Source organism: Dermacentor silvarum, chromosome 7 (genome assembly GCF_013339745.2).
Source record: "Dermacentor silvarum isolate Dsil-2018 chromosome 7, BIME_Dsil_1.4, whole genome shotgun sequence".
Classification (NCBI taxonomy): Eukaryota; Metazoa; Arthropoda; class Arachnida; order Ixodida; family Ixodidae; genus Dermacentor; species Dermacentor silvarum.
Window position 1 is genome coordinate 91,031,581 of NC_051160.1, and position 72,089 is coordinate 91,103,669.

Here is a 72,089-nt window from a genome sequence, read left to right on the forward strand (position 1 = left end):
CAAAGCAGATTTCTGCCGTCGGCGTCGCCGTGAGGTTCCGCATGACGTCAATGGCGATGAAATCGTCGGCGCGCTCCGGACGCTGTATGTGCGAGTGAGTGAGTGAGTAAACTTTTATTGTTCGTAAGGGGTGACACCGGAGCTCCGGTACCGCTCGTAGGCGTCCAGGGAGCCCGATGTCACCCCAAGGGGCAGGGGTTAGTAATAGTAGACGAAGCGGCTTGCCGCTTCAGCTGCCAGACGGACAATGTTGGCCTGTGCCGCCGGGTCTTCGCTATGAAGCGCGGTCTCCCATGCTTGTTCATCCGTGAATAAATTATATCCCGGGGAGTAGCTGCACTCCCATAGGATATGCCTTAAAGTTCCTATCTTATCGCAGAATCTGCAGAATTGGTCCTCCGGATTTCCCGTTTGCGTGAGAGGTATCTCCATCTGGGAGACATGTGGTTCTTGGCTTGCAGGCGGCGCCAGGTGACCGCCTCTGCGGACGTGAGGGACCTATCCGGGAGTGGATATTTCCGGCGTCCTAATCTGTAGTGCTCTGTGATCTCGTGGTAGGTCACGAGCACCTCGACCTTAAAGTTAGGTTGAGGCCGCCGTCCCCCCCGGATAATGAGCGCTTGGACGAGGGCGTTGGCGGCTTCGTTTCCTGTTACGTTGCAGTGAGCGGGGGCCCAGGTTATGGTGATCCCTCTATCTATGTGACCTTTCGATATTATGCTGTATGCGTAGTCTGATATTTTGCCTCTGCAGAAATTTCTTACTGCCGATTTACTGTCGCTAACGATCACCCTCGCGTCCGTGCTAACGCACGCCAGAGCGATCGCTGCTTCCTCCGCTGCCGTGGCGTCTACTCCGCTTGTATATATCGCGCCCTGTTCTACTCCGGACCCGTCGACTACCACTGAGACGGAGCTTCCGTCTCCGCCAAGGGCGGCGTCTGTGAAGGCAACCATCTCGGGTGGCATTCTGCTTAGCTTTGTTAAGTATGTGCGAGTGAAAAGGCGCGAGGGACGCGCGCTTTCACGGGGAGCGAACGCACGTCGGAGAGCAAACGCGCGTTCTGCGCCGTGCTCCCTGAAGGGCTTCAAAATTAAGCGCCTCTTTCCTCCTTTACAATCACCATATATAGAGAGCAAACGCGACTTCTTCTATCGCGCGAAAGGCTGTAGGGAGACGGGAGGGGAGGTGGCGTTTAGCTGCGGCACCAAAAGCGTATTTATATAAAAACGTTGCGAGGCGAGAAGGTGGGTACGATTTCCCGACGCTGCTCGACGAGTGTCCCATTCTGATCTCGTCGAAAACCTCCGAGCCGCCCCCAGAGGCACCGGCAACAGTCACCAACGCCGCGCGCGTTCGGTGCGAGCGCGGGCAAAACGCCGACGGCATCGACAACAGTTCTGCGCGTTGCTGGTGCATGTCCAAGTTTATACAGCTGATAAAACTACTATCCCTACTCCGCATAGCTATCGCAATTGATGATTCGCCTTCCGGGTGAAACTGCGACAGTTTTTCTTTTTTAATATCCACTGCAGGATGAAAGCCCCTCCCAGCAATCTCCGTTACCCGTCTTGCGCTAGCCGATTGCAACTCGCGCCTGCATTCCTAATTTTCCGCAGTTCTAAACTGCACTTCCCTTGGTAGGGTACCCAAACAATTATTAATCAGGGAGCCAAAGTAGTCATTGTGAGGTCACGCTGGCAGCCGCTTAAAATTGTGGTGAAGCTCTCCTGAAATAATTGAAACGTCCTGCCGTTAGCAAAAAGTTCAGCGAGATCGTGAAATCTGCATTCAGGTTGATGTGAAGTCGAGTCTCTTGAGCGAGTTTGCAACCTTTGCGCACGTGCATGGCAGCCACGCTATTAACACTATAACAGCAAAATAGTGAAATGTCCCGGCATCCCGCCCAACCACAACGAGCGTGCCCATCTCGTCGCGAGGCAACTTACGCGCCGCGACGCGATCACCCAGAGGGCAGCCGCCGTTGTTGTGCGGGACCCCAGTGGAGGAATTACCAACACAACCCAAATCGCGGCGGACGGAGCTGGGGGCCACGGGGACGCCGACCGTGATATGGAGGCGTTTCCGGCCTCGTACCGAGACGTTCTTGCACACTACAGGAAAGAACGTATGACATATCCACAACCCCACGGGCGGCTGGACAGGTCCCAGGCAGTCGACCTGAGGCGGTTGCAGACGGGCACTTTCACCAACCCCTATCACCTGCACCGCCTGTGGCCCGCGCTGCACCCGTCGCCCGGCTGCCCGTGGTGCGAGCACGAACGGGCTGATATGGCCCATATACTTTGGGAATGTCAACGCCCTGAAGAAGGACCAAGAGGAAGGGGGAAGATAACAGCAGAACCCTCTGAAGCGGGGCGCCTCGCTGAGAGATGGCAGGCCGCCCTCCTCAGCGAGGCACCCGAGGACCAGGAGTGGGCCGTCCAGCAGGCCAGGGCCATTGCCGAGGATCTCGAAAGATTTTTCTCCGGCGATGGACCCCTGGCCGCCTAGCCCCGGGCACCAACAGCCTTAACCGCTGGACAAATAAAGTTTATTCCTATCCTATCCAGTGAAATGAAGACATTAAATCATGCCTCTGAATTACGCAGAGTGTTTGCAAACACAGACGAATGCTCTGCTTCGTTAAACCATTTGCAAATCTATGTTTGATCACTAGACTCAGCTAGATCCAAGCCCTAATTCATTGCCTAAGGCGGACCCAGTAATGAAGTTCCGAATGCCTCACAAGCTCAAATCGAACCTAACAAGGGGGTGCCAGACTCGCCTTCGTGTCACTTTCACCACCTCGCTGCTCTGTCAAATTGCAGCAGATCCCATCTCACAATGAATGTCGGCGTTGGTGCGATTAGCAATGTAGCCAAGTAGCGACACAACGTGTTGTCACCATAGAGATCCGTCATATGAGGCATCCATGCAGATGCGCTCCTCTTTTGCCTCTGGACATGCTGGGTCTATCAGCAGTGCTGCCGCGAAGTCCATGCTTGGCGCTTGTGTGAACCTAATTCACAGAAGTTTGTTCTAATATAAACGATGTGGGTTTGATCCATCTCGCGAACACTGTGAACGGTTATGCATTTAGCACATGAATCAATATGCGACACAGCATCGAAACAAGTTATGAGGCGTGTACTGCAGCGGGACTGCCCCCTCGCACTTTCCCAAGAAAACTCGGCGCCACCTAGCGCTGCAGCCGCGAAACCTGTGCGTAGCCTCTGAAATGCATGGCACGCCGGTGCGTGCAAATGTTTCGAAACAAGTCATGCAGCAACCGAGCTCCTCTCACGCACGTCCTTGTGGACGCACTGCACCATCTAGTGGCACTGCCGAGAAGTCCGTGCGTGGCCTCCGAGATTAGAAGTGTGGGGTGCCTGTGCATGCGTATGCTTAAGAATTGTCCCCTCGGTTGGCGCACACCTAGTGGCCTATAAACAGTGACCCAAATTGGGGAGAGGTTCACTGAAGAGCGGCACATACTCGGTGCATTCATGGCACAGCATGCTAATGCATTGGCACGAACGACGTTCGCTGCAAAGCAGCACATACCCAGTGCATTTGTGGCACAGCTTGCTAAAGCATCAGGTTGCTGTCCTTGAGGAATCCTTGTGATGTGGGTTCGATTCCGCTCAGCATCGGAGAAATTTAAGGGATCTTTTTCGTCACTGCAAAGCAGCACATTCCCAGTGGCACATACCTAGTTACCCAACTTGGTGTCAAAGACAATCACTGAAGAGCGGCACAGACTGAGTGGCACATGCCCAGTGCTTAGGGTCGGAATCAAGTGAGTGAGTACGAACTTTATTTAGGTTCTGAGGACAAAGAATTAAAGCGGGACTGGAGGCCGGCCCCGCCAATCAATCTGGCAGCCCCGACCACCCAGGCTGGGGCCGGTAGACAGAGTCCTTCGGCGACGTGACAGAGATTCATTGAAGAGCGACGCATATGTACACCCGGCGACAAAATATTACGAGGCATGAAATCTGAGAAAAAGCTGAATACCTCCGCAGCCTGTAGCAGTATCCAGCAAAACAGTATACAACGTTGTTGTGAGCATATTCTAGTCGAGGCCCGAAACTCAAATACCAGGCAGCGCTGTGAGGCTGCAGAGATATTCAGATTTTTCTCAGATTTCCTGCCCCGTAATATTTTGTCGCCGGGTGTACACACGGCTATGTACTCAGTGACCCAAGTTGTTCCGACGTTTGGTTCCAACCCTATTCCCTCAGCATAACAGCCTGATGCGCCACCCATTCGACTATCCAATGACCCAGGTAGGTGGGAGAACGGTTGGATACAGATACCTAACCTCCAGAAGGTGTGTGAAGTACCCTAAAAATGCAAATGCCTTAAAACCTCGTTAGTATGCAGAGTAGACACAATCAACATGAATGCATTGTAAATGCATGTATTTTGAACACAAAGGATGTAGTGAACACAAGCATATAACTTTAATGACCATTTCTCAGTCAACCTTGACACACACACACACACACGGCACACGTAGAAAGGCCACTCTCGACATGCAGAAAAAGTATAGTGAATACTGAAATCTATGAACAAAGAAAGTCAACACACCTTTGAACCCAGTTTGGGTTCAAAGGCGTGTTTGGGTAACCACAGTACACATAGTAAATGCTCTGCTTCTAAAATTGGTTATTGTACTGTAGCTACAAAGGAAAAGAATGGAGCTTCAACTCTACACAGCTTTTTGCAAACAAGAGTGTTTGCCACTTGAGCATAACGTGGCTTGATAGTAGAACATGTGGATTGAGAGACTGACAAGGGGCAGAAAATAGGTGATAAGGGTACTTGGAAACATATTTTACTGCATGTACACTTGCAAAGAACAACCAATGCTATTTGCCAGCATATAAATGGGACAACAGTATAAAAAAGACAGAAAGACGGTTGTCCCATTTAAGCACTGGAGAATAGCTTACATATAAAAGAAACAAGCCTAATGGTAAATTTCTGGAAACAATCAATGTATGCTACAAAACTGAGGCGATTCAGATTGTATGGAGTACCAAGTGGATACTACACTAAATTGGGCTCGGTTAACCAAACAAGCTTTGCCGTCTGCTTTATGAACTGTTTGCTGCAAGCTCTTCCTTTTATTAACTGAGCTTATAGTGGCTTCAGGTGCATGTTTTGACCATTATTTAAGCAGTGTGTGCTGTCAAAGAATGTCTCACTTCTGCACTGGCGTCTATACCTACCGTCAGCTTTTTTTTTTGCCCACTTTGTCTGCACCTTTTCAGTGGTATTTTGTTTTGAATGTCTCTGCAGGCTCAAGCCTCAGATGCAAACGTGGACCAATTCCCAGGACATCTGTGTGCGTGACTGTTCCAACCTGCCAGTTACTGACAACCGAATTTTGGGCCGTTTGTTCGTGAGATGGTCTAACTAAGGTGTACTGAAGATGGTGACATGAAAGTATGCAGCAGGAAATAATTAACAAATGAACAATATACATCAAGCTCAAAATAAAAAAAATCAATAGAATCTCTGCACTCAAATTACTACTGCCCACCGATAAATAGGAGAATGTAGTGTGGAGGCTTAGTCAATAAAAGTTGCACTGCACCTCGCAGAATCAGTTGGAAAGAAAACTCAAAAAGAAAAAGTAAAGCTGACTCAACAGTTGAACTGCTTCTCACAAACGTTTTTGTTTAAAGTCGGTGCATGGCTTTACGCTAACATCGCTGGTGATGGTGGCGCTTACATCAGAATGCTACTTAGGAGCATAACTCTTAGTTTCAATCAAACTTTCCCCAGTTGAGTTACCACGACAAGATTATAGCACGCAAAAAGCCCTAGACGTGTGAAAGCCCTCCGACGCATATACACACAGGCTGACCACAGCCTAGGTCGTGCGTTTGTCTTTGAGACATGAAGGGGGCGACAACACAAACATATACAACAATGGCACTTTCATAACGAATGAAATGACAGTGATGGGCTCGTGCGTCACAGTCATGACCCCTAAGGTATCCTTCGTCACGTTGTGAGCATTCAGATTTTACTTCCTTCTCTTCTTCTATGAAGACTTCTAGAAAGGTTTGTGCAAATCAGATCTACAAAAAAAAAAAGTGCAAACAAAACAAGGTCCCTCACTGTGCCCGATAACTAAAACATCAAGAGCACACTGCAGGCATAAGACATGTCAGCAGAATGGTCCAACTGTTTCAGCTTGCACTCTTGCAAGAAACATTAAAAAAATGTCACAGTGCCTCGTGTGCACACTGCAACATGGAGAACATGCGCCCACTCAAAGCGCTTCTGTAATCGTGCAATGAATTTAACTTCCCTAGAAACACAGGATCAGGGGGCCAACCTAGGGCATTCGTCAAACATTGGTCAAACTTAAAAGTGCTATTTACGGTGATATAGTTGCGTGCAGGAAGCCACTGTTGCAATATCGCGTGCATAGCGTTGTAACCGACAAATGTAAACTCAGGAAGAACAAGAATATAACATTAACCTATACTACCAGGCAACTGTGACCAATGACCCAGATCCATAGATTGGTGCTCAGAACTTGATGCAGCGACTAGCAGTCGCCTACAGCTTTTGGCACATGCACAAGCAAGTTCTAAAGTAACGCTGACTCTTGCAGTTTTGTTAATGAATGCTGCAGCTATGTTCTTACCTTTTTAACAAAGCTTTAGGGTCAGTGTTGGGTCTGGAGACCTATCATGGGCACACCTAATGCGACACAAGGCCAAGGGACCACTGCACATTGAATACATATCCCTCGATGCAAAGGTGTTCCTGCTTCGGCAACCCCTGCTGTGAGCTTCTTACTGTTACCAATATGCTTCGAATTGACTTCAGTCTTCTTAGTTAAGAGGCAAAGCAGATGGCTGCAGCACATTCAAGTGCAAGTGAGCAATAAATGTGTACTTCAACACTGCTGTAACACTAGTCAGAAAAATTAGACTGGTGATAGCACTTACTTGATGTAATAAAAAAAAAAAAGCCATATTCTTTCAAACAGCAGAAATGCCTCATGCACAGTTGACAGAGCAACCGCCTTACACAACACTGATGAACAAGAGATGATGCGCTTGTGAACACTACGAAATTGTGTTGCAGCTGAGAACGACACACCGTAGCAGAAGTCGGACATGGCTCACAGACCGCTGACACATTGATGGGATAATTTAATTAACTAAAAAGAAAACACATTGTGTAACAGCTGCTTGTCCTTGCTAAAACATTTCTGCACACACTCCTGTAATTCTTTATATGTTCTGTACTATCAGCACCAAAATAGCGCGAATGTGATACGACAGCGAATCAACATGGGTTATGCCAGGCACCGCGATTTGTGCATGGCTAGTATGGAAAGCATACATAATCATGGGAATGCATGCGGTAATGTTTTAACAGGGATTCCATTGAACTCGGTAATGACATGACGAGATGATGTAAAAAAAAGTGGTGCTGCAAAAGTCAAGAGTACTGCTTCTCGTTTCCGCTCTCTTTGTGACTCTCGAAACATCTGCGACAGATGTCATTCAACCTCGGTGGCTTTGCTGTCCGCATCACATACGTCACATGCCTATAACGAAAGTAGTGAGAGAGAGCGACAGGGACACTGGATGCAGATTTGCAGTTACAACAACACTCTTAGTCGACAGACCCTGCTGCAGCAATGGAACCATGGGGACAAAACTGTATTTTCAGTTTCTGAAGACCTTCGAATGACCTCAGGTGGAACAAGCCCCACGTGGTGGCCCATGCAATGGATGTGTGAAGGAGTTGGCGGATGCCCGACAGCCTTGCTCTCTTGTACCCGCTCATGACACCTATCTGCCTATCATGCAAAATGACCGACCGAGCATTTATTGCCTGCCACGGGAACGCGCCGCATTCGCTGACCATGTGCGTCTCCAAGCACCGGCGCTCAATAATGTGCTGCAGTAGGCTAGTTGTTTCTGTGACATGATGGAACACTGCGCTGCGAAAGAATACTTTTGGCACGGACTTAAAGAACCAAGACATTAGACACACATGAAGCTAATTGTTTAATGACAGCGACGGAAAAAAAGTGTATACAACGAGAGTAAGCAAGATGCACCATCACATGGCTTTTTTTTTCTATCTATACATCAAGTCGCATGGGCATCGTTTTCTTTTTTAAGTTCAATTTCTTTTTCATTTAGTGCTACTGATACACACTGTCACACATGCCATGTGACCAAAAAAAAAGACATGTGACCACGTATCTTGCTTACTCTTGCTAATACACTTTTTTTTGCCTCACTGTCGTTATAATAACAGTTTTTGTCTGCGCTCCGCAGCACAGTGTTCCTTCACACCAAGACCATCCGATGTTCAGTGGCTGACCTCAAGGACTGGATCTGGTCATGGGTGTGGTGCACCCTTGAGGTACTTTATGCCTTCTTTCTCTGAAATGGGTGTCATCCACTTTCTTCATAAGAGTGCTGGATGGCATCCTCGTGTTTTGCTGCAAATTCCCACGGTACCCCATGTATTTCCTTTGTCCCCACCTTCCTACATTCAGGCCCTACTGTCGTGATAATGTCACATTGGTCTGTTCACATTTGCAGGAATGTCAGCCAAGTTGTTTCATTTTACTAGGGCAGCGCTAGAAATGCGGAGATAGGCTGTAAGACTTCCTAAACTGAAAACTAGGGCTGAAAACCCACGAAAATCCATTCCTGCTCATTGGCCGCACAGCCTACGAAATGTTCACAGCGACAGTTTCGCATGCAAAGCAAAATGCAGCACCCAATCTGGACAATGCATGTGCACTGACTGTTAGAAAACTCAAGTGCTGAGATAAAAGCTACTGAACTGCGTGCATCAGGCCGCAAAAGTCTGGCAAAGCTGCACCCCTGGAAGATGAAAAGGTTTTTTACAATATGTTCAGAAAACAGCATATAACAAAAATGAAAATCATCTTCAGGTCATTCTGAATGCTGTAAGCGTTATTACCTGCACCCGGTGACATTGATATCCCTTCTATCAGATACATTTTGTATGGTTTTCTGGTAAAATTTTCAGGTTTCAAAGCGCACTGCTAGCTGAGTGCACCACTTTAAGAAATGTTCACAAGGCTGGTTTTAAAGATGTGGAATACCCAGACGTGTGGTACATCTGGCAACTTCCCATACACTACACAGACATACCAAGCCTGTGCATATTCATTCCTACTTAAGAACGCCTACATGCCTCGTCATTTCTATGCTCACCGAATACAAACTGGCCCAATATACCACTTTATCGAGTGAACAAATGTTTAGCCTGGAAGATAAGTTATTTTGAAAATAAATGGCAAGCATTTTATACGGAGCAGTACGAACCAAACCCACCTGCCTATTCAATGCAAAGCAACTGTGTAGCTACTTACCGTGTAACTTACATTCAACCAACCCAAGTATCCGACACACCGAAGCACAATCGGCCAGAAGCCGCCTAGGTATTCCCAAAACCCGGTGACAGAGAGCGAGAGCAAAACAGAGAAGCAGTGTTGATGATGAATTGTAACAACGTTAATAGATGGCACCCTGCTATTGATTTGCGCCGAGACGAGAAAAGACGCTTTGTGGAGCAGCAGTGCTACCGCTGAAGCCCACGCGAGAGAGCGGGGCTGCACGCTTCGATGTCAGCACCACAGCGCTTCCCTTCCGGGTAGCGGCCACTGCCGACGTTGGCACTGTCGCGCGAATTGACGTCCGAACAACGCCAGCTGTTGGCGACGTTTGCACCTTGGGCCCCAGGCGGTCACGGGCCGCGACCAACCTCGGTGATGCGATGCCTGCACCGGAAGGAGAGAGAGGCATTAGCTTATGCATACATGCTGTCCCGTGAACATTAAATTTAGGAAAAATCCCGAAGACACAACAAAGGAAGGGAATGCAATAGCAGAAATAAATTATATATATATATATATCTACACAGTCAAACCTCGATATAATGAAGTTGTACTTGCCGCGAAAAACTTTGTTATATCGAGGTTTCTTTAATTCAATAGAACTAAGATGGGGAAATAAGAATAGTTCATTGCATCATGAATTTTGTTAAATCGAGGTTCGTTATATTTAGGTTTGACTGCATATGATAAAAAAATAAACCTTTTGAGCGATACGCACTTTATTAATAATGATCCACCTTTAGATGCCACACGCAAGCAGCAGCAAACTTGGAACAGCAGAGACTGACAAGCAACACACTAAATTCTTGAGAAAAGTCACTTTCTCAATGAGTTCGCAGTCGCCAGTTTCGCTTGCTTCAGGAACTTGCCTGAATAAACTTGCTCCAAGCACAATAAGACTTCCAAGGGTATGAGGCTATGGTTGGAGTCCGACAAGTGAGCCTGCTTCGCAACCAAAATTCGTACTTTTGTAAAATTTAAAGGGTCCCTGGAACAGTTTCTGCCGTACGCCTAACGTGAGGGTATCTCTCAAGAAATTCGTTCTTACAAGAATCTTGTGTCAGCGCACTTCAATAAAACAGGTACGAGTGGTTAAACATTACCCTCCTCTCAAGCTGCGGCAATACCCCTCAACTTTTACATTGTGCGGCCATCGCTATGTCCCGCGTCTGTGGGGATAAAGTTATGCGATGGCGTAAATGTTGTCTACTTCCAGTTGATTTGAATGAAGTGTGTTTCCACCTCCTTTTCCTACACAGTTTTTCTTGTTAAGCCTGAGCTACATGGAGCGAACGTTCACAGTGAACATTGCGTGGCCGATGGAGACGCGGCAGCACAATGCACAATGTTCGCTGGCTTGCGCCTACATGAAGCGAAAAGGAGGTGGACTCCCGCTGGGCCCTTGCTGGGTTGCTGCGAGCATATGCAATGTGAAAACTACAAAGTAGGCTGCTTGCGACACTATTTTGGTTTGATAATAGCCTGATAACATGTAAATTTCTAATGTGTGTTTACGATTGTCTCTATATTCCACTCGTAAGGTTTCTTTGTAGCCGTCAGTGGTGAAAACAAATGCTGCCACAGCTAGGCTAGAATATTGTGAATTGTAAATGTGGTGAACTGGGCTATGTTTAAAACATTTCCTCTACTCTCGAAATAAATAAAAAGAAGGGAAAATGAAAATTACGCAGATCTAATGCACATGTTGGAATCTATGTTATGTGGTTAATGAAATGCCACAACTTTTCCCATTTCATTCCTGTGCCTTTGTTGTAAAGGAAATTGGCACGCGCATGTGGTCTGACGTACCCTGCTATGCAATGTATAGGCTCTTATATAGGCTTGTGTTTCTTCATTGCTGCCCATTATAAGTGTACTGGCCAGTTCTTGGTCAGTCTTCCATTGTGGGTATGTGCCATTGTACTGGCAGTTTCTTGGCCAACCCCAAGTGCTGATTATGACCGTCATCATCATAACCAACATGTGGACATGCATCTTCGTCGATACCCTGCTGTGGGTATGTACTATCGACCAAAAAAGTTTACGGACCAAGGGATCTGACAAAAAGCTGAATTGCTCCGCAGCCTCAAAACTCAGCCTGGTATTCCCATTTGCAGCCTCTACTGGTATATGCGAACAACATTGTGATGCACGGTTTTACCAGCTACTTTTAAAGGCTGCTCGGATATTTAGCGTTTTCTGAGATCCCGTGGTCCGTGAACTTTTTTTTTGGTCGAGTACCATAGTACTATTGAAATCATAATCATCAGCAGCCCACGGCGATCATCTCAAACCTAGTTGGCACTGGCCCGATATGTACCTCCTGCCAATTTTTGGCCAATCCCCCTCTGTGGCTATGTGCCATAGTATGAAAATCAACATATTAACACACGAACACATTTCCTGGCCGCTCTTCTATTGTAGGTATATGCCATAGTATGGGAATCATAATCATCAACACGCAGTGTTCATCGCAAAGAGCTCGTTGGTGTTGGCATGAGAGGAATGCACAGAGAAAGACGAAGACGCCATCCTAAATGGTTACGTTTTTGATGTTCTCCGCCACAAAGGATCAGTTTGGCTTTAAGCCGAGGTACTGCACAGTTTTCTACCAGCAGTAATGATTACCGTATCATCCTGCCTCGTATGCCCTCTCGTAAGCTCGTCGGGGACTCGGTTTTTCTGCATGCAGACCTCGCTGGTCATCCGTACTGGGCCCAAGACTTACCGTATTTACACAATTGTAAGTCGACTCGAATGTAGGTCGACCCCCCCCAAAATTGCACACAAGGGAAATTTATTGATGGGGTTGCTAAGACTACTCATCGTCACTAGAGTTGACCTCACTGGTACTGCTGCCGTCATAGCTGCTGCGGTCCCACAGCACGTCGTCATCAAAAGTGAGTCCACACTTCGAGAAAGACCGCACCACGACATCGCGCGGTACAGCCCCCCACGCAGAGAGGACCCACCCGCACACAGTAGCCAGTGAGGCCAAATTTTCTCGCGCTGAATCTGCCACTGCCGCACCACACGTTCACTGACTCCAGACTTGCGTCCCGCTGCGCAGTTGTTAGTTTCCTCAACATGGAGGATAGCAGCCCGTTTGAACGCTGCTGAGAACGAGCGCCGAAAGTTCTTGGCACTCATGACAGGCTGCGACGATTCAGCACAACAGCAGAAGTGACAGATGCGCGCGGCCGTCGAAAACAATCGTACCTCAAAGAAAAGCTCTTCCGCCAACTACTAATACCCCCCAAACGACGGCTCTTCCGGCAACTACCAATACCCCCTAACGGCGGCTCTTCCGCCAGCTACCAAACCCCCCAAACGGCGGCTCTTCCGCCATCTACCAATACCCCCTAAACGGTGGCTCTTCCATGATCGATGCTCCCACAAGAGCCGTGCGCTCGTGGTGCGCGCAATCAAAATGTATGCAATACAGTAAATTATTATGCTGCGCTTCTACCATAACCATAAAAACATCGGTGCAAAGTTGTAACCACGTCGTAGCACCCCTGATTTCTCGTTTCTCTTGCCGTTACTAGCGGTACACGGTTCGGTTTCGATTCTAAGTCGACCCCCCCAACTTTGGATTGCCAAATTTGAAAAAATGGGTCGACCTACAATCGTGTAAATATGGTAGATAGAGATGGTCTTCGGAATGTTACTGAACTCAAGTACATAAGCTTGATGGGACAACTTCAAATGTCACTTGTGTGTATGGTGATTTGTAAGACAGGGCTAGCTAAAATCAGGCTAGTCACTTGTGGTTCGAGGCCGATGCTGTGTTGTGATAGACCCTGAGCCTACAGAAGTTAAGCTGCTATGGCTGCCTGAACAGATGGAAGATATTTACATACGTGAAGTGCTTTAGTAAATGATTAAAGCCAAATCAGCAGAAAACTGGAGGGTGTCAAATATGGAACAGATCCACAAACTTCATCGAAACGTCGTACTGCCACTTGCGGATGGAGTTAGCATAAGCGACATTCCACATCTACTGACTGTTAGTGGCCTACAGAGCCCGTTACAGTTAATACATAATACATATTCGGCCAGGAACGACGTTTAGGTTGAACTTAACGATGAACGAATTAACCTCCAATGCCAGTTTAGCGGCTACTTACTGGCCGGAAAAGAACTACGTCACGATGCTCTCAAACACACACTCAGACAGGCTTTATTTGCGGGAAGGTAGCAAAAAATCGGCGATCTTCACTTGCCGCCGTGGTGGCCTTGCCATGACGACGGCATCTTCAAACTCAGTAAGGCCACAAGCCAGTTTGTCCATGAGGCTCCGCTTCTCTGTGAAAGCTCGCATGACGCTGAAAGCATGCGCCACGTCAGATAATGAAGGGCCGTTGTCCACTTTCACATCATCGTTGTCGTCATCACTTTCACTTGAAGCTGGGCAAATGCGACGGCGGCCACAATGTTGCCATCCGAGAACTTCGGGGATGCAACAACGTCGCCATCGACGTCTCAGAAAATGTCAAAATTCACTTGCTCCGCAGCATCACCTTGCCACTCTAGTACCTCCGCAAGGAGGCTCTCGCAGTCTTTGGTGTCCTCATCGACCTCTTCGTTGCTGCCTTCACGCGAGATGAATTTCGGTCGCTCGAAACAGTTCTGCACAGTCGCACGCAGGACCTGCATCCAGGAGTGTGCAAGCAGGTGTATGGCATCCAGAAGGTCTATTGAGTAGGTCTTATCGTTATCCATGGCGAGCAACATTCTGCGCAACAGATTCTTCCAGTATATCTATCTGCTTCACAGAGCGGATGATGCCCTGATCGAGGGGCTGGGCGAGCGCTGTCATGTTGGGCGGCAAGAACAGCAGCTTGATGCTTGCTAAGTTATCTACCGTATTTATTCGAATCTAGGCTGATAGTTTTTTTTTTCAAATAATCATATACGAAACTCTAGGGTCGGCTTTGATTCAAGGATTTTAAAAAATGCGCCAGTTTTTAACTGAAACTTATAAATATGGTGCATAGTTAGCGCCATCTAGAAAAGTCAGTATCGCAGCCGCTACTAGCCGCGCCAGTAGCCAATTGAAGTACACGAGGGACGTCGCCATTTTGACCTGCGTTGTATCGGTATGGTGCTGCATCGGCGCACGGTGTGCGGTTACTGTAATGGCACTAAACGGGCGATGCCACTATAGTGCCGCTTTCTAACGAATACCGTATTAACTTGAATCTAACACGCACTTTTAACACGACCCTAAATCTGTGTCGGCACTTCAAAATGGCCGCCTCCCACGCACATCGGGCCAATGGTCGAGCCTAGCTACTCTCTAGCCTAGCTACCGTAGCATGCCGTAGCTTCCTCTGTGTACTGCAGTACACGTGCTTAGAGAATAGTCTACCATCTGACTTCACGCTCTCTGCGTCTGCTCTATAAGCATGAAGTACCAAGTTCATCATGATGCTGCATTTAAAAGGAAAGTGATCATGTGTGCGGAGACGGACGAAAATCGGGCTGCATCACAGGCGTTTGGAGAATCCAAAACTTGCGAGCGGGACTGGCGCAAACAGAAGGAGAGGATTTTTGCCAGCAAAGCAATGCGGAATAGTTTCAGTGGACCGAAGCAGGACGTAATCTGCGACGATCCACTTCGGCGATATGATCGCCTTGGCCCTATCTTCAAAGCAATCTGCGATGGGGAAAGTCTGCCGCGCGCCGTGTTTTCGCTGCGTTGAAGCGAGAGGCATGCCAGCACAAAGGCGCGCTTCGTCTCCAGTGTTTTGACAGTTCGTTTCCGTGGTCAACGAGCGAGATGTGTTCATGTTTGCTTGTGCGAACGTGACACCGTGCTTGTTAATTTATTAAGTAATCTAATATTTGCCACTTTATACGGCCGATAAAGCTGCAATCCTTATTTCGTATAGCGGTCTACTAATTTGCTATCGCATTCGATGCATCGCCTTTCGGGCGAAACTGCGACTTCTTTTATTGATCACAACTTCAGTGCATCAGGAGCAAATCTGTTTTTCCAAATGACAGAAAGTTGTATTTCTGTTTGAAAGCATGAGGTGCGCGGTACTGTAAAGGACTTTTTTTTTCCTCATGGAAAATGTGTGCGCGTTACAATCGAGAGCGCGTGAGAATCGAGCAAATACGGTAGCTGTGCTAGCCGTAGAGGCATCGTCTAACGTTCAAGCTGGGCGGAACTTCGACACCGATAAGAAAAACGTCTGTCGTTAAAGGGGGCCACGGGAGATGCTTTTTGCGTGCGCCGCAACGAGGATGGCATTTACCCAGGAACATTGATCGTGCGTTCCTTCAAAAACTGCAGCATCTCTAATGTGCTTGATGGTACTGAATATAGTGCACTGTTTGAAGATGTCAGCAGTAAGGAAGATAGCGACGACGCTAGCAGCGATGGTGACATAGAATGAGCTCAGCATGTTCATATTTAATAAATAGTGTTTCATTTTGCGAATGCTGTCCTCACTTTTTCGTTTGGCCTACATTCGAGGCAAGTTTTCTTTCTTTTTTTTTTTTCTGGCTTCGAACTTTTGGGGGTCGGCTTAGAATCAGAGTCGGCCTAGATTCGAGTAAATACGGTAAATAGACATGCATTGATGCCTCGTCAAGCACGATAAGTATGTTCTTTTGCTGGGCGGCAAAACGCCGGTCCAGCTGGAGCATGTACTCTTCGAAAAGCTGAGCGGTCATCCACGCCTTTTGGTTGTTTTTATAAACAACACCGGATGGCAGACGGGTGCCTTTGAAGCACCGCGGATTTCCCGTCCTGCCGATCACCAGGAGTGGCAGCTTCTCACTACCGGTCATGTTCATGCCGAAGGCAAATGATATTCGATTTTTTGTGTGTTTACCGCCGGTGCAGTTTTCATTTTTAAATGCCAGTGTCCTGTTAGGAAGCAGGCAGTAGAAAAGTGCCGATTCATCAAAGTTAAAGATGTCGGCGGCAGCGTAGGTTGCCAAAGCTTCCTGCAAACGGTCATTCTGCCACTCATCGGGGCAGTCTCTGTCTGCTGCAGCAGCCTCACCTCACACAGCTTTTCTGACTATGTCGTAGCGGGCTTTGAATCGCAACAGCCAGCCGTTGCTGCAGGCAAAACCACTGCAGTCAAGCTGAGCTGCGAAAGTTTGCGCTTTCTCAGCCAGAAGGGGACCACTAATTGGCAAGTTCAAGCTCCGCACCTTCTTCAACTAAAGCAGCAGTGCCTTTTTCAAGTTCGGGAAAAGCCAAGTCTCTGATACGGGCCCCTCTTCAAGTTGTTAACTGTGCCACTCCAACTTTTCGTGAGTGTTCCACACACCACACAGAGTCGTCAAGGACAAGTTCTTTTCCTGGGCGACCGCAGATTTCTTTGCTCAATTCTCAATGAACGAATAATTTACAGTTTTTCTTTCACACTCAGAATGTAATACTTCGGCATAATCCAGTCTTCATGTCTGAATTCAACCGCACCCCACACAGACGAAACAAGAAAAAGAAACAATAAACACGACACACCGCAGCAAAGACCGTTGAACACTACTACAACACCACGACCGCAAACGCGCGGGTGGAATGAAGAAAAAAAGTGATTCTGTGTGGTTACTACAGTAGAACCCCGCTGTTACGTTCCTGGGTGCTGCGTTTTCTTGGCTGTTACGTCGTTTTCGGCCGGTCCCGGCACAGCTCCCATAGAACCCAATGCATTAGGAACCCTGCTGTTACGTCACAAGTGTGGGAACGTTCCCGCATGTTACGTCGCGAATCGGCACTCTAAACGGCCAGTGCCGACGGCCATATTGACTTTTCACGTAGCTTGACTTGACTTGACTGTAGGATTAGCTGCACAATGGGCAAAGCCCATTACGTTTCCGGCTCCCGCCAGCAAAATTATGGCCTTCGAGATCAGTATTTACTATTTATAGGTGGCGAGTTTTTAGCATTAAAATTTGTTTCGGCGCATGCATATAAAAGCAGGGCCTTCGAGATTCGTTTCCGATGCCCAGAGGGCCGTCGCGTTGGCGTGGACTCATCGTCATCGCGTCCAAGTGGTCCGTCCTTGCTTCCCGCAGTTGTTATCTCGCGCTGCCTTTGTGTTGCGAGTCGTCGCATGAAGTGGTTGTGCTAGCTTCGTTCTTCCGCTTCGACATTATAACTCCGACGCTCCAAGTTGTCTGCCTGCCGCTGCGCCAAACGCTCCTGCTTGTCAACGTGGCTGACTGTGTGTAGTGGCTCCCTTGCGCCATCGCTCATCTCCTTCGGTTCAGGTCGCACGGACGTGCAGAAAAAAAGTTTTTGGCTCCAGTCTGAGCGCTCTTTGTTTGACTGCCGTGGAAGCATAGTCTACCACCAGGATGGGATCAAGAAAACGAAAAGCATTTTCGCTGCAAGAGAAGCTGAATATCCTCCGCGATGTGGAGGAAAATCCGACGCAGAAGAGGGTGTGTTTAGCGAAGGAACTAGGACTAACGCCTTCAACTCTCAAACCATTGTCGCAAGAAGGAGCGAAATTGAAGAAAACGCCAGAAACTTTGCCGGCGGATGCAAGCAAGCCCGGGGTGTGGAGCACATGCCGCTTGATGAAGCCGTATTCAAGTGGTTTAAACAAGCGAGGGCCGCAGGAGTCAACTTTGACGGCACCATCTTGCGAGAAAAAGCAATTGAGATTGCCGACAAGCTGGGCATCGACAGTTTTTCTGCGTCAAATGGATGGATCGACCGATTCAAGAAGAGGCATGGAATATGCTACCGGACGGTCAATGGAGAGGCTGCTAGCGTCGACACAGCAACCGTTGACGCCTGGAAAGAGACCGTGGCGTCCGTTATCAGCGGCCACAGCACCCAGGGATATCTTCAATGCCGATGAAGCAAGCCTTTTTTTCAAAGTGCAGCCATCCCAGACACTGAGCCTAAAAGGTGAGGCTTGCCACGGAGGAAAATGCAGCAAGGAACGCTTAACAGTGCTGCTGTGCTGCAACTCAGATGGCTCCGAATTGATGAAACCCTGGGTTATCGGCAAATTTCGGAACCCACGCTGCTTTAAGAATATTCGCCACCTGCCCTGCCATTACAGGAACAATAGCAAGGCCTGGATGACATGCTCGCTTTTTGAAGAGTTTTTGTCTTATATTGACTCGAAGATGGGCTGCCAGGAAAGGAAAGTAATTCTTTTTCTAGACAACTGCTCCGCACATCCGAAAGACACCAAGTCGCTACGAAATATCAAGGTGGTTTTTCTGCCCGCCAACACCACAAGCCACCTTCAGTCCTTGGACGCTGGCATAATCAAAAACGTAAAGCACTTCTACCGGAAATGCATTGTAAAGCGATCTCTGGCCAATGTGGAGCGTGGCAAACAGCCGACAGGCATCACAATCATAGATGCCATGCACTATTTAGCTTCGGCGTGGAGCGCTGTCACTGCAAGTACGGTTCAACACTGCTTCGCGAAGTGCTTCAGCGCGCGTGTAGACGGCACGGAAGCCGTTGGAGATGAAGCCTTCGCCGACTGCGACGAACTCTGCACAGCGATGCAAACTGTTGGTGATGGAATCGCGTACAGTGATTACGTTTCTATTGATGACGCCGTTGTCACCTCCGAGGTTTTATCTGTGGACGAAATCGTGACCGAGTGTGCCGATGTGTGCAGCAGTGAAGACGAAGTTGAGGAGGAGGAGGAGGAAAGGGAGCAGCTGCTGGATCCAACCTCCTCGTCGGCCGTAACGGCACTAGATTTGCTCAGAAGGTACGTGAGCTCAAGCGACGATGTCGAGTGCCACACGGCACTGCAGCTTCTCGAAAAACGCCTCGTGCTGCTGGGGCGTGAGAAAATGCGCCAGGCAACGCGTCACGATTTTTTCAAGCGCTAGCACTGAAATAAAATTGTGTGCCAATCACCACTGCTCTCATTTTTCAATTTTTCCCGTTTCTCGGCTCTTACGTTTCCTGGCTCTTACATTTTTTTTTACGGTCCCGTGAAAAACGTAACAGCGGGGTTCTACTGTACTTGAATTGGATTGGATTCGCCGGCAACAGAGAATTCGCACCCCAACCGGCAAAGTCTTCGCGTTACCGGAGGCCAATCTCGAAGGCAACACTTTTGTGCGCTGCAATCGGCAACAGTTATACGAACAGCAAATACATCATGGTGGCCATGTTTTAATGTCACTATAGCTGACGACTGTCGTCCGGGCGTCGCAGCTCGAGAATCGAATGTCTGCGCACATGGCATTTTGCCGATTTTGTGCCTGTGCGCGTAGGACAAGAAAGAAAATAGTACACACTAACCGTTTGGTGGGCAATGAGCAGCTACCGCTTAAGTGGGTAGCCAATACATGGGGTTCAGTAGGGGCTGGGTCCAAACACCCTGGGTCCAAACACCCTTCACCTAAATGCTGATCCAAACACCCTTCTTGATTGATATCAGCTATTGGCCAATAGCAGCAGCGTATGGGAATCTGCTACATTACGAAATCAAGCGCCCAGAAAAGAGTGAAAAATATGCTTCTGTTAAAAAGAGTGTTTGAGAAAATGGGGACTTCGCGCTCTACATGCGAGCTCCACGTGCCGTGCACGATTGCAAAATTTGGATGAGATGTTCATGGCAGCGTATGCTATCCGCAGACTGTTTTTTCACCAAGTGCGAGGGGTGGTTCAGGACCCCTTTAATAAAAGCTAAATTATGACGACAGCATTACCTCCAATGATGGAGGCACCTAAATCACAGAGGACATGACGGCGAACTTTACTGCTGCTGCCACAGTACTTCCAATGTTAAAACAAGACTCAATTTCTTTCAGAATGCTGCCACACAAGGTCTCTTGTACTTGTGAAAAAAGAAAAAAAAGCAAGACAGCACACATGCTCGCACTAGTGAGCATGGTTTTATGCACATATAAGATTCACCATTGTATAAGATGCACAGACAAATATTTCGGAAAAAATAGCCCCATCTTATACACCAAATAATATGGTACTAATCCTATTAGCCCTACTGATTACCTATTAGGTCTACTGATTAGACCTCTTACTTATTGATAAATCAGCAGCTGCGGCAACACTGCTTTCAGGTTCTCACCTGCAATGGCAGTGAAGCGTCCCTGTGAGCCCCCAAGCCTTCCCGAGGTGGCCTCGGTCAGCGACCGTCGCAGCATCACTCCTCCACCGGAATCGCCGCTTACGGCCAAACCGCGAGATGAAGCTGCTGGGGGCAGGACCTGCCTCCGCATCAGCGGCCTGCCTGTGTTGGCAGCTGCAAACATTCGAGCGGAAGAGCCGACTGCATCAACAACTGAAGCATGGCACAGTAGGCAAGCACGACAGTGTTTCACCTAATCAGGCAGTCTGCAGCTCTCGTGATTCCCAACTGATACGCCGTTAGGATCACCAAGAACGTGAACGCAGAGGTTGTATGTCGTGACAATCCATTTCATTTTACCTTATCATCGTTCCACGTGCCAGGCATAGTGTTTACTACAAGGATTACCGTAACTATGGTCTTGGTGCCTAAGGAAGATGAAAGCACAGCAGTTCGGCCAGCATGGGAACGATGATTAGTAGATGGATATGCGTAAACTTTGGCCTTCTGGCTTCAAATGGCTTTGTGACTTTGCGAAGTGATAATTTTCAACAGCATATTGCATTATAAGCACAACTTGCAATGCTTACTCATGTGCACCAAGACCAATTGCCTTGCCATGTTTAGAAAACTACGAGTGTCCAGGAACTTAAAAATAAACAACGCCACAAGAACATTTGAAGCGGATATGTCGCAAAGTGAAATGTCGCGAAAGTGATCATCTGAGAATACTGCTCAAGGAAAGCTCTGCCTCCTCCTCAGACGACAATGATGAGCGAAAAGTACTTGCTTCTGAATTCCTTGAATAAATGTACCATTTCTTTTTCCGTTCATCTCGCGTTACATTCGTGGTTTTATTATTTTCTTTGGCGAGACTGGAAAGTCGCCCCTTGTGTTACAATTGAGGTAGCGTTACATTCGAGTAAATGCGGTAACTGAATGATGGGGTTTAATGCTTCAAAGCAACACCGGGGCCTTTGAGAGGCACTGTAATGGCGGGCTCCACATTAATCCTGAGGACCTGGAGTTCTTTAAAGAACACCCGTATCTTTGTACAGGGCCATTTCTGCATTCTGCACCCATCAAAATGGGATTGCTGCAACCCAGAGTTGAACCTGCGACCTCGTCATAAAAGTATGAATGGCACAGCCACTGATATAGCAGCAGCGGAGGGTTATGCTGTAAGGAAGGACAGTGCAGCAAGGAGTCTTACGGGCAGTGAGCTGGATGATTCGGCTTGGCTTGGCTGCAGCTGCCAGGACGGCTTGGTAAGGAGCAGGCAGCTGCCGCTTGGTAGTCAACACAGTCTTTGGTGGCTCACTCTCTGGCTCCTCGGCAGTGCTTGGTCCTAGGCGTTGGAAGACAGTGCTGTTTCCCGCCTGGGGCGAGGTATAGAGTGCCACGAGTTATTGTGCTAGGTCGCATTGCTGCTTTTAACGACAGACAGAGCAGTGAGTTGGTAAAGGTTCGTGGTTTGAAAGGTTAGGCGTAAAGAAGGCGTACACAAGAGGAATGCAAAGGGCAACATAAATTCCAATGTTTGTGTTGTCCTTTTGTTCCTTTCATGTTCGTGCTTTATAGGCCTAGCCTTTCAAACCATGCATGCTGCTTTGTGTTACAACTAAATAAGATGCTCCTAACACAAGTACACAGGGAAATAGACAGAGCTGTCTAATAATTACTATTCTTACTTCTAGTTAATGTGTACCAACAAGCCCAAATTTTCATGCTTGTGATGCAGTTGGCTTGCGCTAATTCAATACAGTCGACGTCTGATTTCCCGGACCCTCAAGGGACCGCGAAAACGTCCGGGAAATCGGGCAGTCCGGAAAAACGAATGCACGTGAAAACGCACCTTTTTGGTAGGTATTTTTCGCTGACGGAGAGGGTCACGGCCGGAGTACAAGATTCTCATTGCTATTCAGCCAATGCATCGTTTAGGTGGCTCTGAAAAGAGCCGTTAAAAAAAAAAAAAAATACGACGTGGCCGGCGCTACCTCATAGGTCAGCACTTGGGCGCAAAGAAGTCGCTTATTTTATTTTGCACGGTCCGCTTGCCCGCGATCATGTCTGCCTCAATTTCAGTCAACGTCATGTTGCCGCTGTACACCAATGACAGTGTCATCAGTGCTCGCGTCAACTCCGAGCTCGTTGGCTGTGTAGGAGCTGGCTCTTCGTTCTCGGTGTCGGAGTCGTCGGAATCCTCCGTAACTTGACGAATGATTTCGCCATCGGTCAACTCCGCACATAGCTCGAGGTCTTTGTCAGCGTCGGCGAAGCCCTCAAAGGTTATCCCGGCTGGAATCGACACGCCGGCAGCGCGCAGATCGTCGAAGGCAACGTCCGCGGATGGCAGTTCGTCCACGGAGGGCAGTTCGCGGTTGGCAGTTCGTTCGAAGGCGCAGACGAAGACGAAGGAGCAGTCGGTGCCATCGCTGTAAACGGCGAATCCGCTCGACGAAAAGCGCAGCACGAAACAGCTAGGAACTCGGTGGATGCTGAAGGTCGGGAAACGTGATCACTGAAGATAGCGCGCAGCAGCAAACGATCAACCGCAGACACGACCGCAGAGCTGGCAGAGCTGACAAAACAACACGCGAACGAACACAGTGAGGTTTGGCTTGGCTAAGCTACGGCTGGCAACGGATTGACACGTGCGGTTTCGAGGTTACGGCAGCCGCGGCGCGGTGCGGCGGTGCTGCTGGCCACACCTGCGATGCGAGTATGGTGGGTTCGAGGATATGAAAACAGCCAAAATGGCGGCGTCGGTGGTGACTTTCGGTCGGCGGTTAACAGTAAAAAGTCCGGGAAATCGGATGGCGAAGGCTATAAGCGTCCGGAATTTCGGACTTTTTAATACATTGACTCTATGGGGAACTTGACGGTGCCACAGATGAGTCCGGGAAATCAGGCATGTCCGGAATTTCGGGCGTCCGGGAAATCGGACGTCGACTGTATTGCATACACTCGAACCTCATTAAAGCAAAGTGTAAGGGGGAGACAAAATGATTCCATTATATCTATTACTGCCCTTTACTGCAGTATATGCCCAATGGGGTGCACAACTTTAAACATGCAAAGAAGACAGCTTTGCAGCTCGCTGAACCACTACATGACCATGTATGCTATGAAATTTTAATTTAAAAATAAAAGGTATCTTCAGTGTGCGTCTCATGCAACTTCTTAGCACCTGACGAGACAGTTTTACGATAGCGGCCGTCTGTTCCAATGTGATGATATTTCGCTTTTGCTTTCTCCCTTGAATAATTAACATTGTCAAGAATCTAGCGATCCGCCGTGGTCGAGCAGCATGTGCCACGCAACATAACACGGCGCACCCGGCTATACAGCTGGTCCGCCACTCTCATGTGGCCTCGTGTTAACAAGGGGGTTGCACGCACAGCCCAGCCATCCTCCATGCAGCCCGCAAATCTCACGGCGCCGGCTTGGTTTGGTCGGCTCGTGGCCTCCAAGATTGCATCGGCGCTGATACAACCTCAGAGGCCATGTCTAACTGCAGCAGCATCCTAGTGTCAGCCTGTACGGCGCTGGAAGTGAGAAAGTATGATGGCAAGTCGCTATAGTGCACGACGTGGGGTAAGATATACTATCACAGCGAAGCCGTCTATGGCTAGGGTTCTGTGGATGTTTCGTGCCCATCAACATATCTGTGTGAGCAAAAACACAGCTCCCGAATTTGATACACAAATCGGCGGGAAATGCGAAAAAATGATGTTTCGCAAGAATTCCGTTTTTCCAAAATGAGACAGCACAGATAGGGAATGCATTGCAGGATGAAACGTTACTGTCAAAATTCTATTAGTCTACTTTGGCAAGCCTGGCTTGAGGATATAAAACCACATTGCTGACAGCACAAAGTGCGCCCCATGCGTCGATCAGCAGTGGTGGCACTGCCGTGGAACAGTCTTCTCGGTCAATCGCTTTCGAAGACATGATCACTTTTGCAAGATTTTGCATAACTTGGCACCGGACGCAGAGCAACAGCACTCCACGCACGCAGCAGCATTTCTCCAGCGCACGTTGTCGCCTGTAGACGTCGCCATGACTGGTGCCAAGCACGAAAGTCATCTCATATCCTTGAAGACGATCGATCGAGATCACAGCCTCTTCGCACAAATCTACGTCTGCCGCCGAATCCGAACGCGATGCCTGTTGGGTGGCACCGAACCAGTGTTCTTGAAGCAAAGAACGCTGCTTCGCTCAATCATGGCCTGATGATGGCAGTCCACGCTGCAGCCGCCATCTCAAGTGCCATAAACAAGTCCACGTTGGTAGGACGCGACTTTCTTTGTTTTGTCGCACTTTTCTCAATGAGCCGCACATTATGGACTGCACTAGGTGTGCAAAAACCATCATGAGCTGCTGGTAGCAACTTGCGTGCCACTTCAAACGGGCGATCAACAAATGAGATAACCGCCATGACGTGTTTGCGGCACACGCGGTGGCTTCCGGTGCTGGGTTGTTTTTGTAAACAAAAATGGTGGTGCCCATGCAAACGTAATGTGGCAGAATTTTACAGAATTTTAGTGCGAAGCAAAGGCATTTGAGCACATTTTGTAGCCTGCTAGGCTTGTGCGAGTAGGTAATATGCGGGGTTATGTTCGAGCGAATTTCGTTGAAGCGGGATTGTAATTCAGAGACATGTTGTTGTCGAGAGGCACGAAATGCATTGAATCCTATGGGCATTCGCCGGGAACACAAAAATATTTCGTTGTCGTGAGAATTTCGTTATTGCAGGCTTCAACTGTATCCGCTTTTAGTGCAGTTATAGATTTGTAAACTTTGTGCTTCTATTTTTTCAGCATTTACCAATTTATGGCAATGTTTATTGAACGTTTCAAATCCTAAATTTTAATTCTGCTTGCTTCAGTTGCCAGAATTTAACCTTGTCTTTCATATGCAACAAATTTCATTCCAGTCAATCTAGCAGTTGTCTCATAAAAGCATATCTACGTTTTACATGCCTTTGAATAAGGAGAGCGGCGTTGAGGACAGAACTAAAGCTCCGTCTTGAGCCATAGAACCACAATAATGGAAATTTTGTAAAATATATGCAATATAAACATGCCTGCTACTACAACGAAGAATTAGTAATTACGCAGAACACAGAAAAAACCTTCAAATGCCAGGATGTTTTCTATAAAGAAGCATGTAAAGAGAGCCTGCCGCATGCCTTTTATTGACGATTCGTCGGGCAGCTGTGAAATGCACTGTGATCCCCTAAAAATAGTATCTTGCACCTAGGCACATGACCACGATACGTGGGGCTTAGGTACACACAGCAGTGAGAGACCACTGTTGCTCAATGACGTATTTAACTCTTTCCCTACCATGGGGAAAATAGGTGTTTTTTGTATGTTACGGCAGATGTTTTTTTCTGAAGGATCTACTGCACTCAATATTTAATGTAATACATAAACAGAAAGCAAAATGCATGGACTTTTCATGCATAGAAGTTTTATTAACGAGATGTATGTCATAAAAAAGATATAAATTGTTAAAATCAAGTTTGCACGATAAAATTGAAAAAAGTTTGTAAAGACAAGCTTGTATCTACTAAGAAAGAAATGTTATGAAAATTATGAAATATACAAAATGTATTGCCGTCTATTAGGTACTATCTCCCCAAAAAATAAAAAAATTTAATTGAACAGATATTCCGCTACAAAAATTTAACTGCAAGCACTACAGTTGGGCGTGCCGGGCTGCGGCCGCCGATGTTCTGGGCTGGTTTACATCGTTGCCGCTTTCAGACTCAAAGTCCGACGAAAAGTCAGCGTCCTCTGACTCACTGCTATTCGATGTATCGATAAAATCAGCCGCAGAGGCAGCGGAATCACGATATCTGCGATCTCCTGAAGCGCGCGCGCTGTTTCCTTAACCGGACATTACTTTGACGGTCGCGAAACTTCGGAGTGCATTTAAAAATCATCGCCTGGCGGGAAAAAAGCGAACTGCTTAGAAAACTAAAATATAGTTCTCCTCCTTCATGTATGATAGCACAGTATGTCCGTGAGCGGCGCGGAAGGTCTCGAAAGTGGCATTTAAAACCATCGATAGAGCGCTAACGATGCCCAATGGGCGCGGTACGGAAAGAGTTAAAGCATTTGTTTGGAACGCCAGGCTGAACAAGTGCCCAATACCATGGAAAGCGGCACACACTCGAACCTGGTTATAATGAAATGGGATATAAGGAAATAATGGATATAATGAACTTAGTGAAATTCCCCTTGAAATCTTCTTCTTACAGGGGTTTTACGTGCCAAAACCAATTCTGATTATGAGGCACGCTGTAGTGGAGGGCTCCTGATTAATCTTGACCACCTGGGGTTCTTTAACATGCACAACGCAAGCACACAGGCGTTTTTGCATTTCTCCTGCATCGAAATGCAGCCGCCGAGGCCGGGATTCGATCAGCAGTGCAACGCCTTAGCTAACTGAGCCACCGCGGTGAGTCCCCTTGAAATCCACATAGAGATCCATGTATATAAGACCTCATGTTAACGAAGTGAAATTATCCTGCCAATGGGAATAAAGAACTACATTTGTCTACAAAACCAATAAATACCCAGCAGTTGTGTGCCAAATACAGTGAAATCTCGATGATACGAATCTCACGGGGTCACGAAAAATATTCGAATTAGCCGAAATTCGTATCATCGAAACACAATTAAAACTAGCTAAATTAAACAGTCGGAGGTGAACTCACTCAGGCACGCGCACGTAAAAAGCATTTATAGTATAGATCACTTATAACGTAACTGTTTATAGTGCAGAAGTGGCTACAACGCGGCCTTTTCCGACTCCCGTTTACCCTCCCATAGAACTCCATGTATACGCATACCGCTTACAGTGCAGCCGCGTGAGACGAAATACCGGTTATAATGCGGCTTCCGCTGGAAAATCTCGCTGACAAGGGCGGTAGCGAGCACGCTTCTCAGCGAGGTGCGCCCACCGACGGGAGAGGAGATCAACGAAGGCAAGGCGGAGGAGGAGCATGAAACGTGGAGCATGAGTCCAAGGGCGATTCGTCACCGCGCGCCGTATGTGCGAGTGAAAGCGCGCCTTTCGCGCGCCTTCATGCACAGAGAGCGAACGCACAGCGGAGAGCAAGCGCGACTTCCGTCATGGCCAGGCGCGCCAGTCGAGCCCGGCCCTGCTTCCGTCGCGCGAAAGGCCGGGCGGGGGGGAGGGGCGACCCTGTGCTGCGGGGCACCAAATGCGTATCTTGCAACCGGGCGCAAGGGCAACTGGCGACGCAATCTCCCACCGAAAGGAGCAAAGCGGGAAGGCAGCGCAGGAGGGAGGCTAGGAGAGAGGGGGGGGGGGGGGGCGGCTTCTACTCTGCCAACAAATGCGTTCTTGTACTTTGCTTTGCGCCTGTGCCGGCTGTCGAGGTTGTCGCGCGCATTGTATCTTGAAAGCGATCTCCACACGGCTCTGACCTTTCTATGCGCTGTGATTACGCCGCTCAGTGTCCATTGAAGCGATAGACTGCACGAACCTTCGATAGCTGCGGTGGCCGCGCGCAAAAGCAAGAAAAGCACCACCGCGTCAAACTCTTCGCGGCCAGTCGCGGCCTCCGCGTTGTCCGGCGCCGCATCCGCGCCTCCGCACCAAAAGAGAAAGGGAGAAAGCGCGTGACTGCGTGCTGTTCCTTTTCGCGGCCGTCGGTGGGGCGCCGTTTATTCGTATCAACCGTTCTCTAGCACGTTGCAAAGTAATGGGGCTCAGCCGGGACCACAGAAAAATTCGTATCATCCGGAAATTCGTATTAGCCGTGATTGTATCATCGAGATTGCACTGTACATCACTTTATGTGGGGTTCGGCACTCGTTCACCGTGGCAGTTCAAGACTCCCACTTCCTCGTGTCGAATACGCCGTTGAGCAACACTAGTCCTTCTCAATGCCGCGCACAAGCAGCGACTCACTATCGTACTTCTCCACTTACCGTATTTACTTGATCCTAACTCGCCCTCGATTGTAACGCACGCCCGTTTTCAGTGTCCAAAGAGAGAGAGAGAGAAAAAAATCCTTTACAGTACTGCGCACCTCATGCTTTTACATAAAACTTTCTCTCATTTGGAAATACAAAGATTTACTCCCGATGCACTAAAGTTGCGATGATAAAAAGTTAGGGGCAGCTTCACACTAAGTGGTGCGAACGAAGACTGGGCAAACAGCGAAGCTGGTGGCTCTTCCCTAGCTATAACTTTGCTTAACTTGGTTTGGCTTGGCTGGTTCTCAGCCAGACTTAGCTGACCCCGAGTATGGGGACGATACTCGGGTTCTAAAGGCCAGTTTACAATCTGACGTAGTCTTGACACGCGAGTGCGCTCGGCACGGTGACGCCACGCCAGCGAAAGCGCAGCACTCTGTAGATTGGCGCGAGGCGTAGCCAACGTATCCGGTGTTTGTCGGCATGCCCCTGCTGCAGCCGGCGTCGAGATGCGACATGCTGCATTTCGCGACGGCCTCATCACCCAGAATGGACTGACTTGCTTTGCCCAAGGCAAGCGTATGTACACGGAGCAATGCGTTGAAAAACTGGCCGTATCCTTCAACAATCACTTTCCTTTCATTTTCGTTATACAGTCGAATCCCCCTACAACGAACGCCGCTACAGCGAAATTTCTGCCACAACGAAGATTTTCAAGTTCCCCGTCAGCTGCCCATAGAAAGTACAGTGGAATCTTGATGATACCGACCACGGCTAATACGAATTTCCGGATGATACGAATTTTTCTGTGGTACCGGCCGAGCCCCATTACTTTGCAACGTGTTAGAGAATGGTTGTTACGAATCTATTTTCAACCCGCGTCGATTGATACGAATAAACGCCGCCCCACCGACAGCCGCGAAAGAGAATAGTGCGCAGTCACGCGCTTTCTCCCTTTCTCTTTTGGTGCGGAGGCGCGGACGGCGCCGCGAGTTTGAAGCGATGGCGCTTTTGATGCTTTTGTGCTTTTCCCCATGCAGGCGTGGGGAAGCACGGCCGCTGCAGCGAGCGTTCGTGCGGTCTATCGCTTCAATGGAAACTGAGCTGCGTAAGGGCACAGCGCATACAAAGGTCAGAACCGTGTGCAGATCGCTTTCAAGATACGGTGCGCGCAACAACACCGACAGCTGGCACAGGCGCAAAGTACAAGAATGCATTTGTTGGCAGAGTAGAAGCCGCCCCTCTCCCTCCTGCGCTGCCTTCCTGCTTTGCCCCTTTCGCGTGGGAGATTGCGTCGCTGTTACCCTTGCGTCCGGTTGCAAGATACGCATTTGGTGCTGCAGCACAGCGTCGCCCCTCCCATACCCCCACGGCCTTTCACGCGACGGAAGTCGCGTTTGCTCTCTGCTGTACGTTCGTTCTTCGTGAAGGTGCACGTCCTCCGTGCGCTTTCACTCGCACATACGGCGCGCGGCGACGATTTTATCGCCCTTGGATTCATGCTCCACGTCTCATGCTCCTCCTCCGCATCGCCCTCGTTGATCTCCTCTCCCATCAATGGGCGCACCTCGTTGAGAAGCGTGCTCGCTACTACCCTTGTCGGCGAGATTTTCCCGCGGAAGCCGCATTATAACCAATATTTTGTCTCACGCGGCTGCACTGTAAGCAGTATGCGTATACATGGAGTTCTATGGAAGGGTAAACGGGAGTCAGAAAAGACTGCGTTATAGCCAGTTCTGCACTATAAACATTTACATTATAAGCAGTCTATACTGTAAATGCTTTTTACGTGCGTGTGCTTGAGTTCACCTCTGACTGTTTAATTTAGCTAGTTTTAATAGTGTTAATTAGTTAGCTTTAATTGTGTTAATGATACAAATTTCGGCTAATACGAATATTTTTCGTGACTCCGTGAGATTCGTATCATCGAGATTCCACTGTAATACAAAAAAAGTTTCTTCATAAAGAAGGCGTTTTATTCGTTATTTCACTCTCGAAAAGTTTGTTGAGGCAGAAACTGGGACTGAACTGAAATTGTAACTACCGAATAGTCAAATTAGAAGGCCCTTCCAAAGCTGCGATGATCGTATGTCCGCTTAAATGAGGTATCCGCAAACGAAATTAAATTCAAAGTACTAATTTGAGCCACTTCCATCCATAGCCATGTGTGGTCATCACGCGCCTGCGCGAGACTGCACGGGATCACCACAATCGCTGCCGTTTTCTCCGTGGTGCATGTCTGGTTGAAATGGCTATGCCAACGAAGAAGCGTAAATTTTTCTCTCTCGAAGAGGCACATATGATCGCCGAGGCAGAAAGCGTAAGGAAATAATTTCACAGTGTCGCCCAGAAGACGAAGCATCGATTACGATAGCAGATTAGTAGGCAGCTATACAAATTAAGGATAGTAGTTTTATCGGCCTTATAAACTTGTAAACATTAGCTAACTAACTAAATTACCAAGCACGGTGTCACGTGTGCACAGGTAACACATCTCGCTCGATGACCGCGGAAACTCGCTGTCAACATGCTGGAGTGAGGAGGCGCGGCAGCAGCAGCGAGCGAATGGACATCCGTGCCGTCTCTCGCTTCAATGCGAACTAAATGTCGAAAGCAAAGTCCACATGACTCTACCGTCACTAGCTGCACTTTGCCCACATCGCAGATCGCTTTGATAAGGCTCGCACGGGCGCACACTTTGTGCACGTTGCAGATTGCTTTCAAGATACGGCAGCCACTGTTAACATGATGCCAACGTCTCTTCGTCTGGGAAAAATGACAATCCACTAGACACATCGACTCTGGAGACTGCTTATAAAGTGATGGATTACTTTTCACCTCATCAGAAAAGTTATCAGAGCCTACGACAACAAGATTGTGATGGCTCTTTTAACGGACTGTGAGACTCGCGTAATGCCTTTGCTTGCCGTGAAGCGTAAGAAATCCAGGCTGACAGACTTCTGGTAATAAAACTTCCGGTAGGCGTAAGCTTGCCAAGCTTGCTGACTTTGTCATAAATATACAGTGAAATTGTGATAATTCAAACCACTTCATTGTGATGGTGCATGCGCAGCAAAGTGAGTGTTTGGCGATCGGCCGGGCACATGCGTTGGGTTAGGCGTCAGCCGCAGTGTACGAAAATGCTGTAACAGCGGGGCGAAATGCATTCTCTCGTGAAGTTGAGACTTTACTGACCGCCTTCGGTAGGTCTCAACCTTTTCCCCCACGCTATCGCAAAGATTTCCCGGACGATGGTTTCGTTTTCGTTCGCGGCTTTGTCGTTTGGCGTACGTATACACATACAAATTTCGCGTCAACAAAGTTATGCCACAACGAAATTTTCCGCGTGTCCCCTGAATTTCGTTGTAGCGGGACTCGACTGTATTTCCTGTGACTAGCACCAGACAGGTCAACAGAGATGGTGTGTTAGATGCAGCGTTTCTGCACTGTGATAAGGTAGCATGTTTGGCATTGCCGATGCGCCCTGCACTAGTCATGCGAAACTGAAGGTATGCCCAAATGTGACAATTTAAGAATATGGCCCACCTTTTTAGTCCACTTTTGAAACCAAGGGACTTATTTTCGGGCAAATCCGGTATTTCAGACTTCCGATTATTCAAACATTTTGGTGGTTTCCATTGGGTCCAAATTATTGGTCGGAGACCGTAAAGATACAATACCAAGAAGCTCAATGTCGCATGCCTTGCCATTTTTAAAACTTAAGTCGGCTTCAGCTTCCCCCCACGGGAGGATGTCTGCTTCTTAAGCCCACATGGGCCATCTTGAATACAAATGAGGCGAGGAATGCGTGAAAGTGCCGAGATGAGCAAAGGAAGGAGAAGTCATGATGAATCAAACGCGAACGTACCTTGGAGTCGGTCGTGCTGCTCACTAAGCTTTCGCCAAGCCGGTCGAACACTGATCGCTTGCCAGCTGCTTGTGTCCCAGCTGACAAACCTGCGAGTGGTGTGCAAGACAGGGGGTTCAGAATGGCTGCATTCAAATGACATACCGCATTTTTGCACGTACAACCAATGCCTGCTTAAGAGAGACAGGGGTTTGAAAGCTACCATTTTCATTTTCAGACCAAATTTGGCAGGCCTGTTTAGTTTCTTACGATTATAAAAATGCAATTATGTTTTTTTGCAGGTTCATTATTTCATCACATAATTATAAAAACTTCCTTTTTGTTTTTGTTAAAAGTGATCAATAACGACTGCACAAAAGTATACAAATGGTGCATGGATAAATGATGAAACACATAAGGCACACAATGATGGTCATTACTGGGTCATTATTTCTTAGTTTACAGCACACTGAAGTCCAGTTTTCAATACGGCCATGCAGTGGTCACACAAAAGACAAATTTTAGAAATCTGCTCCTGACATTATGTGCTCTAAAGATCTAGCTTCATTACTTCAAAAAGAATTACTCTTCTATTTGCAATAGATCATCATTATCATCGGCCTGTATTAATCTCCACTGCAGGACAAAGGTCTCTCCCTGTGATCTCGAATTACCCCTGTCTTGCGCTAGCCGTTTCCAACTTGCGCCTGCAAATTTCCTAACTTCATCACCCCACCTAGTTTTATGCAGCCCTCGACTGCGCTTCCCTTCTCTTGGTAGCCATTCTGTAACTCTAATGGTCCACCGGTTATCCATCCTACGCATCACATGGCCTGCCCAGCTCCATTTTTTTTCTCTTTGCAATAGGTACTTACTGAGATATTACAGCAACAAATTTGCTGGGTGTGCAAAACTAATATTTTGAGAAAGTGAAGGGAACGAACACGTCATCTCTAATCAAGAACAGTCAGAAATATGTACGCACACACACACAAATCTTTAGTAGGCACCAGAAGCATAGACCAAGATGGCGGCATGCAAGTTCCTGGAACGTGAGCGCTGGGTCATCGAACATGTGCAGGCTTCGTCTGTCCTTCTTTGCAAATACGTACTCATCCTTCGCACAGAAAGGGTTAGTCAACCTGTTGTGCTCCTCGAATGCATGCTTGCCTTGTTGGCTGGCAGCCAGGAGCTGGCGGGTGCGGGCAGTGGTGCCAGTGGGCAGGACAACCTTAAGCGTGGGGCCCTCGGTGTGGGTGACTGGCTGTGGTGCCACTCGCTGAGAGGCCGAAGAACCGATGCCCAACCGCTTGGGGGCCACAGGGGGCGACGCAGTGGGTTCATCGCCCAGACGCCGCTTGGTCAGAGGCCGCACCGTGGCACGCGGCTCTGGCTCTGGACAGATGCGCAACGCGATGGGGACGCAAGGTCATCATTGATGCGCACTTATTGCACAGCCGAGAGTTAGAGTATTAGTGAGTGACGAAGGGTGTGAGAGGACACGAGCATGAATGTGAGCGAGTAATGGTAAATGCGAGTAGTAACAAACACACTTTTTTTACTACAAATCTGAGTGACGGTGATCTTGGGTAGATGTTAGTACGAATGGGAGTGACTGTCGGTGAGTGTGAGCGTGTGCTGGTGTCGCTAAGTATGAACGGTAGGGACTATGAACACAAGTAGGAATGTGAATTAGTGCTGGCAAGTGTGAGTGAGTACATGACCTGCGATAAATTCTGGTGAGTGAGTGTGAGAACATCAACTTATTAGGCTGTATTAACATATACAGCCAATGGCCCCTTTCTCAGGTGTCCGGTTTTTTGCAAATGCCTGATAATTCGGACACCTTCGCAACACTGCCACGTACCCCACAGACCCAATGTGAAGGACGCCTGAAATTTCAAACACTGACACCCTTTGCCATTAGATTTTTCGGACTTTTCGCCATCACCGAAGCTCCGAAACGACATTCATTGAAGCTACCACCATCCACCGTTTTGATTATCTCGCAGCCTCGAGCCAGTGCTCTCGCACGCCGATCCGCTGGCAGCCGTAGTAGCTAGGCCTAGCTGCTTTGACATTCGCGATCAAGATTCCTGCTGCTCGGCGCCGACTCCATTTCATCATCCTCGCCGATGGAGTAGAAGCGCGGAAAGAACGGCAAAGTTTAAAGCACCACATAATGCCGGCTCCCGAAAGTAAGCTTTGTTGCAATACAGCGGTGTTTCGTGGTCAAGCACACAAAATGTATTGCGATGAAGCATGCCAAGAGTGCAAAGTAAAGCCCCTCAATGTAAAAGTAGCGACACGCTTTGAAGAATGCCGCCTCCTCCTCGCACGCCCTGTCCGAGGCCGACGCCGCGTTGGTATTGGCCTAATGGCATCACGTGGGTCGTCGCGCTGCCGGGGTCTCGCTGCATTTGTTTACGATCGCGCTCCATAGCCATTTTCACCTGAGAAGCGTCTACCGACTGGCAACAAGCACACATTGGCACCATCGCTTTTCCGTTTGTGAACGCCTTGAACTAAGTTTTGCGGCAAGTGCGATGTCGTTTCACGGCATTTTCCATCACCATGATCTGTTGTGCCTTTGCATGCCAAAATAGTTTCAGCAAAGGCAAGAAGCTTAATCGTTTTGTACGCCAACAGGCTTAAACTCGCGGGCACGCGAAGCTGCGTGTGAAAACGTTATTACAAAACTTTAACGATTCAGCTCAATCCTTTTGACATTTGAGGCTTGAGCATGAAAACTCATCTTAGGAAAGTAACTCTGCCTTTTGTGGTTACTTACTAGCTTTCTTTAGAGCGAATAGCTTTGTTTGCCTCTTTTGTTCTTGTTTGTCGTTGGCGGCCGCCCAGTGGATTTGCGATACAAAGGCACCGATGAAAAGCGTGCATGCTCTCCCGAAACCGAGTTATGGGGTGCGTTAGTCGCCGAACGATAGCCTCATAGGTCTTTGAGACGTACTTACTAATTCGCGTGAGCTTTGAAGTGTGTGAAGGTTACGATGCGGGGGTGGAGCACTCGCAAAGAAAACATGCGGTCGCCCGCTTGTTCACTGGCTGGTTTAGTCGTTGTTCATTTAGTAGTTTGCTCGTTCGTTTTGACGTTCGCTTGCTTGTTCGTTCAGCTATTAGTTTGTACGACCACCATGTCTCTGAGACGCATTTGCTGCAGGACACTAAGGCTGGTGTGTCCGTGCCCTCTGCCGGCCTTTGAGCATCATAGCTTATATGTGCCGCGAATTCAAGTGGCAAGGACGGAGCGGATTATTTAGGTCACTGAGGGTTTGCTGAAGGCCAGGGTGTTGGCATTCGATCATAAACGTGTTATTTACGACCATTCGCAACAAGATCTTGCGACACACCCTTGACAAATGCAGTGCACGCGATATATTCGGAATCGTCATGGTACGGCGTTAGCGCTTGTTTATATACAGTAAAACCTCGATAATTCGAGCTCGGTTAATTCGAAATTTCGGTTAATTCGAAGAATTTGAGCGGTCCCGTCATTCTCAATGCAAATTCTACCGGATAATTTGAATGGATAATTCGGATAATTCGAAGTTTCCGACTAGTAGCAACGTGCGGCGGTTACGTTAGGGCGCTCCGTACAGTCGCCAACCGATTTTCCGAGCTCGAGGGGACTGAAAAATAGTCCGGAAAACTCGTTCGGCCGAAAAAAAAAAGTTATTAGTGCGGCTTAAAAAAATCTCTAATAATGCCCTGCCTCATACTACGCTTGGAGGGGATCGACCTGCTTGGATTTGCGCAGCAATGACGTCGTCTCCGTGTACAGTCGACACGAACGTCACCGCGTTGGCGATCTCCGTCAACAGAGTTCGCCACGAAGATCCAAGAAACGAGCTTCGCACCGCTTAGCTCTCGCGAAGGTACAGGAAGTAGCGCCGATCACTGAGACATGGGTCTCCGAGACACCTGCTCAGTGTACACGCCACGTTCAAAATAGAAACCGAAACTTGAGAAAAAAACAAACAAAAACTCACTGAATTAACAAGCGTGGTGTCAGCGCGCACGAACGAGCGCGGCCGCGAAGGTTCGTGCGGTCTATCGCTTCAACGGAAACTGAGCGGCGAGAGCACATCGCATACAAAAGGTCAGATCAGTCTGGAGAACGCTTTCAAGATACGGTGCGCGCGAGAAACCGCTCCGGCACTAAGTACGCAGTTAGAAGAGTAGAAGAGCACATACGGCGGGCGCGCGGCGCTGATTTTATCGCCCTTGGACTTTGTATGGAACCTCAGGGCGGCGACGCCGACGGCGAAAATCCGCTTGAAGTGTCCATATAATTGGTGTCGCAATAAAAAAACATCCCACAATAAATGGTTACAACGATAGTGCTGAGCGCATTACTAAGAAAAAAAGAAAAAGAGCAGTACTCTGGAGCGTTTTGCCAGCCAAGGAAGAGCAGGCATGGCCTCCGAGACTGGAGGATTGCGCTAGCTCTCTATTGATAGCGCGCGTTCCAATCTTGGAGGCTACACAGCGAGCCACTGGAATCCAAGCCAAGTAGATTGGGTAGCGCGGCTCGGAAAGAGCGATTTAGTCCGCAAAATCGAACTTTGGGGTCTCAATTCGTCCGAAAAATTGGGTGCGAAAATGCATGAACTCAATGGGAACCCTGACGGTGCATTTTTGAAGTCCGGAATATCCAGCAAGTCCAAATTTTTGGAGTCAAGCACCACCACGCCCGCTTTCGCGGCAGTTATCGATTCCGTGAACATCGTCCGCAACTTTGTTGAGTGCAGTGCGGGTGATATTTGTATGCTACGTTTTTTGAGCCAGCTGGAGAGCATGGCACTAGGGGCGGCGAACCAGCGCGTCAAGTAATCCCGCATCGGTAATTACATTGAGTAATTTTTCTCGGACATGGAAAATAAAGGTGATTTCTTTTTGCTGCAAGTTCTTGCTTGTTTTCTTTTTTTATTATTCATTTCGGTTAATTCGAAAATCCGCTTAATTCGAAGAATTTTCGCGGTCCGGCGACCTTCGAATTATCGAGGTTTTACTGTACTCATAAAAATAGTTATCAAAACAGGAAAAAGAATATGCCGTCATTGAATTTGTAAATATTGTCACGTAGTAGTTGCGGTGAAGAAAACAGTCGCAAAACTGTGAATGACGAAACTGACTTGTTATTGGGCAAACCTGTGCCCACAAAAGCAAGTTGCACTCGAAGCACAAAGATAGCGGCGAACACAGTCGGCGATTGTCAAAATCTGATCAGCGGTGAAACACGTCGGCTTTTATACATGAGTCATCGAAGGTTCCAGAGTAATCCCTGGTGCCCGCGTGTCTTCCATAAAGTACTAGACAGTTTGCGTCGCTCATACAATCAGATTACATAAGCGTCGGTGACAACAGACAACGGATAGAAGCATCGTTAACGCTAGAGAAACTTCCGATACATGCAGGCGTGTCCTGCGCCGAGCGATAACGTTTAACATCTGTTAACCGGTGAAAAGCGGTCACCGGTGAAAGATAAACAAGTGCACGTGTCAATATATATTATATATATATAACCCTCCGTATAGAAATCCTATGCTATACACGAAGTTACTCGGAGCAAGAACACCAACGCAAATTAAAGTGCACTGTATTGCTATGCGTGCATTGACTCTGCGAAAGGTCTGCTGCGCTCAAGCGGTGTAGGCGGTGCCACGGTCGAGGAAGGAGCGCGAAAGAGAGGAGAAACAAGGAGGAGTGAAGGCAGAGGAGGAGAGTCACTACTTTATGAAGTTTAAGGGGCTTTAATGCAAAGGGGCCACTGCCACAAGACATAAAATGTGTTCTTTAATAATGCACGCACACACCCACCGTCTTCTGTTACAGTACGAGCACCGACACTCCTAAAATTGTACTCGCGGGTCTTCAATGCTATTTCGGAAGTATCTTTGGCGATTGAGTCCTTGAGGGAAGTTAAAGGGTTTTCGGATTGCTTGATTTTTCGGTCATTTTCGCAAGTTGCTGAAGATGCTGGGCTTAATTGCTCGCATCGCCAGACTTTACCAGACCAGCTTGTTATCCTGCACTATACTGTGCTCTAGTGCGCTCTAAGCCAGAGTACTGCTCTGCTGCCTGGAACTGGCTGCCTCACCACCGCTCTGCCTGAATAGAACGCATTCAAAGGAAGTTTATCAGGATACAGTAAAACCTCATATGCATACGTGTAGATTCTTTTATGTGTTTTTTATTTGTGCTTATTGTGCTTTTTTGCTGCTAGATACACTATTCAATTTGTACTCTAGTGCACCACACTAAGGGCGCCAAGTTGCTTCTGGTCACACATTAAATAAATAAATAAAATGAACAAATAAAATACGCAAGCGTGTAAGTGAGTAAACAAATAAAGTCCCTAGGAACTCCCAGAGAGTTTATTTGGAAGTTGACTGTATTGAGTTAGGTATATTACTGGTGATCTATCAGAAATGTGGTTCCAAGCTCACCAGGTGCTACGTAGCTGCTTGGAAAGTTGACCCTGCTCACTGGTGCTGTCTCGACAGGTGGTTCTGGCCTAGGCGATGCCTTGATGGGCGAGTATCGACGTGGGATGCCGACAGCTGTTAAGAGAGAACATGATCAGAGGAAGAACTTCGGAGCCAAGTGGCATTACTGTGCAAGTAGCAGCTCTAGAGTAGAGCATTAAAATCGCCTTTTTAGTCTATGAGGGAAGTAGTTGCTCACATGTGTTCTACAGAACCTGCACAGCTACCGACAAAATAAGCACACCCAGTTTACAGCATCACAAATATACTGCTGTGGCTTCATGGCAATGCACGTTGCTCCTGATAGTGAAGTTTGAGTAACTGAGAAGATGACCCTGAGCAGAGGAGACTATGTTCTGCGTAGTAATTTATGGCAATTACAGTAGAACCTTGGTGATGTGAATCTCGTGAGGTCGCGTGAGATATTCGTATCATCAAAACAAACACGAAATTAAGAAAAAAGGAATTTATTAGCAGAAAAGTTCCTAATAGTGGAACCCCATTGATACGTTCCTTGCTGCTGCGTTTTCCCGGCTGCTGCGTCGAGTTTTCATGGTCCCGACCTAAATCCTGCATTTACTTCTATGTATTAAGTTCCCTTTGATACATCACCAATCTGTAATTTTCCTGCATCTTACGTTGCGTTTGAATGTGGTGGTCACGTAAATTTAGCGGTGCAGTCAGCTTGTACGTTGCAACAAACGACCAGCATGTTGCAGATTCGGCGCGGCAGCGCCGGCACCGTATCACATGGCCGTATCTTGAAAGCGATCTGCGACGTGCGCAAAGTGCGCGCCCGCGCGGGCCTCATCTTCAAAACAATCTGCGATGTTTACAAAGTGCGCCTAGTGCCGGATACCTTAGTATGCACTGTGCTTTCGACGTTTAGTTCGCGTTGAAGCGAGAAGACAGCCGCTGCTGCCGCGCTTCCTTACTCAGCGAACTCCCGTGGTCATCGAGCGAGATGGGTTTGTGTTTACCTGTGCGCGCGTGACACCGTGGGTGTTAATTTAGTTAGTAAGTGAATGTTTACCGATAAAACTACTATCCTTACTTCGTACAGTTGTCTACTAATTTGCTATCGCAATCGTTGCCTTGCCTTTCACACGAAACTGCGACTTTTTTTTTTACACAGTTCCTTGAAAAGCGTATGAATGGGGTTCTACTAACCATGTGTGTTTTCTTCTTGCTCAAATCCTCAATGATCGCCTTCTGGAAGGTGTAAAAGTGAGTGTGCGTGATCTTACTAATGTTTTCGCATGTTATTAGTATGATGTCGGGACTGATCATGAGATACAGTGTAGACCGCTTATAACATAAGTCGCTGGAGTCGCGAATATCTGCACTATAAGCGGTACCGCACTATAACCAAAACAACGATTTTCAAGCCCTGCATGTATACAAAACATATAGACCAAGCATGTAGATACGCTTTGTACTATCGCGATGTAGCCGGTGCTCTTCAAGTTCGACAGCTTTGCAGCGAGTCAAAACGCAACAACTGTTTGCCGCAACCGCTGCGGAAAAAAACGTGACCGCTATTGACGCGATTATGAACGGCGACTTTGCGGTGCTGAAGGCACACGCCCGACGCACGCACCGAGTCTGCACGAATTAACTACCATTGGCTGCAACAACAACAGTCGTAACCGCGGTCGCTATCTATGCGATCATTAATTGCAACTACGCAGTTTTTTAGGCACGCGGCGGACGCGTGTACCGAGCAAAAACGAAACTACTGTTCGCCGCAACTGCTGCGGAGAAAACCGTGGCCGCCATCGACGCGATCGTGGATGACTACGCAGTTACGAAAGCCCGCAGCCAACGCGGTGTTATGCACAGTGGTAAACGCAAGAATCCAGGCTTTGAAGACACAAATAGGCTCGAAGTGTTTCGGCGTTGCTGTCATTCACGTGCGAGTTCAACTGATAGCTGTGGCGATGCGGACTCCGCTGCTTCGTTTCGGTTGGATGCTAGCGCCGTTCTTTTTCTTTTGCGTCACACATTTGCGGCGCTCCTCGCTCACCGAGCTCCGAAAATACTCCGAACTAACCTATGTGCGGCCAAATAAGTCCGAATTATTGATAGTTTGATTGCATTGAATAACATATGCATACGCCGGCCGGGAGCACGCACCTCGTTGAGAAGCGTGCTCGCTGCTGCCCTTGTCGGCGAGATTTTCCCGCGGAAGCAGCATTATAACCGGTATTTCGTCTCACGCGGCTGCACTGTAAGCGGTATGCGAATGCATGGAGTGCTATGGGAAAATTAACGGGAGTCTGAAAAGACCGTACTATATCCGGTCCTGCACTATAAGCGGTTACGTTATAAGTGGTCTATGCTGTATATGCAGGCTATGTGTCCTTTGTTTAAATATAGGTACACGTAGAGTGCAGGGAGCGTTTTGGCCGTCGTGGCTGCCGCCGTGGTCGTCGTTGCTGCAGCGACCCTCGTCTTCTTTCTCGCTGGTCAAAGCATCAGCTAGGCTGTGATATGGTCCGGTCCGCTCGACGTGGGGACCAATGAGAGATTGCGCAGCCGTGTGACGTAGCCGGTCACTTGGCGACTATTCATCCCGCCCCCCGATGTGCCGGCTTGTCTGTGCCGGTCGCTCCGCTGGCTCGGCCGCCGCCGCCGCTGTTGCTTTCGTGTTCGTAACAGCGGAAGTTTTTTGTATTAAGAGCGATGTATTTTGGCCAGGGAATGTTACGAAATCGTATCGCACTGAAATTCGTGCCAGCCGAGATCGTATCACCGGGGTTTTACTGCATATGCACATATTGTTCTTCCTGTTATTAGGACACAACAAATATAGTAATAATAAACACGCATACCAATTAAGAACAGCAGCATCAACAAATAAAATCGTGGAGTCCATACCTAGCTGGGCTCCTGACGATGGTGTGCCACGCATCAGCTTCTCTTGTGCCTCCTGCAATGCAAATTCGTCGACTGAGTGGTTAACATTTTTAAAGCTAAAGGCTATAGTTTATAGGTGCCATAATGCAGGGCCCCGGACTAATTTAGGCCATGTGCAATGTCTTTAAAGTGTGCTAAAATTTAACAACAAAGTTGTGTTAGCATTCGTGTTCCATTAGAACAAGAATGCCATGACAGGGAACCAAGCCTGTGATATCACACTACCTAGAAGGATGGTGCAAACCAGACATGGCACCAACTGCTTCGCTCAACTACACAGTGCCTAGAACTGATCTCGAGTCCATAACTTCTATTTATCAAACAATTAACCAGCCTCAGGCAGGTATTGCAGTAACATAAGCAGTCATTGGGACATGGTGAAAGAATTCTTGATGGCACAACCCTTATTTTTAACCCAGTTTTTTTTTTTTAACTTTATGTGTCCACACTTACATAGAAAATGTGTGCTGTTGATAAAAGGTACTCATGCATTTTTTTTGTGAACATTTAACAGACGAATCCAGCTACATTACACTTTGTCCCATAGTGCAACACGCAGCGCAACTATGGATAATGGTCACCCCACAAGACAAAACCATAAAAACATTAAAGACAGAAAGAGAAAAACTTTAATGGTATAAAATTGCATCGGCACGCTCCCTGCTGGGAGGCCTCGGTCGTGGGCGGAGCACTGAGTCCAGGACCACATGATAACATGAAAACATGTTTCTAGGGAGACAAGTCACAAATGATAAAAGAAAGACTGAAAAACTTGGCATGAACCAGACTGCAGCACAATGTTCCAAAGTGACCCGTTTCAGTGTCCTCAAAAAGCAAACTTCAGAGTTGAAGAAACAGTTGCTCTAGAACAGTGATTGAACCTGAGGGTACTGGATTTCTAAGGCAGTCACTATGCAATCCTAAATAAGAATACATATATTTCCACAGAACTCCCAGGCCCCGTCTTTACTTGCGCAGTCCTAAGCCTCATCAATGTCATCGCCATTGCTTCCAATGATGATGCAGAAATCAGTGTCATTCCCTGGCTCACCAAAGCTGGCTGACCAAAGTGTGTGATGTCCCGTCCTCTGCCATCGGGTGTTGTAATCAGGAAATGCGCACTCACGTGCAGCATGCAATTGCTAGCTAATGCCACCTTCGTAGTCTGGCAATAATTCTGACGTGTGGGCCCCTTGGCTTGCGCCCTGCCCCCAATCAGAGATATAAAAGCGTTCGCCGGAATAAAGGATCGTTCTTTCTCGCCCGCAGTATCTTGCCTACACTTGCTTCTGTGTCGGCCCACTCCAGATGCCTAGCAGTTAGGCCAACCCCAGCTGGCTGTACGCTGACACAACAAAGTGCAATTCAAGAACAGCTTGCAAGTTGTGTATCCAGAATAGTCATGCAAAGGCACGATTGGCCCCTCACACCATGGTAGACAAAGAGGTAAAAATGAAACTAGCACTTGGCATCTTAGAATTGTACATTTGGCAAAGCTAATTGCATAGGGCTATAATGTAGTCCTTAAAGCACTTGTTGATTGCTAAGTTCAGGGACATTGTCACTTCATGATGGCCAGGTTGCATCCAGCATTAGCCACTGTCTTTTGAGGGCAAGTATATTTTGAGGGCAAGTGTATTTTGACTTCAGGGTTGCTTTGCTGGTGAAAATCCTCTCCTTCTATTGCGCCAGTGCCGCATGCAAGTTTCGGATTCTCCCGACGCCCGCGATGAGGCCCTATTTCCGTCCGTCCCAGCACACATGATCAATTTCCTTTTAAATGCGGCATCATGATGAACTCGGCACTTCATGCTGACAGAGCAGACGCAGCAAATGGGAAGACAGACGGTAGACTAATGCGTAAACACGTACAGCAGCACATGGAGGAAGCTACGGCAGCTAGGCTAGAGTGTAGCTACGCTCGAAGCGCGTGCGAGGCGGCCATTTTGAAATGCCGACGGCTATATGGTAACGCAGATTTAGGGTTGTACTCAATTCTAACGCACAAACTTCCCTCTAAAACGTTTCCTTCCATTATGTCCGTATGTCTGCCAGCTGGCCAACACTCGTCACTACCACATGACAATGTCTCCTCCAGGGCAAACACCCATGCCTACCTTGCTGTGGACGTACTTGGCATGCTTCAGGATGGCGATGACATCCCCCATGGTGTGGATCCCCATGTCAAAGAGGTACTCCTTGGTGAGGTCCATGAGCATGCCCCACTGGATGCGGTTGTCACCAAACACCACTGCGTACTGCACCGACACATCCTGCGGCAGTCCGGCAGCACGGAAGAACTGCACCCACTGCGAGGTGCCTGCAGGAGAAGAGCACGACATGAATTTAGACCTGGGCCCAGTTTAACGTCATATTTTTGCTTATACATTTTGGAGTAGCCCTATCAGGCCTCATTCACACAAATTTCATCCACCCTGTTTCGTCACAATTACAACACCAGTTTTTGGCAGAAAAGAGTGTTTCCTTGCAGATTTGTCTTCAAAAATGGGACACCTGCTCCTTTGGGAGCATCGACCAACGTCGCCGGTGTCTCATATATTGAGGAGAAACTGACGAGGAAACACTATTCCCAATGAAAACCGACGCCGTGACCGCGACGGATGATGGCTGTGTGAATTGGGCTTTACTTGTGGATGCTATTTCTTAAGGTGTGATTTAAGCAAACAGTGTCTACCTTGCACATTTCACCTGCACTGGCTCGTCTGTAAATTTGTGATACAATGTTTTTCACAGTAAAAATGATGTCTCAATGGCCAATGAGACCGGTACGAAGTGTATGGCTCCAGGATCAAACCAGGGTCTATTAATGGTTTGGAAAACGAACCGTTACAAGATCGCGCTACTTCGAGTTTGATAGGGACCGAAGCTTGGCGCCAAAAGCTGCTGACGCGTCGAGAAAAGAGCGTGGCCGTTCTTTCCGAGTGCCCGTATTTGACAAAGTTTCGTAAAGATTGATGCAATCCTTGCCACGTCGGCAGAAGCCTTGCGACAGTCCCGTTCATTTCATGGGCTTTCATTTTCAATAAAAAAGAAAGGTCTGCAAAAATCCTAGGTTGCCTTAAATGCTGTTATTGGTCATTTCTCAATGTCCTTCACAACTTTTTCATTGACATCTCATCGATTAGGTAAATTTATAAAGTTAGCTAATTAAACATTTGTGCACGATGAACAAGAAATACTCAGTGACTACCATGAACAACACCCATCAAAATGCAGTGAACACTGTTCACATAGTGCCTGCAGTTAATTCTTAGTTCTTGACGACAGTCAGTTAAGACAGCAGAATACCAAAGAATAAATGTGAAGTTACTTCCACTGGCTATTGCATGTTTGCCAGTATTTCACACTGCTTACAGAGAAAAAAACTAAAATATATTTGAAAACGATAAAGGGATAAAAACGTTAACTGGCTTCCCGATCTGCGTCGTCGATCAATATTTTCAATAAGCTTGATTATTCAGGCTTATTTGCGGTTCCGCCACAGGCACCATAAAGCCAATGTAAAACGGCAACCAATATTTTGTACGCCGAACGATGGTTTACTAAAATTTTCGCACTCGATCTACGCAAGCCGCGTCGTGAACATCATTTGCATTGAACACAATTTCTGTCGTCTGCATTTTCGCAGAACTTTTAATTGCGACCACTGTTTGGCCATCAATGTTTACTAAATACAAAACTTTACATCCTTGGCTTGCACAAAATCGGGCTTTGCAGCCCGATTTTGTGCAGTGGTGTTGTGCAGAAATTAGCACAGCCAGAGCCAAAATTTGAGTCACGATTACGGTTGCTATTGGATATTTGTGGGTGAGAAGCTTAATGAAAGCAAGCAGGTCGTTTGTCGGCATGCCGCACTATCATCCCCGTAACCGGTGCACGTGCGAAATAGATTTATATTGTCGCATGCATGGTGTTCGCCCATTAATCGATGCAGATGTACCAATAGGGCCCAAAGGCGAGTGCTAAAATGTATAACGAAACTGATGAGCTACACACTGAGCTGTACGACTTATTCATTCACCTAAGAGTTAAGAGTGCGACTTTCCTTCCCAACTGCCCTATGAAATGAGCATCTTTCGTTGGTTCACATAGTATGCAAATGTGTAATACTTATACAAGTGGGTGAATATTTCACTTAAGGTGTTCAAAACAAGATTTCGTGCTTACCACTGATCTGTTGCTCAAATTTTGCAGAAAGATTGCACTTAGGCGTCAACGTTGTTCAGTGTAACATTTGGAACAGTTTATTGCCTGCTCTTTAAGAAAAAGGTGCAAAGTTGCATGGGGAAGCAAGCTGCTGCTGCGACGGTGCAAGCATAAACTTGTATCACCGCTTGCTGGCAGCTGCAAAAAGCCGCGTTTAAAGGACGGTTGCCGCGTCTTCCATACGAGCAGGCACCATGCGGCAACCCTCCCTGACCGGCTGCTTTCTGCAAGTGCCGGCAAGCGGCGATACAAGTTTACGCTTGCAATGTCGCGGTAGCAGCTTGTATCCCATAAACAAAGGCAACTTCGTAATTTTTTCATTAAACCAGACAAATAACTAGCCAAGTGTTACACTGGCTAGTTAATTGCTACACGTGTTACACGATGTACTACACGTGTTACATGTGCTACACGTGTTACACGATGTAGAACTCCAAAATGCGATCTTTCTGTGAAGTCTCACTTGAATGTTTTGGCCAAGACAATATAACAATAAGTGCCTACATCTTGGGATGCTCACATCTGAAGCACAGCTACGTTTTTGCTGACTCCATAGCTCTCCCATTATACAACCCCAACCCCCCATTTAGTTTGCAGAGGAGCATTTGGCAATATCATGAAGCCCATGATTTTTACTGAATGGTTTGGCCTTTAGTTTATAGTTTAAAAATGTGTACAAGCACATTATCCTGACAGCTGACTCATAAGCAGGAGTTGCTGGTGCAAACTGTGCCAATTCTTCCACAGGACAGCTTGGTCAACTTTCGGCCCTCTAGACCTCTCCACTGTGTCAGCGCATGGTGTTTAACAAAATTATTTCAAAATTGCTGTTCACAATTTGCCACTATGTTTGCACCATTTGCACCATTTCATGCACCGTTGTATAGTTATCACACTATTATTCACTTTCACGAGCGACATGCAGCCAAACGCTGTCCAATGAGCAAATGTGCTAACGTAACCACTCCATCATGAGGTATGATAGACTGTGAAGAAATGGGTCAACTTCACACTTTATTCCAAAGCACTGCAGCAAGCACTGAAAACAGGTCAAGGTTGTGGGGACGATGATGCTTTATGCATTTTTAGTGAGTCATTATTTATTACAGAATTGTTCAATATCTGAGCAGTCAATGATTCTGCATTTCTTCATCAAAGTGAATTGAATCCCCGGCTCAAAGCACCTGTGGAATTATTGGCTGCAGGCAATACGGAAAAAGTACTCTTTCACCATTGCTGACGGAACGTGGCATGTCAAGTTCCCTCCAACACGGCAGTGCCTTTAGTTAAGCGGTCGTCTGCGGTGATATACCCAACTCGGAAGTGAACTGAAGCCATATTATGGTAAGTAGAGTACTCAAATTACCCGAAGCTGAATGTCCGTGCTTTTTTTTTTCCTCGACACAAGTGGACAGAAGTGATAAAAACAAGTCGCATACATGAATGTGTACGCTGAGGCTCCAGGGGATATGAGAAGTCTTGCGAATACAATTCCTGCTTTTTAGATTGGGGCAGCGGCATGCAGCGGCCTCGTACAGCTGCTGCAGTCCAGTCATGAACAAGGCAGTGCTCTTCCCAAGGTGGCAAAAGCTGACCATGTGGCTGACTGAAGCGTTGAGGCATGTATAAAAAACTTGCAAAGCACCCAGACCTTGACTTGTAAAGCTAGAACCATGAATTCATTTCATGCACCGTTTGCCCTGCAACAGGAAGAGCTTATAAATACATTCTAAGCACATACTAAACACATTTTGAAAAGCTTTTGAAGTTGTGTGTCCATTACTTGCACCATAAAAAGACTGGACAGATGATCGGATGAGGATGCTGTAGGAGACTTTTGTGGCGGGGCCCTTGGATAGGAGAGATTTGGATTATAGCAAAAAGTGGAACAGGATCAGAACTTTTGCTGGTAGTTTTCACTTGCTATTTAGTATCTTTTTTAAACAGTTAAAGGGGCCCTGAACCACTTTTTATCGAAGTGGATAAGTACATTTGAAGCGAAAATAGGCCATTTCAGAATCACTTTGCCGCAAAAAGTACTTCAATGCGTTCAGCAGAAGCGGAGTTATTGTATTGGCAATCAAACACGGCCTCCGCTGGGCTCCCCTTCCTCCTTCAATGCCTTGCACTGCGAAGGCTACGGCGGAGTGGGGCGGGGCCACAACGCCCCGCCTCGGAAACGTCACCGTGGCGGGCAGTTCAAACTTCATTTTGGACTTCTGATTTTGGTGCCCACGAAGCGCTAAACGTAAGCCAACGCAGTTGTCCTCAGCGAGTCGCAGTGCGCTTAGCCACTGGACTTGTGGCAGCACCTCGCGGCGGCCGCGGTGTAGCCGACCGCAGCGACCAATAGCAGCCGTTTATTGGAGTGTGCTTTATTATGAAATAAAGCACACAGAAAAGAGCGAGGATCACGGGGTCTTTTGAAACGAGAGCGTTTGAAAGAAAGGCGACTTCGCGTTCCGCTTGCGAGCTCCACGGACCGCGTACGACAGCAGAACTTGGCTGCGATGTTCACAACAGCGTATGCTACCCGCGGACTATGTTATTTCACCAAGCCCGAAGGATGGTTCAGGGCCCCTTTAAAGCCGTGCAATCAACACTGTCACCTCGCTTCCTGTAATGTGACCTCGCAACATTCACCAAACCTTCAACATTCCCTCACCAACATCACCAAGTAAGACTACTTCTTTACAAATGTGGCTTTGCACATGGGCTCAACCTTTCGCACGATCTGCTTACCCATGCTTTATGAATTTGTGAGACTGTTTGAACACTCCAGTCATACAACAAGCAGTCTACAGGGCTTGAGCAGCATTACGAAGGTCTGAATAGTCCACATCTAGTTACCACAAAGTGCGTCTGCACAATATAGAAACGTATAAGAGTGTTTTCAGTAGAAGCTGCAATGTCAAAGCACTTATGCTTAGACCAGGCGTTGAACCAAACACGGATCGAAAAGCGGACCCGGACCGCAATTTTTGCCGTAACTGAACACCTTAACCGATATTTCTGGAACATGCCCCAACCCGAACAAAACCTGAACAGTAAAAAATAACGGTAACCGGTTAGGCATGAAACTGGTTCGAGCATATAAGGGTGACACTGGGTGTTTCAGTTTGCACCACTGTTTGAACTACTATTGACCCTTTTTCCGGCGCTCCTGTGGGCGCTGATATGTTTGATCACGTGGTGACGCGTCCATTGCTTGCCTAAGCTGCCTCCGTGTTTACAATGCAAGGGCGTGACGCTAGTGTGGCGCCACAAACCTCCGTTTCGACACATATCATAGATGGTGACTGTGTGGATGACACGAAGCTTTGGCCACAGCTTTCGAGGACATGCAAGTGCTTTGAGAGTTCATTATGCCTTGTCCAAAGGGCGCAAGCAGCGTATACGGTGCTTGTACTAAAAGCGTGGCTAGAAATGTATTTCAAGCTGTTCAAACTTTCCACTTAAGAATTAAATCAGGATCAGTGTGCTTTTCGTTACTTTATTTGGCAAACATTTTGAAGCAGTAGCTTGTCATGTTTGACTCAGTAAAGTTCCTCGGTGCGGCCCTCATCTGATTGTTTATTTTCAGCCTAATCGCTCACGGGTGTGCTCTCCTGTGATAGATTTGTTCTTGCTGCGCACAAAGCTTGAAATGTAAATGTTCTGTACTTTGTGGTAGCTTAAATTGTAGCAAAGACGTATTATCGCTAGTCCTTCGCTTACTCTGTGAACCGTCAAGAAGTGTTCAGCTTCTAACATTCGTGTCATGTCCGTGTAGTCACCGTCACTCATGCTTCGGCACATTGATTCAAGTGTGTGCCCATTCACTTATTATTGATACGTTGGCGATAGGGTGGGCATAAGTTTGTGTGCGAGTAGGGGTGGACGTGTTTAGGTAACGTGCGAAAAACTTACTATTCTAGTAAGTGCACTACTTTCTTTTGTAACGAGCGGTACTCACTCTTAAGTGCCGACATTCCGGAGTTGAAGTCCTTTCTTTGGAGGTTAGCTATACAGCGCTGGCGGATGAATTATTTTTTTTTTTTATCCTCGAGGAAAGCCGTGCATCGTGAAGGGCCGGCAACACAGGCAGGTCCTTATGTAGCAGCGGCGACACAGGTTGATTCCATTCCTTAATATGCGAATCACTATTTTTGCAGCTAACTACCGCACACGTCTTCCCTTTATCGCTGCACATTTCGCACCATAAATTGCGCACCGTGCATTAGTGAACACCCACTTGCATTTCTGACAGCTGAGTGCACAGTAGCAGGTTGGAAGAAGCAGTAATGGTTTCGTATTTGTGTGCATTCGCTGAGGCAACGTACGGCGCGCTGCCGAAAGCGCCATTTCGTTCCTTTAGAGCAAACTGCTCTACGAAAAGGGTCAATACTTCTTCAATCGGCACACTCTACTAGTAGAATGTTACGACTCACTAGTTCCGTTTTGTGAGAATGGCGATAGGTGAGGGGTATGTGCTGGTAACTAAGGCAACCTCGGCAAAGGCACTTTGACTTTTGAAGTCGGTCATGCTAGTTGTGTTCCGCAGCCGAAAAGTTCTTTCAGGGGCTCTGTGGAATCAACATTTTTGGTGACGCCCCCAATTCGGCAGTTAGGTCAACTTGTTAATACATTAGTTAAATTAGATAAACACAGAGAGCGGGAAAGACTATGTCCTCGAGAAGGGATATCAATGAGTTCCACTGCATGACTTATTGTAACCATAACACGGCGGTCGCTAATGAATGCCGTCACCTACGCAGTGAGCGGTAATCGTGGCTGTAAACGGTACGCGAAACGGCAGCTTTTGTTATGTCCCATTGGTCAAAACATGTTTGGTGCTTAGCTAAGAGCACAATGCGAGTGCTTTTGAGTTTTGATTTCTTTCTCTGCCCTTAGACAGTGCAGGACTACATGAAACATGCAGAGGCGCAAGAAAAAGAAAGACGGAGATATGGTTCAGCCCAAACCATCCTTGTTCATCGTTCAGAAACATCAATGTCCTCACCTGCTTCTAAAAAAAGCAGCAAACTGAGGGAAATGCCAAATGCTGGCCTCATTGCTACAAAGTCGAAGTTTGAAGGTGTAATTTATGTAATACAATGTGATTTCACACTGTCTTCGACACCACCTATCACATGCCACAGTTTGCTCACCAACAGCCCTGTAGCAAAAACTAGAAGCAAACAAAATTTACCTGACTCTACTGTTGTCAAAGTAACGAGTGTGGAAGCTACACAGACATTAAGCTGATGCAGGGATTCTCACTAATTACCTTTGTCTTTATTATGTACATGATAATTGCCACATATCTGTGTATTTCATTTGTAAATTTCTGTCTCCTCTTGATGAAATTTGCGCATGCACTATGTTAGTATTATACACCATATCAACATGGGGCAAGATAAGATTGATTGCGCCGAACCAGTTCAGCGTTGCGAACTGCTTCACAAACAATGCATTATGAAATTTTAATTCTCTGAACCAGAACTGAACTGGAATGAAATCAGAGCATGTTGAACCCGAACCGAACTGGTATTCTTTTTGGCTCGGCACCCTGCTTTAGATAGGTGGAGTTCAGCTCCTTCGCACGGTTTATTGATTGTTTGGTTGGTTTGATTGGCTCTGCCATTGCATTACTCTAATGATGCAAATACTACGAGAGAAAAAAAAAAGCTTTTTGCTTTTCTGAAGCATGTGTTGTGTAAAGCTATGTTGCAGTGGTGAAACAACGTTCAAAGATGCATGTCCTCGTTTCATGCAATTAAAAGGCAGAAGCACGTTACGGACATAGCCAACTTTATCAGTATCACCATATCTATTTGGTGCAAAGATTATTAAATAATGGTTATTATGCACAAGCTGCTGGCTTCTTTTGGAGTTACTTGGCTCACGCTTGACACTTTTGCACAACTCAAAACAAGGTCAGGCATGCCTTCAGGTTTTCGTATGCTTTATAAGCATGGACATTGAGGGGCACCACTGAAGAGCGCGTGCCCATTCACTTTTCTATGAGCACCTCATTCGGCACTGTGATATATGTGAGTGCAACCGCAATCTGCCATGCAAATGACAGCACACAAAAACCTAAAATACGGAACGGAAAGACGCATGGCTTACTCCTCAAGAGGCACAGGCCTGGTGCGCTAGCCCTGTGCGAATTACACTAGAAATCGCCACAAAAACTCGAAAAGCGTATCATGTCGACAATGACATGAGCGCGACAGCATCGCGTTAGCTTTCAGTGTCGTTTACCATGAATGTTACTAAGCTACTTAAAGAAAGCTAACGCACTCAGTGCTTTGTCGTTGAGGCACATCTCGCACTTTCAAACGCCGCTGTTTCGGCTCCTAAGCGTTCCCCAATCACTGCACCGAGAGGTGCTGTCGGCTGAGCCGTGTCGTATTACATACGCTAAAAGGCAGCCGTCAACAAGACTGTTTGCACAGCACACAGGGGTAGAAATAATTTTACCCACCGCTGTCAGATCTGCAGGACGAGTTCCGCATTGCTCACCTATCAGAAACTTCGTGCATTTTCAAACAGTTTCGAACGGCGTTCAGGCGGCACGTAGCGCTGCTCACAGAGCTACGCTCGCAACCGGAAAACTTGCCGCTAGCTTTGTACCGACAGCAGGTGAAAAAAAAAAAAAAAAAAGGCAAACAAACAATTGTTATCATAAACGGTCCGACTTCACGGAGCGTCTTCACCGGCAGAGCCCATCAAAATAACGGCGGAAGCCTATTCTTAGAACTCGGCGAGCCTCAAATGTGAGGTGGGATACGTACTCATTTCTGTTTTGGAGGACATGCTTTGGTTTCAGTTGCTCGTGGAGCGCCTTGGTCCGCTCCAACCAGAGACTCGGAGAGCTTGTACCGCTCGCAGAAGCGTGCGGCTAATTTAATATATTTAACAAACGGGCGCACTTCTGAATCTTCGAATCCAATATCATACCCACCACGCCAGACCACTGTGTGAATTTTTATTTGTTAATCTTTAATAATGGCTGCCACACCATTGTTAGTGGGCGAAAAGTCGACTCTGACCAGAAGTAGACAAAACTGGGGCATGGCGAGGACTTCGCCCAAGTCCACACTTAATACACTAGCGCCGTCTGGAATTAAAGCGCGGATCTTAAAGGCTATGCTTTTGCTGGTTGAATGCGGCGAAAGCAATTTTGTGAGCCGAGAACACGTCAGAGACGTTAGGTTTGATTCACCTGCACCACCTGAACCAGTTCACGAGGTTATGGTGTATTGAAACTGGGCAGTGTTACAGCTTACTAGAAAATGTAGCAGTGTGCCAGGCGCTTGGGAGAACGGGGGACGCTTCTGTGATGACGCCACCAGACCACGTTGCGATCAGTTGCGACCGCAACGCGGTCTGTTGCAAAATGGGTTCCGAAAACAAAGAAGGTTAGAAGATAATCTGTTCTAATTGACACAGTGTATTGAAATAGCAGAAAAGGAACACAGGCCCCCATGGCTTGCATTTCTGGATATCAAGGGAGCCTATGACAGTGTAATCCAAAACGATTTGTGGGACATACTGGGCACTCTAGATTTGGAAGATGGAGTAAGAAATATTTTAAGAGATATCTATAAAAGTAACAAGGTGCTTATAAAATGGGAAAACAAGGTATCTGGGCCTATAAAGATACAGCAGGGGCTTAGGCAGGGGTGCCCTCTGTCACCTCTGTTGTTCATGCTGTATTTACAAGGATTAGAGAAAAAATTAGAGAGGGGCGGACTTGGCTTCAACCTTTCCTATTTCAAGCAAGGAGAATGGATTAAACAGTCATTACCAGGACTGATGTATGCGGATGACATTGTACTTATGGCTGACAGCAAGGAAGACTTGCAGAGATTAATGGACATCTGTGGTAAAGAGGGAGATAGCTTAGGTTTGAAGTTTAGTAAAGAAAAATCGGCAGTCATGACTTTTAACGATAATCAGGGCAGCGAGCATAGGATACAGGAGGTTACGCTGGAGGTGGTGGATAAGTACAAATATCTTGGAGTGTGGATAAACAATGGGGCTGAGTACCTAACGGAACATGAAAAATATGTGACGGCTAAAGGTAGCAGAAATGCAGCTGTGATGAAAAATAGGGCACTGTGGAATTACAATAGGTACGAAGTGGTGAGAGGGATTTGGAAAGGGGTGATGGTCCCTAGTTTGACTTTCGGCAATGCGGTCCTGTGCATGAGATAAGAGGTTCGAGCAAGGTTGGAAGTTAAGCAGCGAGGGGTAGATAGACTGGCTCTGGGAGCACACGGAAATACATCAAATCAGGGGGTACAGAGTGACATGGGATGGACGTCATTCGAGGGCAGGGAAGCCAGCAGCAAAATAGAATTTGAGTAGCGATTGAGAGAAATGGCAGAAAAGTGGTGGGCAAGGAGAGTTTTCAGTTATTTGTACATGAGGAATGTTGATACAAATTGAGGAAGCTGACCAGAAAACTGTCAATCAAATATTTGGACTGCAGGAGGGGTGCAAACCAGGAAACAGCGGTTAAGAAAAAGGTTAAGGAAACAGAGAGGGGTCTGTGGAAAACAGGGATGCAGACGAAATCAGCACTGGGAACATACCGAACTTTCAAGCAAGAAATTGCCAAAGAAATATCTACGATAATTCTAGGGGAAGCTCTTTGTTGTTTGAAGCCAGGACGGGAGTATTGCGGACTAAGATGTACCGAGTCAAGTACCAAGGTATAGACACGTTGTGCTGTGCGTGTGGAGAAGAAGAGGAAACGGCTGAACACCTCATACTTTTCTGTAAAGGGCTTAACCCTACGGTGCAAGGCAACGGGGCTGATTTTTTGAAAGCATTGGGGTTTAGGGACAGTGAAGGCAAAATAGACTTTAAGCGGGTAGAAATAACCAAACAGAGGTTATCTGATTGGTGGATAAAATCAAGGCAGGGGTGAAATTTCACCCACCACAAAGTACAAAATATGTTAATAGTCATGGCTAGGTGGCGTATGCCACCGCCCGGTTTAAAGGGTTCAGCCTCATCCATCTATCCATCCATCCATCCATCGACCAAAGTTCCGAGCAATCGCAGGGAATTGTGGGGCGCGCCGTCTGCTAGCAGCTTCCGGTTCGACGGACGACGCGGCGGCATCGGCGGCATGCGCGGCGCACGTGTTTTTCTACGCGGTTTGAACTGTCAGTTGTGCGAAGCTTTCCATCCGCTTTGTCGACCAGAAATGTCGTACCATTCATGCAGCTGATTTATAGGTTTCAATTCACTCTGGGCGCGACGATGACGAGCCAAGAAAGGCAGGATACGCTGTTTTCATAAACGAACTCTGGTTTTCGTTTCGGCAGCCTTTTTTGTTTCTGCCAGGTTTAGCTCTACATTTGCCGCTGCTTGGACGCACCGTCACTGTCAGCATTACCTGTGGGTCAGTGAGACAGATGAAAAAGCTATCTTTATCCGATAATTTATCAAGCGTATAGAAGCATTACTGTCCTGAGGCGATGGTTATATCAGCCTGGTAAATACCGCCGCGCGATCGTCGCTGCCACCGATATCGTCACTAACGGTGCAGCTAGCGTAATGAGAAAATGAAGTGCTGAAAATTTTTTGAAAACTGTGCGCTGTCAACGGCACTTCTTGGTCGAAACTCGAGGTTCAGTTAAGTGGTACGTAGTTAGAAGTTTTTGACTTTTTGTCAACTAGATGGGGAAATGGCCGTATCGCCGACATATTACAGCTGCGCATTTCCTCTATCTGTGTTCAAGGAACTAAGGTGGGCTAGTTGGTTACGAGTATTATGTATGTATCTCGCTGTGTCTCGTTTAAAGTTGCGCCGTAAAACCATGTTTCATAATACCTCTACATGTGCATGCGAGTAGTGAAATAGTTATTGTTGCTTCAGTCAATGTTAGAGACAGAATGTTAGAGGGAATCATTCCGTGTCGGCCCTTACACAGCTCTCGTCGCCTGATAAGTGGCTCTGTACGTTCATTTTCTTTTATTGCGATAGCAATTATATGGACACTTGAACCGGATTTCTGCCGTCGGCGTCGTCGCCGTCGCCGTCGCCGTGAGGTTCCCTATAGATAAAATCTTCGCCGCGCGCGTATGCCCGAGAGGAAGCGTGCGGGGACGCGCGCTATCGCGGAGAGCGAACGCACTCAATCTCCCACGCGCAAGCAAGGAAGCAGGAAGCCAGCGCCGGAGGGAGCAAGGGGGGGGGGGGGGGGGGCGCACTTCTCTGCCAACAACCGCGCTCGTCGCTCGCTCGCACTGTCTCTTATCTCCACACGGCTCTGACCTTTATGCGCCGCGTGCATTCGCCGCTCAGTTTCCGTTGAAGCGATAGACCGCACGTACCTTCGCCCGCTGCGGCGTATGCTTGCTGCCAGCGTTTTGACAGTCGTTGTCTGCTGTCATTCAGTGTGATCTCTTCGTGTTTTGTGCGCGCTCACACCACGCTTGTTCATTCAGTTCGTAATAGTCGGGCCACATTTTCCAACGCACGCTACACACGCAATGCTGCCCGGATCGGCAGTGCAGCGCTACAGGTGTGTCCCTTCGCACGCGCTGCCCACGGGAAGCGCTTCTCATCAACACCACCGTTTCACACGCGCCTTCTCGTGGTCATCGAGTCTCTCTTCATGTCGGTCTACTTACGCCGCAGCACACCTGCTTACTTAATCAGCTCATGTTTACTACAATTCATATTGCTACCAAAGCCGCTCACCTTACTTCGTATGACATTGCTGTGTTGCTATCGCATTCATTGCTTCGCCCTTAGGGCGAAATTGTGACATTTTTTGATCACTGATTGTTCAGTTTTGGAAGTGGCAGCCATGCCTCTGATGCTTGTGCACAGCTGACTCAGCAAGGGATGCTGCAAGGCAGTAGGTACACGAGTTTACCTTTAAGGCTTGAATTTGAGCAGCCAACGGCTGAACAAATCAAGCTGATCATGGTTTTGCTAGGCGCCTGCAACCGGGTAATCTTCGAGTGTGACAAAGCCGGACTGCAAGCGCAAGGGCGAAGCAGTGGCGGCGGCTGCGCTTCCTCGAACCGGAAACAGCGAGCGGACGGCGCATCCCAGAATCCCTCGCTCTTTTACGGGTCAACTATTTAAATATTTTGTGCAAGACTTCCTGCTTTTACAAACTAAAACGCTCTCGAAACGCATTTGAAATTATAATTTGCAATAAATAAATAATACTAAGCGTTAGGATACATCAATAACGCCATCTAAGCTTGCACGTTTCCCATCACAAATCTTGCAGTGTTCCTGGTCGGTTTCGGTTTCCAGCGTTTCGGTTGCAGAAAATAACGCAGACACCAGGTGTGATTGGTAGGACCAGTTTATTAAGACGGAGACAAGCAACAGTGTCTGGATTACAGACTGATCACCATTCTCTCGTACTTGGCACGCGTGCAAGAGATAAGTGTTATATAAGCGCATGATAGCAAAACACCATCTGTTATCCCAGTCTCAGCATGATTTTGTATGTAGGAAGAGTACAATAACACTACTGGAAGATTTTGCGGACAGTGTGAACGCAGCCATATATAATAACAAAATTGTCCTACGGTTATTCTTAGACTTAAAAAAAAGAATTTGATGCCATAGACCATAACGTATACTAATTCAGCAAGTATCCCTTATGGGATTTCCTGGAGAGACAGCAGATTGTCAGAATGAAAGGTGTCAACAGTGCATTGCTTCCAATAAAATATGACGTTCCGCAGGGATCAGCTTTAGGGCCACAATTCTTTAATTTATACATAAATGACCTTCCACAGTTGCACCTCCATTCAAGTATGTACCAAAATGCTGATAAAACGGCACTAATCCTGGCTGGAACAAAATATGTAAAGGGGTGTTCTTGATGCAGCAGGATGTCTATAAAATTATGACATGGTTTAATAATAATTTCATCTACCTTAACAACAAGAAACTCAATAATTAATTTGTTTCCACAGTCCTCACAGGAAAATTGCTGTGTCATCCAAGCTTATGTACAGTGATGAGTACAGCAACTGTAAATTTATTAACATAGATCTTTCTAAAAAGCGAGGTATTTAGGCCAGCTATTGTACGAGCACTTTTCGTGGACATATGACATCGAATACCTTGCAAGGTATTCGATGGTACCTTCAAGGTACCTTGTAGCGCACGCCCGCACGGCTGTATCTTGAAAGTCATCTGCGGCGGGGGCAGAGTGCGCCCTCCCTGTGTTTTCGCATCTAAGATCACGTCGATGTGAGCGCCGGCACGAAGCTCAATTTGCTCGCTGCTGCTGACGCACTGCAGTGTTTTGAGAGCGAGTTTCTGCGGTCATCGAGTGAGATGCGTTCATGTTTGCTTGTGCGCGCGCACCATGCTTGTTAATTTAGCTAGTGTGCCTATGTTTACAAGTTTATACGGTCGATAAGACTACTATCCTTAATTTGTATAGCTGTCCCCTAGTCTGCTATCGCAATCCATGCTTCGCTTTTCGGGCGAAGCTGGGACTTTTAACGCGACAGCGTTGAGGGCCCCGTGTCGCAGAAAATCCGGCGTCGGCTCCGGCGCAGTGTCGCCAGGTTTGGCTATATATAGCCAAATTGGTCTACGGGAAAATTTTTTTGGCGTCGACTTGGATGAGTTGGCTATGTGGCTACATTTGGGCTACTGAAAATCTGCGACTTGGCTGTGTTTGGGCTATAAGTGGCGCACTAATCCACGCTCCAAAGGTGGCTCTGATCGGGTAGAAGCAAATCTCGAAGTCTTTGTTTTAGCTGGCTGAGCCGGCCGCGTGGCTGTGCGTGTGTGTGTGCGCGAAATGACCCCCTCCCCCCACTTTTCCTTCCCTCTCTGTGCCGTTGTCTGAGCCGGTGGCTTTGATCTTTGATGCACTTAAATTTACACCCTGCTTGACCGTTAGGGACCCGATCCCCGGACATCGGGATGAACCTGGGAGTAGTAGGTTTTTCACAGTACACTGTAGTAACATGGCTATGCTCAGGAAAAGAGAGCAATAACATAGGGTCGGGGGAGTCGGGCGATCGTGGCGCCGACATGAAAGAAGAGAAGCACGGGTGCATGACACACTCCAGTGTGTTCATGGCCATGTCTTCCGGATGAAGTATCGCGCCGGGCACAGTTTTCGACCTACTCCACGTTTCTGGCGCGAAGCCTTACTGCCATTTTCCTTTTCTTTATTTATTGTTCTTTATTGAAGAATTACCCCGCATTGCCGGAAGGCGTTATAGCAGGGGGGTTACAGGAGGGAAAAAAACAAATCTTCATTCGTACGGCACACTTGCTCTTCACACAGCTGATTCCACTCCACAATAGTTTTAACAAAAAAGGAATCCGCAAGCAAGTTCGTCCTGGCACGGTACTCGCGGATTTTAAGAGAGTGGTCATTACGCCTAGAAATATAATGTGGTTGTTTCAAGTAGCTTTCACTGCTAATTCCTGTCTTATTATTAAATATGAGGTGTAAAAACTTTAGTCTGAACTTTTTCCGCCGAGAGGAAAGCGGTTCCCAATTCAATTCCTGTTTCATTTGAGTACAACTTTCTCTCCGCCCATATCGCCCCAGGACGAACCTAGCAGCTCGGTTTTGAATTCTTTCCAGTTTATCAATCAAGTTTTTTTGCGCGGGGTCCCAGACAGCGCAGGCGTATTCTAAAATCGGTCTCACACATGTTAAGTAAGCAGTTTTCTTTAGGTTCGTCTGTGAACATTTCAAGTTCCTAGATGAATTTTTCTTCGTGCTTACATTCGAGATTCATTTCGATAGGTTGGACGTAAGATTAGATCCTCCTCAGAGAGGAGAATCCAAACATGGGGAAGTGGGCCAAGTATGCGAGAACGTATAAAACATAATGCGAGCAAGACCCCGAGCCAAAGGTGGGTTCCACTGCTTTTACCTCTAGATGGTTTGCCTGTAACGTCGCGGGTGCAGATACTCACTCTGCCAATATCGAAACATATTGCGTCATGCTCCAAATCATATCGTGGTTTTGGCACGTAAAACCCCAGCAATTATTAGAGTTTTAGAACAGGGGCTTCAACGTATTGGAGCTCCAAAGAATTAGCGTTGAAGTCACTGCGCATGCGCACGACGGAAACTGTGTTTGAATTTTGCGTCGGGCACGCTATTTCATCGATTTAGCGGGAGCCCCAAAAGCTACCCCAAAAGCTTTCGTCAACAAGCATGGCGGCGCCCATCGAAGCGACGGCTCCAACATAGCACAAAACTGTGCTCGATTCGTGATAACGCGTGAAGTTCGTAAGCTAGATGAAGTTATTGCGGTCATCGCTTTCTCTCAACTAACATGTGTAATGAAGCTTGATTCATTATATGCCGATGATTCCCAATTCAATTGTCGATTTCATGGCTCGTAGGCCTATCACGGATTGACTTACTGGGTGAAGGTGCGCTAAGTTGGTTACTCAAAACCACGGTGTAAGAAGTAGCTTACACCGTGCTCAAAACTAAGCGCAATAAGTTGCATGCTGCTGATAGAACAAGTTCTAAATTGTAATTAAATTAGGCGAGAACAGGAAAGTCTAAATTACTTTTCTTATCATAAAATGGTATATTTTATTGTAACATTTATAACAGCTTTTCTTTGACGCCGTAGTGACCCTGCAAACGCAACACGCTATCCGCAAACGCAAAACGCCTATTCCAAAACTCTTCATTCCTGCATGCCCCAACGCTAACACCTGCAAAGCTCCTTGGGGCCCCAAACTTTAGAGGCCCCTATTGTAAAACGTTATTAGCCATCAACATGGTTTGCTTTATGACAGTAACCGGTTTTCACAGCATTACCACTGTTATCAATTAAAAGCCGTCACGGCTTTTACCATTTCGAGCGAGTTAGTTCGGGACTCGCTCGTCGCCGAAAACGACTGCGCGCTTCTTACACTAGTGTGCCGGTTTGCGCAGTAATCTTTTAAAGCTTAGCTTACACTAATTCAGATAGTGAGTGGCATCTCTTGCCTGTCCCTTTTCTTAACGCATGTTCTTGGCGTGCTAGGGACCTAAGATGTGTCCCAGCTAATCCGTACCAAGCTAATTGAAAAACGAAAAGAAAAAAATGCAAAAAACAAATTAGGACGATGAGACAAATAACGCGAGATATCTTAGCGCGAAATACTTGTTTTAGCTCATCAAAAAAGAAGCCGCGAACACGTCGCCGTCGCAGATCACTGGACAGATGAACTTCTACGCCGTAGGCAGAGATAATGTTAGTGATCGATGATGCTGAACATTATTTTGTGTTCACGACAGCTAAAAAGCAGAGTTCGTAGTTAATATTACTGTACACAACTAAACATAATAACTTAGTACCATCTGTCATAAAATAAAAGCACTGATTCGCTCTCTGCAGCGATTCGCTGGAACTTAAGAGCTTCCTGGGCCAACCAAAAAGTGTTCTGTGCAAGCACGATGTCGCTGTTGTTGATGTAAAGGGCCGACCGTCACGGCGGCACGGACATTTTGTTACAACTGGCTGTGTAAAAAAGGATTGGCGTAGTGGAATGTGAAAGTGTATACACAAATAAAATTGCTAATAAAAATGGCTATATTTGGCTACGAAATATTTTGCACTTTTTTTCTGTTTGGCTACATTTGGGCTACAACTTCTCTAGCTTGTGGCTACGCCGCCTCGTCGGACCTGGCAACACTGCTTCAGCGTCGGCGTTAAGCATCGGCGTGTGGCGGAAATAATCATGCCGAACCACATCATCTCCAACCACCCTGACCACTAAGGGCTTTCGCATGGCGCAAGACGTTAGTGAAAAAAAAAAAAATTGAATTTCTCAAAGTAAAAATCCGTGAGAGAAATCGTAAAGTACGACTTAACCGTGATAGTGTCGGATTGTAATTTCAATATACGAGAAAAAAGCCTGATAAGCAGCAATGCTATCGCCTTCCACTGTTAAAGGCGAAGCTTAAGCGTCCTCCAATTCTGATGGTGTTTCGCTGTACTTTGGTTGTAGGCAAAATTGCGGGGGAAGTTGAAAACCGAGCCTTTCCAAATTTTGGACACGCGCGCGCGCGCCTCGGGGCAGCAGCAAACAATTAATAATAATAAAAAAAGGTCTTAGGGCCTTCACATTTTGATATGAGACGGCTTATATTGCCCCTGAAAAACTGTCTTCCCAGCATTGCATTTGCGTTTAAAGGTGAAGCCGACTTTAAGGGGTCGGTGTAAGCTTGGGATTTGTAAGCTGGCTTTCCCAGTGAAGCCTACTCATAAATAAAATGCGATGCGAAAGGAGCCCGATAACACTATCGTGTTCCACTCTTAAAGGCGCAGCTTAAGCGTCCTGTAATTTTTATCGCCCGTGGACTTTTTACGGAACCTCACCGCGAAGGCGGCGGCGACGCCGACTGCAGAAATGCGCCTGGAGTGTCCATATAATTACTATCGCAAAAAAAAACAGTGCTCTGCGACGAATGCAGCCACCATCGTTTGAACATGTTGCTCCGCAAAGGGGCGCCGAAGGGCAGGAATACAGCCAGTGTTCCCAATGTGTCCGATCTGAAGAAGCCCGGAGTTGTGGTCGTTGTGCAAGAACCACGATGCACACGCATAAAAAAGACATTCACAAACCCAGCGCGTGCCGTACACACAAAGAAACGCGCCAACGCTACAGGAAAAACCGTAGCAAGCAATGGGCGAGCTGCGCATGGGCATGCATGACCTCCGCGACAACCACAACTGCTTTTCTCGGAAGCCCTGTGTTGCATACCATTATGGCTCCGCTCAACATTCTTAGACATATTTCAGTTTCGCAGCTCCGCTTAGGAGACGGCCGCTGCAGTGACGTCTTTCGTCACTTTTACCACTTCTGGTTTCGCTTCTGCTTTCGCTTCTGTGTTCCTTTCGGTGGTGGTGCTGCTTTGTCTGTCGCTATACTGTGAACATGTTGTTGGTGTCGTGTGATGGATGGATGGATGGATGGATGGAAAAACTTTATTATGGTCCATTGGGTCGCGCTAGTTTTCTAGCCCGAAGCGGGCCGCTCCCACGTTGGGACCGAAAGGCCTAGCCTATCGGCCGCTTCGCGGGCCCGTTGGACTGCCCATAGCTGTTCATCTAATGTGAGAGGCCTTCGAGCCATCCTCCAATAAATACATTTTCATCATCTAATGTGAGACTGCGTAGAGCTGCGTCCCACCGCTCTTCAGTGTGGTCCTTGTCGCTGCGTAACGCGGCGCAACGCGGCGCAACGCCAGAGCATATGACTAAGATCTATGGTGTCGTTACATTTATCGCATGTTGTAGAAGTAGAGATCTCCGGGTAGATCTTGTTGTGTGATGTGTGGCCTTTTTTTCTGGTGTAAAGTTTTGTTAGAAGTGTTTCGGCGTCTCATAACAGGAAGAAGTTTCCTGTGCGGTCCTGCTTTGCCCACGGCTGCTCCAGCGGCCAGATGCAACGTGATGCTGATGCTCACTTTTATTGCGATAGCAATTATATGGACACTCAAAAGCAGATTTCTGCCGTCGCCGTAGCCGTCGCCGTCGCCGTGAGGTTCCGTATGACGTCAATGGAGATGAAATCGTCGCCGCGCGCCGAACGCTGTATGTGCGAGTGAAAGGGCGCGAGGGGCGCGCGCTTTCACGGGGAGTGAACGCACGGCGGAGAACAAACGCGCGTTCTGCGCCGTGCTCGCTTAAGGGCTGCAGAAGTAAGCGTCTCTTTCCTCCTTTACAATAACCATATATGTAGAGCAAACGCGCCTTCTTCTGACGCGCGAGAGGCCGTGGGGGAGGGGGAGGGGGAGGGAAGGGAGTCGACGTTTAGCTGCGGCACCAAGTGCCTATTATTGCGATAGCAATTATATGGACACTCCAAAGCAGATTTCTGCCGTCGGCGTCACCGTCGCCGTCGCCGTCGCCGTGAGGTTCCGTATGACGTCAATGGAGATGAAATCGTCGCTGCGCGCCGCCGAACGCTGTATGTGCGAGTGAAAGGGCGCGAGGGACGCGCGCTTTCACGGGGAGTGAACGAACGGCGGAGAACAAACGCGCGTTCTGTGCCGTGCTCCCTTAAGGGCTGCAGAAGTAGGCGTCTCTTTCTTCCTTTACAATCACCATATATGTAGAGCAAACGCGCCTTCTTCTGTTTATATCAGAGGCTCCGGCAACAGTCACCAACGCCGCACGCATTTTGAGCGAACGCGGGCAAAACGCTGAAGGCGTGGACAATAGTTCTGCGTGTTGCCGGTGCTGCTGCATGTCCAAGTTTATACAGCTGATAAAGCTAGTATCATTACTCCGTATAGCTCTCTACAAATTTGCTATCGCAATTGATGCTTCGCCTTTCAGGTGAAACTGCGACAACTTTTTTTCCCACCACGACGACGTCAGGGAGGTTTATATATGAAAACACATGCTACGCTGAAAGGAAGACTGTGTGTGAACGTCATGTTGAATATGACGATCTGTTCTGAAGAACAAATATATATTTATTCCTCGTGGGGAAACCTGGACGCTGGTTCACGGTGACGGCATGATTCCACGACTTTATTATTCCCGGTCTTAATGAACACATCTAGAAACGAAGAAATGTGATGCAAAAGCGAAGAGAAGGAGCTCGAGTCTCGGCAGGCACTTCGGCGGACGCTTGCTGTTATGCGCTTCAGGTTCAAGCGAATTGTGCTTGGAATATTGTTGTGCTTCCCTTCTAAATACTCACTACTGACTGCGTTCAACAAGCTCACGGTCGTGACTTTGAGTATACTGTGAAAGCTTGAATTTATTGAGGACGACGCCACGCTGGAGCGATATGTGGATCGTTTTACATGAGCCAACTCGTAGGTGGGCATCTATATTTAGTTGTGGAAACTGTTGTCCGTGAAGAGTATATCGCATCTACTTTGCGGCATGAAAAGCTACAAGAAAATACACAAAATGCTATTTACAGTGGCAATACTAGCCTCAAAAGCATAATTGAACTCGTCCTTAAAGAAGCAGACGGCTTGAAAAATTAAGCACGGCCGGGTGTGTATAACATGAAGCGGCGACATATAACAAGCCTCAGAAAAAGAATAACAGTGAGACCATGTGTTTGGTGTCATCAAGCTTATTGTATGCACCCATTAGGGTGGATGGCATGGAAGGGAAGGCTCTAGTTAACGGGAACTTTCTCAATTATGCACAAGAGCCGAATGGATGCTGGTCTTCAGCATGCTAGTAGAACATTGCGTGTCCAAGCCTACGATGGGTCAGTGACCTATGCATATATAGCGAATGGGTAATCCTGGCTATTGAATTTTGAGTGACTTCTATTACCAATGACGTATTTGGCAATTCGCAATGACGCCTATGATTTTCTTTTGTCCCGTCCAGGCATGAAGAAACTTAAGATAAACATCTACTGGGACGATTATGTGATGGCTGAAGACAGCATGAGAACAGAAATTCCTCGCGAATATCCTAGCGTATCAAGGCTTATTTTCACCCAGGAGGACATCAAGACCGAGTAACCAGAGTTTACATGCATGGGGAACTATCTCCCAGCGATGAACTCACATGTAGTTCCTTTCGAGCTCGCACACAAAACAGAGGTTCGTAGACTATAATATAATAATATGTCCAGAGATAAAAAGGTGTGGCTGAAAAAGGAGTTGCAAGGAATGTTGTACGCAGGTATCATCCGGCCCTCTGTATTCCCATTTGCTTCTACTAAGTAACGGGCTATCAATCGTCAAACTGAATTTACACCTCATCCAAAGCCGAGAATCGACGACACCCTCGATGTCGTCGATTGTGGTTGCCATTGTTTTTCAAGAATAGATCTCCGAAAGGGCTTTTGCTAGATCCCACTAAGCGATGAAACAAAAACGTACACATCATTTATAAGGCATTTTGACTTAAACAAGTACAAATTGAAGTACCATGCAGAGAATGAAAATTATTAAAAGAATACAAGAGAACCAATTATGAGAACAGATAAAAATGACAGAGATAGACAAAAAAATGGAAGAAGGAAAGAAGATTATGACCGACATTCTGAAACCTTAACTTGGACACATTTTGTGTATATCGAGGGCATCATCATCTACTCAAAGACAAAGAAGGAGCATCGTAGTCATCTTTCAAAAGTTCTTCACGCTCTCAGCCTTGCCAAACTCATAGTCAACTTCAAAAAAGCGCGTTCTTTCAAAATCAGTATTTCTTGGGAGGATGTTCGATGGACGCACTAAAAACACTAAACAAGGATCGATACAGAGTATCTCCAAAATGATAAAGCCTTTTGACGTGAACTCCCTGAGTGGGTGTTTTTCATGGTCCAGCGACTATGCACCCAGAACGAGGTGGCTAACACGTTTAACCCAGAAAGACATGCCTTTTAAATGGGACCAGGAGTGCGAATGTGCCTATTGAGAGCTGGCAAAACTAATATCGTCGGATCCGATCTTGCGAATACTGGATTTCTATCTGCCTTTCGTGCTAAAGGGAGACGACGACGAAGTGTCATCTTGGTAGAACGATTCTATCTCCAAATTACGCTCCAAATTATGCTGTCGCATCCCGGAATTGAATTTATATTTACATAGAGCTTGTCTGACGATGTCCCCTGTGTGCCACATTTGTAAAGAAATCGAAACAATAGACCATTACTTTTTATCATGCCGACGTTATTCTAACCAGAAAAACGATATTACTCGAAGCTCCACTCTGCAAAATTGGATTAAGATTAAATACACTAGTATTATTATCATTTGGGGCCACCACCCTCGGCAATTGTCGCAGAGACGTTTGTTGCGCAGTGTTTGAATTTTTAACTGAAACAAGACGATTACCCTGCTAATTATTGTAACTTTATTCTACCTATCAGATCAGTACTCATTTCACTGAAATTTGTTTCTCCAAATCCGTTAGTAACATTGTATATATTCTGACCTTGATTGTCACCTCATTTAAAATTCACCCTTCAGTTTGTCTGACAGCTCCTTGGCACACTTGTCTAGTTATTCCAAAATCTTCTTCGTTTTTGTTTTTGCTTTCTTTTACTTTGCGTTTCTCATTTTCAAAAAGAATTTTCTTTAGCTACCTACTGCCTCCCGATTATTGGCCTATGCCCCTCAGTGGGTGCGAGCCATGATAAAGGATCATCTTCATCATCATCATCTATCGGTGTTCTCTGGTTTCTGTCGAAATCTTCAGAATTTCCTGGTGCCTCGGAGGGGGTCTTGTGGCCATGGACGCGGAGCCTTCCAGAGGCCCTCCTGGCCAGCAGTCATCACGGTCATCCTTCGCGAAGAAGAGAGGAATCATGCTCAGCGACACCGAGGACACTGAGCTGTACTCCGTGTCGGATGAAGACTCATCATATGTCAACGCTAATGCATCAACGCAAGTGAGCATGGTGACTCTTAAGTCAAGGCCTGGACGCTGGCCTCACGCCATCGTGTTCGTGCCCGAGGAATCCTCAAGCAACCTCCGATTGCTGAACAGGCAAGAACTATCTGTTTTCTTCGAAGGGGTCGTGCCGAATGAAATTAAGGACATTCGGATAAATACACGAAAAATGTCCTCGCAATCGATGTTTCCAACGGGAGTGCGATCAAAAAACTGCAACAAATCTCGGAGCTAGGACGCATCAAAGTGCGTTCCTATATCCCGATGGACAATGCATCCACAGCGGGTGTAATCTATGACATTGATGCCACCATCCCCAACGCGGACTTGCCTATCCTCGTCAACCCAGCAAGTGAGGGGGTTGTCATCACTCATGTGAGCCGCCTTTGAACTTCGCACTGCGTGAAACTGATTTTCAACCGAGATATTGCATACCATCTCACGTCAAAGTCTGTCATTTCCGACACCCTGTTCGGCCATTCATAAAAAAAGCCTCTTCAATGTCATCAGTGCTTTAGGCTTGGACATGTCACGGGGGTCTGTCAAAACTCGGTACTGTGTCCCCGGTGTGCTGAGCCTCACGCGGAAGACACCTGCCCGGCTACGGTCCTGAAGTGCGGCAACTGTAATGGTTGTCATGCTGCCTCGTCTAAGGAATGCCCTCGCATCAAGAAAGAGCTCGCAGTTCTAAAAAATGGTTCGGGACAATTCTTCAAACAGGGAGGCTGCTGAAACAATCCGGCGTCGGCGTCACCGAACGTCCTCAAAAAATGCAGCGGCACAAAAGGAGCGCGGCCCTTCCATTGTGGCACCCACATTCCTCAGTCAGGCCACAAAAAGGCACAACCGTACAAGAAAGTCAGCCGAAAGTAATCTTTCTCCAGAAGAATGGCCGGCGCTTCAGAGTCAGCAACTTCCCAAAGAATCACATATTGCCAAGACCGCTCGGGATCCTGCTCCTGCCGCTGATGAAACGCCCAAAGCGGATCGTCAAGTAATTTCAATGCTTCGTCCGCCCATATATAGAGGCCATTCGAGTGATTTTGTAGAACCTTGGAACCACATCTGCTCGAAGTGCGCTGAAAGTACTGGACGCCTTAAGCCCAGTGCTTGAATCTCTCGAATAGAGACATAGCCAACCATCACCAATCGTTTCGAGAAGTCAGGGCAGTGTCAATCATCCAGTGGAACACAAAGGGACTAAAGTCACGCCTTTCAGACTTCCGTCAGTACATATAATCCTAATATGTTCCCAATCATTGTTATATGTGAGCCTAACGTGTCAAAACCAGTCAAATTATTGGGATATGAAGCTGTTATGTCCACAACAACTGGTGCATGAAACAGTCATCGTTTTTATTCGTCGAGAACTCACTTATGTTCACCAGCCGATTCCACCTCACGATGACAATCAATATGTTTGCCTAACCATTAAAAAGGGCAAACTCATGTTTACACTTGTAGGCGGTTATATATCACCTTCAAGTAATTTTGACTCCAAAAGATTAACAAACATCGTGTCGGTGTGTCCGCTCCATGGCTCATCATCGGAGATTTTAGTGCGCACCATATGGCATGGGGAAGCGCAAGGACAAATACAAGTGGACAAAGATGAGCAAACTTCGCCTACAACCACGGCCTTTCACTCCTGAATGACGGCAGACCAACGTCTCTACGAGACGTCAATTATGGCAGCTGTCTTGACCTAGCTTTCGTCTCCAGCTTTTTCACAATATGTGTTAAATGTTTTTTTTTGGATATCGAGACGCACGGAAGTGATCACATCCCCACGTACCTTATGATCAAAGGGATGTTCAGGTCCTTCCCACAGAAGACCATTCGATTAATTGACTGGACTACTTTTACCTCTGCCATGGAAGATGCTTGTCGAGAGGGCTTGTCCTCTGGTTTAGAGGAAATAATCAAGTGTGCAATGCCAGGCACCGCGCGCATATAGAGTTGGAGCGGCTTCGTGCACTCCGTCACCGTGGGAAGCGGCAATACCGGCGTACAAATCCATTGATGACCTTAGAACAGCCAGACGACTGCAAAAGAAAATTCAACATCTCATGGATAGATTGACATCTCGACTATGGACAGTGTTTTGCCAGTCACTAGACCCCCGGAAACCACTTTTCCACATCTGGAGAACTGTACGTGGTCTGCGTTCCCTCCCTGAACAAAGCTTCCCGTTCAAAGCGCTGACGCTCTTCCAGAGGCGGATGGATGTTGATGTTGCAGAATACTTTTGTGCAAGGATCGTTGGCCAAGCAACCGGTCCAGTCTCTCCAGCCCCTAGTGACATCCCCGTTTCGCGTGACTGCCACATGGATCTTCCTTTCACAATGGAGGAACTTGAATTGGCTCTTGCTCTATGCAGGCGTTCTTCATCCCCGGGACCAGATGGAATAACCTAACGCGCCTTGAACAACCTAAGTGAATGCCCACGGAGAGAACTGTTACATCCCTACAACGCATCCTGGCAAGATGGCATGGTTCCGGAAGAATGAAAGACAAACCGCTTGGTCCCTCTCCTGAAGCACGGGACGTCCCCACTTGAACTCACCTCATACCGCCCAATAGTGCTGGCCAGCTGTGTGGGAAAGGTAATGGAAAAAATGATCCGTGCCCGCTTGCCGTGGTACCTTGAACACTACAACATGTTCCTAAATTGCATGGCTGGTTTTCGCCGAGAACGCTCATCAATAGACATTGTTGTTGATCTCGCTACGTATGTCCAGCATCAAAAGTCAAGTAAAATATTATCTGCAGCTTTGTTTTTAGATGTCAAGGGGGCATACGATAACGTATCTCACGAGGCTATCCTCGATGCTTTTGAGATGGTTGGTCTAGGGGGTCGAGTTTTCCAATGGATTTCTCATTATCTATTTATGAGATCGTTCTTCGTGTGTACCGGCGATGGTCAAACCGTACGACACTACACCTGCCGAGTTGCTCCTCAAGGCGGAGTGCTAAGCCCCACCCTATTCAACCTCACACTCGTTGAACATCTGCCAGCAGCGATCAAGATATCTATGTACGCAGACGACATATGTATATGGACGTCAGGTGTGACACGTCCTCAGATACGTACAAGGCTTCAAAAAGCTTCTGCTCTGACAGCTGTGTACCTCCGCAACCAAGGTCTTGTAATCTCTTCACACAAATATGCACTGGTGGCATTCACTCGCAAACCAATGACACCCTACGCCATCTCTATAAATGACCAGACAATTTCTTATGAGAAGACACAGATTTTTTGGCATAATCATTGATAGAGATCTCTCATGGAGCCAGCACGTGACCTACTTGAAACAGCGCCTGACAGCAATCTCCCAGCTTTTCATGTTCCTGGGCGGAAAGACTTTGGGAATGTCAGTGCATGCAATGTTGAAATTGTACAGGGCTCTTTTTCTGGGCTATTTGAGATACAGTTTGCCCGTGCTTACCAACACTTGCAAGACAAATCATGCTCTACAGGCTATTCAAGCTAGGGCTGTCATGGTTTGTCTGGATATGCCAAAATGCACATCAACAGTGGCGGCTATTGCAATCGACCGGGGCCGACCAATACAAACACACATTGCGGTGGAAGTGTTGAGAGTGCACATTAGGCACTTTGCCCGGGCCCGTTCCCATCATCTGGCAACACTACCGTCAGAAAGGCCGCAGGCATCATTTTGCACTCTGATTTCGGAGTATTACACTCGCCTTCCATCAGGCTTCTCCCCTGCAACTAAGCCATCGATTCCTCCGTGGTGTTGGGATCGACCTGCAGTGAACCTCACCGTACCAGGAATCAGGAAAAAATCTGAGCTGTCATCACCTGCTCTTAAACAAATAACTCTGCTCCTTTTGCACGAGAGGTACGCTGACCACGTACATATTTATACGGATGGATCAGCATCAGCAACTCTCCAGTGTTCCTCTGGATCCGTGGTCTTACCAGTGAAAGCCACCACCATCAGTTTCAAGATGTGTCACCCAACGACATCGACGGCTGCGGAACTTGCAGCTCTTTGCGCTGGACTTCGTCTCATCAGCCAAGAAGGACCTCGAAGATGGTCGATATTGAGTGACTCGAAGGTAGCACTGCAGTCTTTGCTATCAGCCCTGTGGCGTGGACCACACGAACAACTGGTATTCGAGATTAAAGAACTGATCCATACCTTGACTGAGAAAGGACACCATGTGACATTTGAGTGGCTTCCAAGTCACTGCGGCGTCATAGGGAACGAACACGCTGATAATGCTGCTCGGTTGGCCCTTCAACACGAAGAGGAGCCTATCAAGGACAGATGCCGCTAGAAATCTTCGAATGCTCACCCGTGATATCACGTTCTTCATGTGGAACACAGGAACTTCTCAAAGCAACCGGTTGCACCATCTAGACTCTTCTCTACGCCTTCGCATCCCAGCTGGACTCTGCCGTCGCGAAGCTACCCTGCTTTGCAGAATATGGCTAGGAGTGGCTTTTACCAAGGCTTTTGCTTTCCTAATTGGATGGGCTGACAATCGACCCCTCGTGGGATGACTGTGGTAGCGAGGAGACTCAACACCTTCGCCGTGACTATCCTCGTTGCAATTTACAGAGACGATCGCTCGCAATCGCGATAGCGCACTTTCACCAAAGACCTCTAACAGAGGAACTTGTTTTAGAATGCCGCCATCACAAGCTATCGCAGCGGAGGGCGACGAGGGCACTGTTGCAGTTTTTAAGGGCAACAGACTTGGACAAGCGGTTGTAGCCTGAACAAATATTTATAGTGATGCAAGTGCAACTGTGCTGTGTGGTGACAG

General features: G+C 47.4%; 1 protein-coding gene across 1 annotated transcript; it reads right to left on the reverse strand.

Annotated features, from left to right (window-relative positions):
- Window positions 1-4,827: 4,827 nt before the first annotated feature.
- On the reverse strand, window positions 4,828-52,940 carry LOC119458269 (uncharacterized protein C19orf47). The gene is made up of 9 exons (XM_037720103.2): window positions 52,721-52,940; window positions 43,829-44,031; window positions 41,673-41,724; window positions 38,754-38,867; window positions 33,457-33,681; window positions 32,308-32,396; window positions 21,692-21,857; window positions 20,479-20,652; window positions 4,828-9,811 (listed from the first exon to the last, which is right to left on the reverse strand). Exons 1-9 carry the CDS (start codon window positions 52,740-52,742, stop codon window positions 9,564-9,566), a joined length of 1,293 nt encoding a protein of 430 aa, XP_037576031.1. The 5' UTR covers window positions 52,743-52,940; the 3' UTR covers window positions 4,828-9,563.
- Between the last annotated feature and the right edge of the window lie 19,149 nt (window positions 52,941-72,089).

Coding starts and splice junctions, on each gene's coding strand:
- LOC119458269 (XM_037720103.2), bottom strand. CDS start 52,742: ATGTCCTCCAAAACAGAAATGA. Junction 33,682..38,753: donor AAGCAGCTACGTAGCACCTG/GTGAGCTTGGAA, acceptor GCATCTGTCCAG/AGCCAGAGCCGCGTGCCACG. Junction 20,653..21,691: donor AATCATCCAGCTCACTGCCC/GTAAGACTCCTT, acceptor GAATGTTTGCAG/CTGCCAACACAGGCAGGCCG.